This window comes from Leuciscus leuciscus (genome assembly GCF_965113295.1).
Source record: "Leuciscus leuciscus genome assembly, chromosome: 3".
NCBI classification, from domain to species: Eukaryota; Metazoa; Chordata; class Actinopteri; order Cypriniformes; family Leuciscidae; genus Leuciscus; species Leuciscus leuciscus.
Window position 1 is genome coordinate 58465639 of NC_138727.1, and position 72089 is coordinate 58537727.

The 72089-nt window shown below is 41.1% G+C and overlaps 5 protein-coding genes and 1 long non-coding RNA gene across 6 annotated transcripts in view; 2 read left to right on the forward strand and 4 right to left on the reverse strand.

Moving 5' to 3' along the window:
- The window catches only part of LOC309494740 (B-cell receptor CD22-like), a gene marked incomplete at its 5' end in the record, with an annotated part of 6359 nt that extends 5880 nt beyond the window's left edge, over nucleotides 1–479 (reverse strand). Inside the window, 2 exons of the mRNA XM_082164151.1 lie at nucleotides 1–181; nucleotides 278–479. The exon at nucleotides 1–181 is cut by the window's left edge and continues 134 nt beyond it. Coding sequence (XP_082020277.1) covers nucleotides 1–181; nucleotides 278–479 — 383 coding nt within the window. The remainder of the gene's footprint in view (nucleotides 182–277) is intronic.
- Nucleotides 1–1539, reverse strand: part of LOC309493638 (sialoadhesin-like) — a 190702-nt gene extending 189163 nt beyond the window's left edge. The window contains exons 1-2 of the mRNA XM_082162792.1: nucleotides 1255–1539; nucleotides 559–897 (exon numbers count right to left, since the gene is read on the reverse strand). Coding sequence (XP_082018918.1) covers nucleotides 559–897; nucleotides 1255–1318 — 403 coding nt within the window. The 5' untranslated portion in view covers nucleotides 1319–1539. The remainder of the gene's footprint in view (nucleotides 1–558; nucleotides 898–1254) is intronic.
- A 15506-nt stretch (nucleotides 1540–17045) lies between these two features.
- Nucleotides 17046–19974, reverse strand: LOC309493938. Its single transcript, XR_014204116.1, has 3 exons — nucleotides 19189–19974; nucleotides 18392–18448; nucleotides 17046–18290 (listed from the first exon to the last, which is right to left on the reverse strand). It is a non-coding gene; the product is annotated as an uncharacterized lncRNA (long non-coding RNA).
- A 2130-nt stretch (nucleotides 19975–22104) lies between these two features.
- Nucleotides 22105–44586, forward strand: LOC309493788 (uncharacterized protein). Its single transcript, XM_082163033.1, has 8 exons — nucleotides 22105–22272; nucleotides 22667–23020; nucleotides 23119–23367; nucleotides 38292–38370; nucleotides 38486–38531; nucleotides 43914–44000; nucleotides 44079–44137; nucleotides 44351–44586. The coding sequence occupies exons 1-8, from the start codon at nucleotides 22218–22220 to the stop codon at nucleotides 44370–44372; spliced, it is 951 nt and encodes a 316-aa protein (XP_082019159.1). The 5' UTR covers nucleotides 22105–22217; the 3' UTR covers nucleotides 44373–44586.
- A 1129-nt stretch (nucleotides 44587–45715) lies between these two features.
- LOC309493865 (uncharacterized protein) lies at nucleotides 45716–47575 on the forward strand. Its single transcript, XM_082163140.1, has 5 exons — nucleotides 45716–45738; nucleotides 46069–46162; nucleotides 46660–46747; nucleotides 46985–47152; nucleotides 47247–47575. Exons 3-5 carry the CDS (start codon nucleotides 46676–46678, stop codon nucleotides 47514–47516), a joined length of 510 nt encoding a protein of 169 aa, XP_082019266.1. The 5' UTR covers nucleotides 45716–45738; nucleotides 46069–46162; nucleotides 46660–46675; the 3' UTR covers nucleotides 47517–47575.
- Nucleotides 47576–68443: 20868 nt separating this feature from the next.
- The window catches only part of LOC309493751 (B-cell receptor CD22-like), an 11856-nt gene continuing 8210 nt past the window's right edge, over nucleotides 68444–72089 (reverse strand). The window contains exons 5-6 of the mRNA XM_082162978.1: nucleotides 68838–69089; nucleotides 68444–68748 (exon numbers count right to left, since the gene is read on the reverse strand). Of these exons, the coding sequence (XP_082019104.1) occupies nucleotides 68471–68748; nucleotides 68838–69089 (530 nt within the window). The 3' untranslated portion in view covers nucleotides 68444–68470. The remainder of the gene's footprint in view (nucleotides 68749–68837; nucleotides 69090–72089) is intronic.

Here is a 72089-nt window from a genome sequence, read left to right on the forward strand (position 1 = left end):
CCTTTAATCCAGCTGAAGTTCAGAGCAGGAGGGTTTGAGTCACTGATGCAGTTCAGAGTCACTGAATCTCCCTCCACTGTTACACCAGATCCACTTATCAACACTGAGACGTTCTTTGGAGGGTCTAAAAAGTACAAAAATGAAAACCTTAAATCATCTAATTCAAACACAATCTCCAAATCTTAAAAAGAACTAATGAATCTGTACTCACACATGACATTGAGCTGAACAGCAGGAGAGATGTGAGTGTGTCCGTCTACAGCACAGCTATATCTGCCTGAATCCTCTCTTCTGACTGACTGCAGCAGGAGTTCATTGTTTCTGTCTCTTCTCTCAGTTAATGGCTGTGAGTTTCTGTACCAGATGAATGTTGCTCTGTCAGTCAGAGCGCAGCTGCTTTTACATCTCAGATTGACTGAATCTCCCTCTGTCACTCTCTCAGGAGACTCCACCTGAAGATCTGAACACAACACACACATTATATCTAGTGCTGCTGTCATACACTGATTATTATTCAACATAATGCACAGAAGAAGAGATAAACCTCACCAAAGTCACCTGTGACAGTAAGAGTCACTCCTGGTTTACCAATCCATTTTTCTTTATCAGTGATGAATCTGAAATAGTACATGTCTTCATCCTTCAGTGTCACATGACTCAGTCTGACGGTGCAGTTCTGCTGTTTATCTCCCAGATACTGAAGCCTCTGACTGTATTCAGGGTCCTCAGACAGATCTAGAGGCTCTTCACCATGTATTAACAATTTAGCCCAGAACACTTTCATGATCTTATATCCAGTAGGGTATGTATAAGTGCATCTCATTATCACTGTTGAGTCCTTTAGTGCACAGATGTGTGAAGGACTGTAACTCACACCCCAATCAGCATCAGAAACCCCTGAAACACAGATTATAGGAATAGTTTACACGCACACACACACAAAAAAAAGTTTTACAATTACCCTCATGTTGTTCCAAATCTTTACGTTGTTATTTTTCTCTGGAACACATGAACTGTTTACATTGCAACACAACTGAAATAATAGTTAGTGATGTACAGTACATAATTTGTCCACTGATTTTTATCTTGGTACATTGTAGTTTGGTGGAAACAATGAAACATTTAGCTGAATTTTAGTTTTTACTAAACTAAAGACTAAAATTTGCGTAATATTATATTTTTGATTCATAAAAAAAATGTGAAAGGGGGATCAAAAGGATGATTGACAAAAGTTAAAATGAACTCGTAGCTCACCGTGAAATGCGAGAATCATGAGCAGAAGTATCAGAGGAAGAGGAGGAGCCATTCTGACGGACATCACTGCAAGATCAACAATATAATCAGGCTTGATTCCAGAATCTGATCACTGAAGGCGCTTCTGTTATTAGTTACAGTGCTCAAGTGTGTAAGCAACGGCTCCTTGCACCACCGTAGCAATAGCATAATGTAGATGGGAAACTTACAAGATTACAAGTCATAACTTTAACAAATAATTATGCAACAGCGTTCAATAGTATTATTAGGGCATGTGTTGCTGACATAGTATAACTAATAAGTGATTTCAATTGTCAGTATCAAGACAGTATCAAGTATAACTGGATCACACTCCCTTTAACCCTTTACGAATTTTAACTATTTAAAAAAATCATAATAATATATATATATATATATATATATATATATAAAAAAAAATATATATATATATATATATATATATACAGGGCTTGACATTAACACCCGCCAACCCGCCAAATGCGGGTGGATTTTGATCGTGGCGGGTAACATAGTCACTCCAACTAGCCACTTTGGCGGGTTGAATAATTGTAGTCTTTTCAAAAGGCATCTGAAATAAGTGTGACACTACGACACTACAACTCCCATAGGTCTGTCAACGAATATTCTAAATTCGAATATATATTCAAATAGTTTTAAAAAACAGAATTTCGAAGGTGAAAATGAATATTCGAATGTGGAAAAACGCCCGCGGTAGCAGAGGCGCGGCTGTCTGCTTTGCGAGTGGGCGCGCTGCCTGAGGGGTCAGGGACAGGTCATTTTATTTCATGTTAAACAGAAACATTACTAAAGTGTAGGCTACTGTACTGACTGAATAGATATTGCATGAATAAGGTAGGTTAGATACAGCAGTTTCATGCACTGCAGGCTTCCACTGGTTTGATTATTTACCGTTTCATGTCAAGGAAAAGTTCCATGTTTACCACAGCACAGCTCGCTCGCTCGGAGCGTTCAATGTCGGTTCTATATACTGTAAAACTTCAATTAATGTTAATAATATTTGTTTCAATCACAGAATGAAGCCTGCTATATAAGAGTCGCGACCTTAAATTGCTTGCACAAAACTCTTGATCAGCACTCAACATTTGCTTATTGTTGTTGTTCATTCAGAGAGTGTGACGCCTCATTCGCGCCGCAAGACCTCCAGACGCGCGTAAACGCGTCTTTACATTGACTTAACATTGAAATCACTCGCGCCAGACGCTCTATTCGCGTTTGGTGTGAACGCAGGATGAGGGTGAGAGAGAGAAAGAGTGCCTGCAAGTGAGTGAGCGAGTGAGAGTGAGGTCTGCGATCTTGGCCATTAGTTGATTTACTTGTTTTTGTGTAGGTAATACGTTGTCAAATATGTTTAAACTTAAATAAACTACAGTAGTTATGTCTCTTTTTTGTATTAATTTGTCCTGTTATTGACGTAATGCGCGTAATTGACAAAATGCGCAACCAGATGTCCGAATAGCTCGAATATAGGCTATGCCTGCGTCCCAATGTGCATACTATCCATCCTAAATAGTATGTGACATTAGTAATTGTCAATACTATTTAGGGCAGATAGGGTGGATAGTATGCACATTGGGACGCAGGGTTTTATGTTTTTTTTGTTTTTTTTTTTGTGAATATTCGAACGTCATTTTTGAGCAATTTTGACAGCCCTACTGAGTATTACATGCACACAGTGTTGCCTTGCGCTTGCGCGCTAGTGACCGACAACACAGAAACGTAGAGGGTCACCGTGATTTTGCCAAGTAAGACATGATCCTGGATCAACATATTTTGTTGATCCTGGAATAACATTCCTGTCCCAAAATTTTGTCCTTACCCTATCCTTACCCCTAAACCTAACCCTACCCATAACTTTTCCCTAAAATCAGAGGGAAATGATAGGTGAATAACACTGATGCTGAAGGCACCTCACCCTGGTTCTAAGTCTAAACTTGTCATAAACTGTAAACTTGTCCCTCAAATCTGATTGGTTGATTGGAAAGTTGTTCCAGGATCAACAAAGATGTTGATCCAGGAACATATGGTACTCGGTGAAATCACGTTCACCAAACGTAGAGACAGCTAGCTGCCCTGCTGGAGTTACGCCGTATGCCGGTGGAGCTATGTGGCGACATATAATACATAATACATGGTTTTATTTTTTTTTAAAAAGGAGCTTTACACACAACCTTATCAGAGCTAATGATAATTACCTGTATTGTTATATATTTATGTAGTCTTGATTTGGGTGTGTACAGTGGTTTTACATTTAAAAGGGTTGTAAATCTAGTTCAAGTCAATTTTAGCACGCCATAGTCAACTTTTATCAGGTAATTTCACAACAACAAAATGTGGCTAGTAAAAATGATGTGTGGCTAGTAACTTTGGAAAACCACTAGCCACATTGGCTAGTGAGCAAAAAAGTTAATGTCAAGCCCTGTGTATATATATATATATATATATATATATATAATTATGTAACTCTCAGATATGTTTTAATTCATCTGTTATTCTGTATTCTTAATCTGTTATTCAGTTAATCTTCTTTATTTATTTTTTAATTGAATTAATTTGTATTTATTTTTTGGGACAATTTTGTCTTGTCCGTTGCCATGGTTATCACTATGTCAAACATTGCAATTTCGGGAGTGACTCACGGGAACACTATTTAGCTTATTCATTAGCACTGTTGTTACTCCTGAATCTTTGCAGTGTGTAGGTGGCCATTGATCCTATTAGCAGCATGAAAAACAAAACTTTCATTCAAACTGTGAATGGATTATACATAGAAATCCCTTTATAATCACTGAAGCTGTCAATCACTTCAGTTTAACGTGAGCTCTGCATTCCTGCTAAATTCCCGTTCTAATCAATTAAGCTGACTACACTGCATAAAGACTCATTTACACTTTGTTGGTTATAATGAGAGGATTCACGAGAGTTCAGAACTCAGTCAGTGTTGTATTGAGTGGACTCTGACTAACTGAAACACGTCTGATTGGCCATTGCTTTTACGTGCTCAGAATGAATATAGTTTCAACTGAGGGTGCTCTTTAGCACAATCTTTATCTTCAAAAGCATTGCCATAACGCACCATCATGCTCTGAACAGAGTTTAGAATGAGAATATTTCTACAACAGTATTAATCTGACTATATTCACATTTTAACCTGAGTATCTCTTACCGTGTTCTGGTGTGTCTGATCAGCAGGCATTAAACTGATGAATTTAACATGGTTAACAGTATTTATTTAAAAAAGCCCTGACAGAAATGTGTCTTCCTCTTTCTTATCTCCTGCGCACACAAGGAACAGCTGAGTGCAACTAATAGACCATTCTGATTTAAAGAATGATAATGTATAGATAAAAAAAAACATTTCTTTCTGTTTCTGAGTAAATCGATGAGTACATTTTCTGATTTCGGAACATGTCTTGAGTAAGAGTGGATGGTGTCACATTGGCTACATTCACACTGTCAGTCTAAATCTGTTCATTTGTGTATCCAATTGGAATCTGATGTAAAATTATTGACTGTCCACGATGTGTATTGCAACTGTTCAGATCCGATTTGTGTTGCCAGTGGCACTCTTTCATTTTCCAGAATATCCGCATTGCTCTGTAAAACTTTGACCTGTAAATTAATGGTAAAATAATTTACTGTTGATTGAACAGTTCTTTACTGTAATCTACGGTATGTTACTGTTTTAATGGAAAATGGTATGTTACTGTCAGAATTTGGCAATTTTTTTACAGCAAGGATTAACTGTATAGGCCAAAAACAGCAACAAACGCAACATAGAGAGGTTTACAATACAGATCTTGTCTTATTTACAACATGACAACATGTAGTTGCCGTGCTGAACAACTGCATCTTATGAGGCAGAACCGTATGAAGCCGGTATGAGCGCATAAGTCACATAAACCACCATGGATGTAGCTCAAAACGGGTTTGTAAAAATCATATTTCATGGGATTTTTTTTCTGTTCACACTTGCTAAATCTGATCAGATTTCAATCAGATATGCACAAAAATCTGATTTGGCCTGGCAGTCTGAATGTAGCTTCTGACTACAGATGGACAAGTGAGTGGAATGTGCCAGTATGTCAGATTGACCTGGTGGTACTGAGCAATTCTCCAAGGCCAGGTCTGTCTATTTTTTGCTCCAGAATACAGTCATGATCTGACGTCCAGTAGGGTATGTATAAATGCATCTCATTATCACTGTTGAGTCCTTTAGTGCACAGATGTGTGAAGGACTGTAACTCACACCCCAATCAGCACCAGAAACCCCTGAAACACAGAATTCATCCTGAACAAAGTAGCAGCTATTGTTTATAAAAAATGTGGCATGCAAAATCACTCATTCTGCAGTCTAATGCACATGTCATCCATACTGGTAAACACAAGTGGCAACAATCAAATACAAATAGAGAACACACGTCATTGATTGAACACAACCACTCAAAATTTATTTAACCTGTTTCAAAAGATGTGACACAACCAATATAAGCCAGTTCAGAGAGAAAACAGGTTGTTGAAGGTGGAAAGGAGAAAGTCTGAGAATGGATAGAAGAAACAATGTGAGAGGACGAGGACGAGTGCATATGCGAGGTGGGCGAGGAGGAGGAGGAGGAGGAGGGCAAGAAAGAGGAAGAGGGGGAGGAGAGGAAGAGGGGGAGGAGGGCAAGAAAGAGGAAGAGGGGGAGGAGAGGAAGAGGGGGAGGAGGGCAAGATAGGAGGAGGGACAATATTGCTTGTGATGTCGACGAAGTGCTCTGGCCTGGCCTGACCCAGCCCAAAGACAAGAAGCACACTGATCACATATTTACTCCTTTGATTTTTGTCCCTTTTAGTATTGTATACTGTAGTACAGTGCATTGTAGGCTGTATACTGTACAATGAACACATTGTATGGCCTGAACATTGTGCTTTCCATTTCTGGTTGCAGGTTCATATCAACAAAGAACAAGAATCACAGTATCACAGAGACAAAGGACAAGTTTGTGAGGTGCAGGGTACAGTACTGTAAAAATAGGGGTACAAGGAGGAGAAAGAACAAAACATAAAATTGCAAAGAGCAAAGCAGAGTAGTAATTTCTGATCAATTTTGAGCTACTATGATAAAACATGTTTTCGTTCATCAAAAGACAATGATGGAAAAATATGAAATTTATTTTGAGATTAAAAATGTACTTCTCCCTGAGAACTATGTTTTTTTTGTTTTTTTTTTACTTTTCTTTTTATTTCCTTTTATCAAGTACAGTATGTCACAAATGAACTTTTTGATGGTACAGTAAGGTGTCACGGGTAAGTCTACAAACAGAATAGCAGTCCGTAGATATCTTTCGAGAACTATGTTTTGAACAATGTGTTTTCTATTTTTTGGTGTATTGTTTACTGACTGCTTGATAGTGTATACCCTGCGGTTGGACGCTGCTGCTCCCACCCGTCCGCAGACCCTCCGTCTACTCGTCGCCGAGGTCGGCCTCCTGCGGCGTCCTCCGCTCCCGCTAAGCCCCAGCAGCAGCAACCACCTAAGGCTCAGCGCGGAGCAAGCTGCAGGAAGCCGACCCCACCCGTCCAGGCCGCTGCCAAACTAGGAGGCAAACGATGGTGCAAACGACCCTGAGACGGGCGGCCCAGAGGTGGATCAAGTTGCTCTTCAGGAGATGGCAAACACGCCACTCCTTCCCCCGGTGGAGGGCCGGGCGGAGAATCTTTTGTTTCCTTTTCTTTATGTTCCAGATATAAGTAATTAAGGGATTCAAAGTTTGCAGCCCCGCCCCAGGTGCACCTCCGCCCCGATCTGCAGGCTGCAGCCAGGAACAGAGACAAAGTAAAGCGAGCCGAGAAAAACACCGTAATTGCACCGAGAGGAGGCGAGGAACGAGGAATCAAGGTTTATCAAATACACAATCAAGCAATTATTTTCTTGGTCCTATAGAAACAGGTTTTTTTAGTCTAATGTTGTCTCTGATGTTGCTCTGTCGCTGTGTTTAAACTTTACTTCCGGTATCAGCACTGGTTGAAGTGTCATATCCTCATATTAAATATAAAGTGCTGACCACATAAAAACCCAATTCTGGTTTCAGCCTGTTCATTTGTCAATGGTATGAGAAACGGGTAAGAGAATAATTTACTAATCAATCTTTACATTCAAATATGTTATAGGGGAGACTGGGGCTAGTTGTCACACAGTCACTATAAGGTTTCTGGTGCTGATTGGGGTGTGAGTTACAGTCCTTCACACATCTGTGCACTAAAGGACTCATCAGTGATAATGAGATGCACTTATACATACCCTACTGGACATCAGATCATGACTGTATTCTGGAACAAAAAATAGACAGACCTGGCATTGGAGAATTGCTCAGTACCACCAGGTCAATCTGACACACTGGCACATTCCACTCACTTGTCCATCTGTAGTCAGAAGCTACGTTCAGACTGTCAGGCCAAATCAGATTTTTGTGCATATCTGATTGAAATCTGATCAGATTTAGCAAGTGTGAACAGAAAAAAAATCCCATGAAATGTGATTTTCACAAACCTGTTTTGAGCTACATCCATAAATCTCGAGTGGTTTATGTGACTTATGCGCTCATACCGGCTTCATACGGTTCTGCCTCATAAGATGCAGTTGTTCAGCACGGCAACTACATGTTGTCATGTTGTAAATAAGACAAGATCTGTATTGTAAACCTCTCTATGTTGCGTTTGTTGCTGTTTTTGGCCTATACAGTTAATCCTTGCTGTAAAAAAATGGCCAAATTCTGACAGTAACAAACCATTTTCCATTAAAACAGTAGCATACCGTAGATTACAGTAAAGAACCGTTCAATCAACAGTAAATTATTTTACCATTAATTTACAGATCAAAGTTTTACAGAGCAATGCGGATATTCCGGAAAATGAAAGAGTGCCACTGGCAACACAAATCGGATCTGAACAGTTGCAATACACATCGTGGACAGTCAATAATTTTACATCAGATTCCAATTGGATACACGAATGATCAGATTTAGACTGACAGTGTGAATGTAGCCAATGTGACACCATCCACTCTTACTCAAGACATGTTCCGAAATCAGAAAATTTACTCATCGATTTACTCAGGAACAGAAAGAAATGTTTTTTTGTTTTTTTTATCTATACATTATCATTCTCTAAATCAGAATGGTCTATTAGTTGCACTCAGCTGTTCCTTGTGTGCGCAGGAGATAAGAAAGAGGAAGAAACATTTCTCTCAGGGCTTTTTAAAATAAATACTGTTAACCATGTTAAATTCATCAGTTTAATGCCTGCTGAGAGGCAGAGAGCCAATCACCAACACACGAACGCTGTTACCATGGCTGTTTATTTTCTGCTGATCTCCCCGACCCCTCCTCATCCCCTATCCTGACTGATAATGCTGTGGGTTTTGTCAGTAATGTGTAAGATGTTGACATGTCTAAGTTATAAATGAGACATAAAACAAAAAAGAGAAGTTAATTATACAAATAAAACATAATACTGCATTAGTATGGACTGTATGGAAACTATAAGCTATAAAACCAGCATAACAGTTCAAAACAGTGAATCATTTTGCTAACCAAATTATTTGAATGTGAAAATAAATAAATAATTATCTCATCACCACAATATATTTTTTAGTTCACTTCTTTTTTCTTTTTTTTACACTGACTCAGTTAAAGGTGCTGTAGGACATCTGTAAAAACTTTAAGCTGATGGCAGTAAAAGCGTACGTCCTACCCTCCCTGCAAATCGCCGTCCAAAGCCACGCCTCCTGAAAGCATGAACGCACAGCCCAGAAGACCGGAGACAACGTTACTGCAATACATCATGTGTCATTCACTGGTGAGAAAACTTTATAGTACAGTTTACAGTAACACTACAATACCAAACGTGAACAAATTCACTGGATGCAGCAAGTTTTCGGTTTGTTTAGCTAGCAAAACTTGTCAGTGCAATAATAATTCTGGCATGACAGGGTTTCCACAATGAGAGTCTGCTTGGCTCTGATGAAGATATATAGATCGTAGATCCTTTGCCAGTGCCACTTGTTGTCGGTTCAGAAGGAAAGTTAGGCTGTTGCTGTTTGCCTGCCATTCTCATTCTCGCTCTGTCTGCACAGCGTACTAGAGTGGGTAAACCCAGCCTGATCTGCCGGTGATTTGATTTCGCCCAGCAGCTCAGGCTGGAAACCTGTACATTTATCTCTGCTGCTTCCTTTACAAATTTGCGGGAACCAATCACAAACTGGCTTAATCCAATCCAATTCCAGAGCCGTTTTTTTTTTTTTTTTTTGCATGGTCTTGGCTGGGTTTCCTGAAACCTTCTTAACGCTACGTCGTTCTTAAGTTACACCTTAAGCTATACCTTATCATTAATACGTGTTTCCCGAAACGTTCTTAGTTAAGTATACCTTCTGTAAGTCATACGTTCGGAAGGTTGGTCAGGACCACTCTTAGCTTTACCTTATCACTGCACTGTAAAAAAAAAAATCCTAATTTTACAGAAAATAACTGTGATTTTTTGACGATCATTTTCTTTCATTTTAAATTGTACTCAAAACACTGTAAAATTACAAATAATATCTGTAAAATAAAAATTCAGCTGTTATTTTAGGTATTGTGACATTAATGACAAATTACAGTAATTCACATTTTTTATACAGAAAATTGATTGTATTTCTCATACAGTATTTTTTTCTGTTTTCTTAAATTACATAAAAATTTATGTAAAAGTACAAATATAATCTGTAATTTAACAGAAACAAAACAGTTAAATGATAAAATGGTCAAATGACTGTCAGCCCCCCAAAAAACTGTAAAACATCCTAAATTAAATAAACTGAAAAACACTGTTATTTTACAGGTATTTCCTGAATAATCACGATCATATCCTTTATTGTAAAAAAAAAATGTTAAAAAAGGGTCAAATGACTGGCAGCTGCCAAACAAAAACCTTAAAATTAAAGTAAAATATGCTAATAAAAAAAATAAAATAAAAAAAACACTGTTATTTCACAGGTATTTCCTGCATTATTATGATCAAATACCTTCATTGTTAAAAAATCTTTAAAAAAGGGTCAAATGACTTGCAGCTGCGGCTGCCAAACAAAAACCCTAAAATTAAAGTAAAATATGCTAATTTAAATAAAGTGTAAAAAACTTTAAAATAAATTTGATGTCACCATGATTGAGATCAGTGTCTGCTTTAGTTGGGCTCATGACCCTTGAGTTTTTCTCTTCTGGTTTTCTCTGGCTGCTTTAACTGTGTATTTCATACACGTTTGTTATAGCAACAAATGCTGGAGAAAATATGAGATTATGTTGGTCATTCATTGATGATGTCAAAGTCACCATATGATGATCTGATTCACTGATGTGTCATTCAAATCTCTGAATATATTAGCTTAGATTACATAATATGGAGTTTAGCTTTATTCAAAGTCTATAATTAATGTCATAATTTTTCACATAACCCTTGAAATATTGTGGCATCAGTATAATAACAATCTTAAAAAAAAGATATATATTGTACAGAATTTTTTTTGAGCTGGTTCATTTTTTTAGTAGTATAGAGACATCAAGAATCAACATATGAATCTCAACAATGGTGACAACCAACAAAGCCTTTTTGTGACTATAGTAATTCAGATTTTTTTTCATTGTCACCATTGTTGCGATTCATACGCTGATTCTTGATGTCTGAGTGAGTCTATATGATCCTGTCAAAACATTTTCTGTATAATGACTTCATAAAATCTGAGTATCACAGCACTGCAGGATCTTCTATAGCAGTTTTATCATGCAAAATGAACAACTAATATTTAATGACTTAATCAGATATTTCACTTTAAGTGGTATTAATAAAGCAGGACACTACATGATGACTATTATCACTAAAAAATGACCAACATCATCTGATCTGAGTTTCTCTTGGATTCCTACCATAACAAATATGCATCAGAGACACACAGTTATTGCAGCCAGAGAAACATTAAGTTAAAAACTAAAAGTTCAAGAGCCCAACTAAAGCAAACACTGATCTCCATCATGGTGACATCAAACTTTATTCTTTTCAATAAAACTTCAACTTCTAAACCTCTGCCAATTCTCAATAAGAATGTTAGTATGAAAGAAATACAGTCTGGATTGTAATAAGTGAAGATGCTGAGATCCTGAGAGATCTGGTAGTGTTTAATGTTCTGTTGGGGTTTAAAGTGTTTCTGTATGGTGTGTTTCGTGTGTCACCATTGTGTTGAAGAGTAGAGCCTGAGCTTCAGTCCAGGATGAGCAGAGAAACACTAATGATATGCTGAAGAGTAGAGCCTGAGCTTCAGTCCAGGATGAGCAGAGAAACACTGATGAAATGCTGCATGTTGCTTTATTTAACTGACAGTAACTGTAGTTGCTGATACAGTGACGTATAGTCACAACAAATCATGCATATAATTAACTGTGTGTTTTTCAGTTAAAAAATCAGAAAATAAATATGAAATAACTGTGTTTTAACTGTGTGTTTCTGTTAAAAAAGATTAATGAAGATTTCTGTAAAAGTATTTTGCACTTATTTAAATTAGGATATTTTACTTTATTTTTACGGTTTTTGTTTGGCAGCCGTAGCTGACAGTCATTGACCGTTTTTTTTACGATTTTATTTTTTACAGTGTGTTGCAGGTCTATATGAATATAATTCTGAAGTTTGAATACACCCAGACAGTGTTCAATAGGCGAATTCAAGTATTTTCATGCAAAGAATAAAATTGCCATTACACTGATTGTTGTTAGAATTTTAATTATATTATTATATATATTATATTATTAATTTAATAAAAGAGTGCTTTTAAAGGCCAGTGAAAGCATAGGCTACTGTCAGTTAAAGTCAACATGAAATCAAAATTGACCCTATTTACTTTGTTAGCGCATATAGTCTTGTGGTGAACAATTAATCCGTGCAATACTCCACTTTAAAATGAAAATTCTGTCATCATATACTCACCCTCATGTTGTTTCAAACCTGTATGAATTTCTTTCTTCTGCTGAACAGAAAGGAAGATATTTAGAAGAATGTCAGTAACCAGACAGTTTCTGGTCTCATTGACTTCCATAGTATATATATTTTTTCCTACTATGGAAGTCAATGAGACCATTGTCAATAATTGATTCTCGAGCCATCGATATCAACCAATTCAGCAGCATCGCCATGGACAGCACCGGGTAACGTCACATAAGAAGGTATATCTTAAGCGGCTTCCTAAGGTATGGTTCGGGGAACACGCCTAGCAATGGTTTACCTCTAGTTAAGATATACCTCAAGAGTCTTCGTAATGTCTTTAATGCACAAAAAGCATTAACAACTTCACTTATTACTTACCAGATTGTGGTTATGATGATCAGTGTTTGCTTTATTTGGGTTAGCTGTAACACTGTGTTTATAAAACGCATTTGTTGTGGCAAAGAAAGGCGGAGTGAGATGAGGTGATATTGGTACTAATTGATGATGATATAATTGTCAAGTGGTCACATTAGTATAATTAATGCATACAAATTTTGTTCTTTTGACTCTGTGATAATGCAGCGTTAGCTCCAGCAGTGTTATGCAATCTGATAATTTTAAGAATTTTTAAAATATGCAGAACAACCACAATCCACCACCTCGTGTCACTTCTCTCTTTTTTTCTTTTTGCCAATAAACTGAAGGCAAAAAGAACATCTCTCAAGGATGTCAAAAAATAACTCTCTATGGTCGAAGTGACAACATCCAGTCTTACTCAATATATGTTTCAAAATTATTCAGAAAATGTTTCCAGGAAGAAACCATGGCCAGTATAAAAAGCCAGTTTTATTTGTATATGATTTATAAACATCTAAACATCTCTTCATATTAAACATCTCTTCAGTTTTAATATGTAAACAAGCAAGCAAGAGTGTAAATACGTTAATATCTGACAATATGTCAAAAAGATTCACTGATCAATTAAAGTGGTGGACCAAAAAATGGTGACAAAAGTCATTAAACCCAAAATGCCTTAACAATAGGAAATAAGGATTCCTACTGTTAAACAATTTGGGGTTTAAAGACTTTTTAGATTACAATACATGCCATTGGATCATGATGAAAAGTCTGAAGTTTCTCACACAAGGGCAGGACCCAAGAAGTTTGTGTCTGAAGTTGCTTGTGTGGGCAGGAGTCAAGAAAGAGGAAGAAACATTTTCTGTCTGTGCGAGTATTTTAAAATAAACACTGTTAACTACGAGAAATTCATCAGTTCAACGCCTGCTGGAGAGACTCACCAGAACACGGTAAGAGTTACGCTGGTTACTGTGTGAATATAGTCAGATTAATACTGTTGTAGAAACCACTAAACTATTTAAAAGGAAATATTCTCAGTGAAACATTATTTATGGAAATGTTTTTAAAGCTAAATATTGTTTTTATAATGATCATTGTGTGTGTTATACCTGTGGTTCCCAATCCTGGTCTTTGAGGACCCCCAATACTGCACAGTTTTGATGTCTCTCTTCCCAGCCAGCAGAGCCATGTGGGGCCCAAATGGGTTTGACCTGGGCTATCTAACTGGGACCCAGACAGTCTTGCACCCAGTTTCCATGTAGGCCCCACATGGATTTGCCCAGATGAAATGAACACTGCTTAGTGTGCACACTACAGGTGTAACACTTAATCAGTGTTGGAGGTAATGAGATAATTAAGTGATTGAATAATGATTTTGTATTAGTGAAGAACACCTGCTGTTAACAAGCATAATCACTGAAGGAAAGAGAAACACAAGAACTACTTCCAGCCACTGCCTTGGATGAAATCAACTGAAGATAAAATACATTAAATCTCTCAAGATCTGATTAAACAACTCTACAAACAGCATTACCAGCTTCACTTATTAGTAACCAGACTGACTTTATTTATGTCAGACATCTACAGAAGTTCGTATTAAGAATTAAGAAGAGGTTTACATGTTGATTACTTGTTTGAAAGTAATAGTTTGATTTGATGTTACCATTGTGGCGATCAGTGTGTGCTTTAGTCAGGCTCTTGACTTTTTGACATTGCACCATTGAAGCATGTCACCATTGTTGAGATTCATATGCTGATTCTTGATGTCTGTGTGCGAGTAAAACTCACAGGAGCCCAAAATATGTAAATTATGTGTTAAAAATCATTTGATGTTCTGAATAAATTCTATTATTCTCTTGCTGTAGAATCACAACAATAAAACAGAATTAATAACATACTACCCGTATAAACATCCCACATAATATAAATGAGTTAAGCCAATATATAATGATGATTATATTCTTATCATCAATCAGCTTACAGCATCTGATTCTATTTTCTCTTGCTGTTCTCACCATAACAAACAGATACAGCTGCCTGAGAAAAACTAATGTCAAAAAGTCAAGAGCCTGACTAAAGCACACACTGATCGCCACAATGGTAACATCAAATCAAACTATTACTTTCAAACAAGTAATCAACATGTAAACCTCTTCTTAATTCTTAATACGAACTTCTGTAGATGTCTGACATAAATAAAGTCAGTCTGGTTACTAATAAGTGAAGCTGGTAATGCTGTTTGTAGAGTTGTTTAATCAGATCTTGAGAGATTTAATGTATTTTATCTTCAGTTGATTTCATCCAAGGCAGTGGCTGGAAGTAGTTCTTGTGTTTCTCTTTCCTTCAGTGATTATGCTTGTTAACAGCAGGTGTTCATCACTAATACAAAATCATTATTCAATCACTTAATTATCTCATTACCTCCAACACTGATTAAGTGTTACATTAAACAGCCTGTAGTGTGCACACTAAGCAGTGTTCATTTCATCTGGGCAAATCCATGTGGGGCCTACATGGAAACTGGGTGCAAGACTGTCTGGGTCCCAGTTAGATAGCCCAGGTCAAACCCATTTGGGCCCCACATGGCTCTGCTGGCTGGGTTCTCTGACACACCCATCTAAGGCCTCGGAGCCTTTAAAGTCCCACTCCGATTATATTTTGAGCTATTTTTTAAACATTCTCAGTGGTCTTTAAATGATGATTATGCCGTTTTTAGCCAAAATCACAAAACCTGTGCCGTTTTCTGGGACTTCGCTTCAGCAGAGCGGCAGTAGCTCATTAGCAATTCGCTTCTGCGTTGTGGGCGGAGCCGTTGGCTGAAGCGAGATACATAGGCAGCAACAGCCTCTTTCTGTCTTTCTTTCTTTCTGTCAACACAGAAAACATTTCATCACTGGATAGTTTTTTTCGTTTAATTAAAGTGTTGTTTTATGTCAGCTGAATGTCCGGAATGCTTTTCAGAGAAGATAAGGAAACTTATTTAGCACAATTCACACCCAGCGGCAATTCAGAAAAAGAAAAAAAAATATCTCTGAATGCTCCACATGAAACTTTGGTCTTCCGACCTTTTACCGCCGTGTCGATTTATTTTGATTAATATGTGCGAGGGAGAGAGAGCAAGACAGCGCTTAGTTTGGAGACGGTGAGGTCTTGTTAACACTTTCGCCTGGCTCCGAAGACAGAGAGTGCGCGCGCGCGCGTCCGGGTCTCTCTCTCTGCTCGTTCTTTCAGTTATAAACATGTCCTGTCACAAGCGCAGCAGTTCATCTACATTACTCACCGATCAAATAAGACTTTGGCGGGACAAAAATTCACTTTGGCGGGCGCTAAAACAAGTTCAATGCAGGAAAATTCATGCGTGAATTTAACTGAGTAGTACATAACCATGCACTCGCACAAATGCGACCACATAAAATTTTAACTCGCACATTCTCAAAAAATGGTCGCAGTCTGAAACCCTGAAACGTAATCCATTCATCTCTCACAGCAACATGTTTTGGTAAAGCATGAAAGCTAATACCAATATCTTTCCTCTTAGCATTGCAACCCGCTACCGCACATAGGTATTGATCCGCCATCGTCTTCTCTACTCCTCAGAACCTGAGCGGGCGGGGCGGAGGGGAGTATGAGCTAGATTTGGAGGGGGGGGGGGGGGGGGATGCAAAAAAAACTTGCATCACAATAAGTGTATTGTGATTGTCAAAACATTTTAGTAACTAAACTGAATTGTATTAGGTTTAGTGACAACATGTTACAATGTTTATATGGTACAATTTCTGGTAAGTTTTTTTTTTTTTTTTTTTTTACAAATTTCACGATTTCAATTCAATTCTTGTGATTTGATTTAATATTGACTCATTTGAATAAATATTAGGTACACAAGATAGGCGTTAATTTTTCTCAAGAAAAAAAAAAAAATACATAGGCTACATACAGACAGCCCTATCAGCTGGTAGTATTGTTTAAGGTAAAAAATAACTCAGATTAAATATAATGCGTTTTTTATTATAATAACAACTTTATTTAATGATATAAGTACAAATATAATAAATATGTAATATAGTACACATATTTAGCAAAATACTTTTTCTAGCCAACTAACATGCCTACACTGAAAAAAATGAGTCGTTGGATCAAAGTAAAAAAATTACTTCAACTTGTTACAAGTAATCGGTTTACTTTATCTCAACTTAAAAAAATTCATTTACTCAAATCACATTTCCATAGTCAACTGAAAGTAAAAATACTCTTTCAACCAAAGAGATATGTTTAATTAGCATTAAATGATAAATTATTATTTGGATTAACTTAATTTTTAAAACTTTTATATATTAAATATCAAAATAAATACAAAACAAAATTACAAACATGAAATATCAAACAAAAAATAAGCCTTTTACACTCTGGAATCAAACATTTAACTGTTTATTTAGTGCAATCTTCCAACAAACTCACAGAAACCAGAATTTCCACTTGTTCTAAAAACATTTGATGAAGAATTCATTTGATTTACAAAAGTCAATACTGAAACCGTTTTAGTGCATGACTTAATAAAAATAAAAAAATACATTCAATAATAAAACCGTCAACAATGTCCATTTGCTACAGTAAAATTGTCACTCGACATTTCAGATTATCTTGCATTAAATTTTGGAATGTAACAGAAAACATTGAAAAGCCCTTAATATGGCATTGATAAATCATCCAGTGTAACATCAATTCATTGAAAAAAAACATTGAAACAAATCAACATTGAAAGCTCCTTAAAATACATGACATGCAGGAACATTTAAAGGGTTAGTTCACCAAATTAAAATATTTTTTATGAAATCTGAGAGCTGTCTCACTCCTTCATAGGTTGCTAGGTAATTTCATTCTGCCGACCAAGACAAGTTAATAAAGACATTGTTAAAATAGTCCAAGTGACTACAGTGGCTCAGCCTTAAGTTTAACAAGCGACGAGAATACTTTTTGTGCACAAAAAAATAAAAAAATAAATTACGACTTTATTAAACTATTAATTTTCTTCAGTTTGGGTCTGAGTGAGTTCACGAGAGCGCCACGACACATGCGCGAGAACTGAGATGATGACGCTCACGATCATTTGATGGGAAAGGCTGAAAGGTAAGCCATTCATTTAGCGCCATTGGCAAGGCACTTATACGTTTTCTCGTTGGTTTCTCACGATTCGGACATCCAGTAAATGTACACTTTAGAACCATTTTAAACACTACATCGAGACCCATCTGCGGCATCTTCTCAGTTCTTGCGCATGCGTTGTGTTGCTCTCGTGAACACGTCTAGAAGATGAACAAAAGTCTTACAGGGTTGGAACAACATGAGGGTGAGTAAATACGGACAGAATTTTCATTTTTGGACGAATTAACCCTTTAAAATCCATTCGCATCTTCGCTATATCCATGACAATTTTTTTTAAAGGCCTCAAAGGTATATTTAAGTGCTTCAGGATACTTCAAGTTCTCAGTACGTGATTCCAAACATCATGGCACAAGCAGATGCAACTGAGGACAACTCATGTAAAACCTCAGTACCATCAATGACAATGCTGATGTCCAGGGGAGTGCTTAGACCATCACTTTCACAGAGCACAAAAACTGTCCAAGTTCTCTCTGTGCTTCATCTTTCTGGCCAATCTGAAAGACACACAAGCAAAAAATAAAAAAGAAACAATTCTTACTCAGAGAGCTAATTCATAAATTCAACTGCTCTTACCAAAAAGAGACCAATTACTTACCGTTATCTTCTGACTGGACTACAATGACTACAAACTGTTGTCTTTCAACATCTCTATCTTAAAAAAAGACAAACACAGCAATCACCAACTTTCATAAAGAAAATTAAAATGCATGGATTTGCTTTTGCACCATTTTTGCACCATTTTTGCAAGAGCCAAAAATTGTGCAAGTTTGGATATTTATATTAATTAAATAAATTGGTGTAATTTGAACGTTTATCAATAATTATTTTCAAAGTTGCAAAGATGTCATGTCATACAGATTTCATAAAATAATGTATTTTGTGTAACGTATTATGTAATAGGTCATTGCGTGCGTGTATGCATGTTTAAACTTTTATGACGTAATCAGAACCTACTGTAGTGTGTTAAAACGTCAACAATGTAATTGATCAATCAAGTATTTACCATATATTTATTATTTTAAGGTCACACAGTAGTATGTATATATGAGGCTACTGTCACTTTAAGAATTAACACACATACCAACAAAGACAAACTCGATTTTTTGGCAAATGTTTAAGACACAACCAAATGTGTTAAAGTGAATACTTGGCAAGGTACACATTTTCAATTAAAATTAAATATCTATGACCATTCAAACGCCATATGACACTAAAAAGAACTCAATTCAGTGCTGTGCAATATATTGATAAAGTCTAAATTCTCTGATGTCCACTTTGAATACAAACTTTGAATTATTTGATAAAACACTTGCATTAATCCGTTAACTGATCCTTATGTGATTATAAATGTACGGTAGAAACAAATTTAACATAATTTGTAAGATTACTCACCATATGTAATTTTGTGTCCACCATGAGGTTATCCTGCAGCAAAAGAAGATGGTCGATAAGAATTTTGTCCGTGGTCACGGGCTTAAACACAATGCAAACTTGTCATTTGATTTGAAGCATGATCATCACACCAACTTAACTGTTGCTTGACTAATTTTAAAGTATTAACCACTCTTGCTACTTTATTTTTCTCATTCACCAATGTTTCTACATCAATCAAATGTCAGAAACTTTATGCAATCCACTCAATGAACGAAATGCAGATATACGCAATGTATTATTATTTACAATCTCTACCGATAGTAACAATTATATAGCTACTATTTTAGGGGTTTTCCTGGCTCAAAATGAGTTGAAGGTGGTAAAATCCTGCTTGGAAAATAGGTATCTGAACTTGGGCTGTCACGATTATTAAATTTGGTAGACGAGGAGTTTTACCGCGACGCGCTGTTTGAATGCTGAATGGAGAATGATTGACAGCTGCAGCGGAGGGAAGACGAGTTTGCGTAAACTTTAATTTAACGATGTAAAATTTCTTCTGTCCCTCACAACAAGATATGAAATAGCTTTACACCACTTAAATCATTATATTAGAATTTGTGAATGATTGAGTAACAATATTTCTGATTATTTATCGCGACAGGCCTAATCTGAGCCTGTCTGAGTTTTGAGGGCAGCCGGATAGGGCACGCCATTTGACGGAGGCGGTCGCCTTGTAATTCTCGATGCAGGAAAAACCCAAATAAATAATGTAATTAAAAGTCCACAAATTATCTAACGTTACTACTTAAGTAACTTATCTATTAATGGCTATCCATCGTTACTAGGCCTTACAGTTATAGCTAACATTAACTGTACACTTGAAATATCAGATGACTCTGACCAAAATAAAATATAACTGTTATTCAACCAAACACATGCATGAATGCATTGAATTGTACTTTAATATTCTACAAATGTATATCAACGGCGATAAAACTTAATGAAAACTTATTTTTAGGATTACTCACCAATACTGTGGATCCGCAACGGTCTTCATACAGCAAAACAAGATGGCGGCCGAACAGAAAATTCTCGACCCAAGCTTGATGACGTCAGTAGTCACGTGGTTTGGACGTGGACGTAAAATTGTAATTTGATTTAAAGCAATTAGTTTAAATTACACCCAAAACATTTTTTTTACTTCAAGAAAACTAAACTCAATTACATTAGACCAACGACAAGCCAGAAAAGTGAATTTATTGAGTCAGATCAAGTATAAAAAGTTCTTTAAACTAATGACAAGCCATATGCACTTTTTACAGTGTATATTGTGGTCATTAAATGGCTTTCCTGAGGTAAATGTTATGTGACATAATTGTTCTCCAGCTGTTTTATTGACCCCTTTGTTTGATTGATTGATCGATATTATGTATGAAGAATATACATTTCGGTAAGCTGTACTGTTTCTTTCAATATTGTTCATTCGTGTTTATTTACTATTAGCTAGTAGAGATGATCTACACGGGTCACGTGCCGCTAGGGATCAATTACAAACACCAAAACGGTATTTATTGTTTGAATTTCGTAATAAAATTGACAGAATCTGAGAGCTGAGATTTTTTTCATATCATAACTAACCTGCTCTGTCCAGTCTGTCGGTCTCCGTGTCCTCTTTGCTTCGCGATTTTTCTGTGCGTGAGAAAATGGGTGTGTGGCGTGAGAGCGTGTGAAAAGTGTCAATTGCGTGAGTCTCACGGTGAATGCGTGAGAGTTGGCAGCTCTGTTATTATATTTTGACTTAATTCTATTTGTTGTTCAGATTTTACCTCAAATATTACCTTTGAATTGGAACATGAGAAGTAATTGGGATGTTAATGCTACAGTAGAAGTTTTCTTGATAATCTTATCATGTTTACTGTCCCTAGATAGCAACTTCAGGTATCACACATTTCAAACTGGTTTATTTTGTACTTCAAGTGGTAATTCGGCATTTTTGGGTTTATATGATAAACAGGTTTGAAAGTGCAAAATTCCCTGTTTTCCCTTTTTTTTTAAATGGGCACCTTTAGCATCATTTTGATAAAAAACTGCAAGGTTGTGTGTGGAGAACTTTTTCCTAAGGAATCTCTATATATTTCTGATGTTAAAAAAGTAGGTAGTGCCCCACTTGGTGGGACGAAACCCTATTTCTAGGCCTCTTTAAGGCTACCGACAGCGGCCTCTCTCTCTCTCTCTCTCTCTCTCTCTCTCTCTCTCTCTCTCTCTCTCTCTCTCTCTCTCTCTCTCTCTCTCACACACACACTAACCCGACCCCTAAACCTACCCATCACACACATACACACAAGTCAAGCGTCTATAAAACGCCGATAGCAGGCCGGGTGAAACCCGTAGTTGTTGGGACATCAGAGACCGGTTTGTCCAGGAGGGCAACATGTTTATTAGCAATAGCTAACGTTAGCTCCGTAGTGTCCGACGTTTTGAGCCATTCCTATGCTTGATTTTTTCCCATCGGACTTCAGTAAAGGGCTGCGGACCTTTCCCACCATCTTTTCCGACATGAAGAATACACATTTTACGGGTGTTAATCGAGCTTGATCGCCGCTATCAGATGAAGATGCGCTGCTTACGTCCTCCATGTTTACATGTGCGTAGTGATATTGGCTTGATTTCGGCTGTGACCTACTTACATTTTCGATGCTGATTGGTTGAAAATCTAGCTCAACCGTTTTACATGTCTCAATACGCAGTCAATATAGCGCGCCAATAAATTACAATTTCTCATTAACTGCAGGATAATGCGTGGAGAACTTTTTGCTTGGATACCTTTTATTAACGTTGAACATATTGAGCAAAAGAAAAATTAGTGCCCCGTTTGTCGGAACGAAACCCTATTTCTAGGCCTCTTTTAGGCTACCGACAGCGGCCTATCTTTAATAACGAGCTGATGAACTGAATTAGGTGTGCTTGATTAAGGAGACATCTAAAATGCTGGGGATCGTCCAGGATTAGGAACAACTGTGTGATTCTGTGTTTTTGTTGTTGTAGTGATGTCACTGATAATGGCTCCTCCCCTTCCTCTGGTGTTTCTGCTCATGATTCACGGTGAGTCGCTCCTGATGGAGAATATTTTATTGTTCTTTAGTCACTCGTCATCAAAGTGTTTCTTTTTTAAAATCATGAGTCCGGCAGCACCCTGTTAAAACCCCTTTCACAAACAAAAATTTGTGAAAAAAAAATTCTGGCAAATAAAGTAAAAAATAAAGGCAGTCAGAGATAAAATTAAAAAGAACTTTAGATAAATGTTTAAATCATTCTGATTGGAATTAATATACAATATAAATATGTGCATCAATAATGATTATATTAATGTTTTTGCAATGTCAGCATTTCATGTGTTCTACAAAAAAAAAAAAAAGCAGAATGTAATTAAAATGAGGGGTCAATAATTATGAAACAATCGTTTTTATATAAACTATCCCTTTAATGTGTGTTTCAGGGGTCTGTAGCCAGTGGGATGATTGGGGTGTGAGTTACAGTCCTTCACACATCTGTGCACTAAAGGACTCAACAGTGATAATGAGCTGCACTTATACATACCCTACTGGACATCAGATCATGAAAGTGTTCTGGACCAAAACACTGGTAAAAGATAATGTTGAGCCTCCAGATCTGTCTAAGGACCCTGGATACAGTCAGAGGCTTCAGTATCTGGGAGATAAACAGAATTACTGCACCATCAGACTGAGTCATGTGACACTGAAGGATTCACACATGTACTATTTCAGATTAATCACTAATAAACCTAATGGAAAATATATTGGTAATCCAGGAGTGACTCTTACTGTCACAGGTGACTTTGATGAGGTTTATCTCTTCTTCTGTGCATTATGTTGAATAATAATCAGTGTATGACAGCAGCACTAGATATAATGTGTGTGTTGTGTTCAGATCTTCAGGTGGAGTCTCCTGAGAGAGTGACAGAGGGAGATTCAGTCACTCTGAGATGTAAAAGCAGCTGCGCTCTGACTGACAGAGCAACATTCATCTGGTACAGAAACTCACAGCCATTAACTGAGAGAAGAGACAGAAACAATGAACTCCTGCTGCAGTCAGTCAGAAGAGAGGATTCAGGCAGATATAGCTGTGCTGTAGACGGACACACTCACATCTCTCCTGAGGTTCAGCTCAATGTCATGTGTGAGTATCTATTTTATTTAGTATATAATAAAAGTATACAGTTCAGTTAATGCATTATGTTTAGATAACAAACCTTTGTTAACAACCTATTTTTCATCACCACTTCACTAGGGTGAATAATTTATATTAAGTGCAAGAATTTATATTAAAATCTACATTATTTGCCATTTATAATACGAGTAATCTTCACAAACATCAGAGGCATTTCACAATAATCAGGAGCTTAAGCCACAAAAGTAGCAACTCACCAAATGCAGATTACAAGAGGACAATCTGTTGTTATCTTCTTGTCATGGCTCGAAGGAAAAGTCAAGGATTCAATAGCAAGTGAATACTGGTGTTTATTAACACAATAGTAAAGGAAGTGCAGGTTGAGATGTCAGGCAAACAGTAGAATGACAGGCTCGGCAACGCAGGACTCAGTGGGCAGGCGGATTAATGTGAGAACGAAATACGGGCTTAATTTTGGATACATGAAAGACGGGATGAATCCTCCTGTACGCTGGAGGGAGGTTGAGGCGGACTGCCACCGGACTAATGATCTTGGTGACAGTAAACGGGCCAATGAATTTGGGAGCAAGTTTATTAGAAACGGAGCGGAGAGGAATGTTCCTGGTTGAAAGCCACACTTTTTGACCAACGACGTATACGGGAGGCTTAGACCGGTGGCGATCGGCTTTAGCCTTGGTGCGCGCCCCCACCTGGAGTAGAGTCTCACGGGCTGTAGTCCATGTGCGGTGACACCTCTGGACGAAGGCATGAGCGGAGGGGACCGCGACTTCGGATTCCAGACTGGGGAAAATTGGTGGCTGAAAACAGACGGAACAGCAGACGAAAGACATGAGGCATAACATTGATTACTCCAACTGGACACGGAGTTCTGACCCCACTCTATCCTGGGTCCGTGTTTCACCAACCATGGATGACCGAGGACAATGGGAGCGTGAGGTGACTGAGTGAGGTAGAGTGAGATCCTCTCAGTGTGGTTACCCGAAGTGATAAGTGTGATGGGTCCAGTGGTGTGAGTGATGCCCGGAAGTTCCTGTCCATTTAGTGCGTGGATGGTGATACCGTGCTCCAGAGGTGTGATGGGGATGTGAAGTTTCTGAGCCAAGGAAAAGTCCATCAGATTCCCTTCCGCTCCCGAATCCACCAGCGCCTGGCCGTTGAAGGCGTGGCCTGCCCACTGGAGTCTCACCGGGAGGAGAGTGGCGGTCGAGGGTCTGGCCAAGGATATCCCGCCCGACAGTAGCCTCCGTCCTACCGCCGGGCTTGGCCTTTTAAAGGACAGGTGGAGATGAAGTGGCCGGCCTCTCCACAGTAGAGACACAGACCTCTCGAACGGCGATGTTCTCTCTCCTCCCGGGAGAGCCGAGCTCGACCTACCTGCATGGGTTCAGGATCGTCCGAGGGGCTGACCGTGTTCACTCCCCTGAGACTGGGGAACTCAACAAAATCCCCCACTGGAGTCTGGAACGATCGATTCGTTCTCTGTTGTAATCGTGCATCGACTCGTAGTGCCAGTTCAATCAGTCCATCAAGAGTCTTGGGTAAATCCAACGTGTAGATCTCTTCTTGAACACGATCAGCCAACCCATGCAGGAACAAGTCCCACTGCGCCTCCTCGTTCCATTTGCACTCGGCGGCCAACGTTCGGAACTGGATGGAATAGTCGGAAACCGAGCTGTTGTTCTGTCGAAGATCGGCAAGTTGGCGAGCCGCCTCGCGTCCGGCAACCGCGCGATCGAAAACGCGGCTCATCTCTTGCTCGAGTGCTTGGAACGAGGAGCAGCATGGGTGTTGATTCTTCCACACCGCTGTTCCCCACAGAGCCGCGCGTCCAGATAACAGCGTCATCACCAGTGCCACTTTACTCTCCTCAGAAGAAAATGTCACAGGCTGAAGAGAGAAGTAAATCGAACATTTGGTTAGAAAAGTTCGGCACATATTCGGTTCTCCAGAATATCTCTCGGGGGTGGGGATGCGCGGCTCCGGTCGGTTGATGTTGAAATTTTCCGGGGGAACCAGAGCCTGTATCGCCCGACCCGAGGAACCGATCTGTTCATCCTGACGGTCCATACGGGCGTGATTATCGGCATACATCTGCTCAAATGTAACTGCACTCGCTGAATCCATGATCTGGTCAGATGATTCTGTCATGGCTCGAAGGAAAAGTCAAGGATTCAATAGCAAGTGAATACTGGTGTTTATTAACACAATAGTAAAGGAAGTGCAGGTTGAGATGTCAGGCAAACAGTAGAATGACAGGCTCGGCAACGCAGGACTCAGTGGGCAGGCAGCAACGGAACAACTGCAGACAATCCTCAGAACAGGCAGACGAAACTCAGAACGGGAACACAGGAACTCGTGTCCGATCCACAGAACAGGCAGACGAATCTCAGAACAGGAATTCAGGAACTGGAGCGAGGGAGAGAGAACTGTGAGCAGCGCCTGAGAACCTCGACAACCATCTGACAAAGACAAGACGAGGTGACAAACAATATATAGGACATCCTCATTCAAAACAGCTGGCGCTGATCAGCTCATCAGCGATAACGAGCCGTGCTGATGAGCCACGCCCATTCATACAACACTCACACACATAGCAAGGGCGAGTCAATGAATCCATGAACCGTGACACTTCTGAGCTATTCTGAGACGGGTATGAAGTCCGTGGTCTCATGCTTTTGAACTGAAGATTAAAAATGAAATTTCAAATATTTCACCTGTAGATCCCCCAGTGAACCCCCCCCCAAGCAAAATTATGTTCAAAAGACGTCTTTTCAACGTCTTTGTCACAAAAGCGTACGTTGAAAAGACGTCCACTGAGAAGCCAGAATTAAAGGGATACTCCACCGTTTTTTCATATTAAACTATGTTATTCCCTTAACCCTCTGGGGACCAAAAACGCGCCTGCGCGTTTTGCTCGTTTTTTTTTTTAGCAATGAAAAATAAACACAAAATGCTCTGTTAATTTTGATCTTTCATTTTCGTGTAATACATCAATCGATCCTGTTCAGTTTCTATTTTTTTTCTGTATACTCACAATACAAATAAAGTGTTTTGCTTTTTGACAAATAAAGAAAAACTAACATGATGCTATTTCTGCCTTCTCTCTGTCAGTAAACTCCCATTTGAAACGCGTTCGAAAATTATCTATAACTCCGCGAAAATTCAGTCAAACAGGCAAACAGACCCACGGGCATAAAGCTTGAGATCGCAGCTTTTAAATGAAGTAATTTATATAAAAAACAAATATTATCAGCTTCTGTAATCTGTATAAAAAGAGAGCGACTCCAGTCGAGCTCATTAGGAGCCATTCAAAAGTAATTTGACCACGCCCCGGAGAGCGCGTGCTATTCAAACGCAAATTCTGAGAACCATTTCAGTCTGTGAAACGCCCCCACATCAGCTGTAAACAAAGAGGCATAATATAGCCTACCTTATGGAGAAAATTTTCCGTGCTGATATGAGGAGCAGATCCCGCTGAGGAGTGAGGTAGGCTAAGTTATCCTTTCTCAAGTGTTAATGTGGAATAACGTTATGGAATAACGTTGTAGGCTTATGTAAACAAAAAGATGAATCGCGTTTCTATAATATGAATAGCGTTTCTGTGAGATGAATGAAGGGTACATATTTGTAAAGACTGTTTAGCCTAAATATGAATCGCGCGTCTGTGTGTGAAAGAATAAACTGCTTTTACAGTTACAGTTACTGCGTTACAGTCAGGCGAAGTATGAAAGACAACATTTTGTTGACTAGATTTGGGTACAGTTTTTACTGTAGAATATACTGTCACATCAAATAAGCTTTTCTGCTCATATATATAAAATACTATTTTGTCAAAAATAAAGTCATAGACTAAGATGTTCCAATGTTGGTGTGACCGGTCTCTGTTGGAACTCTGCGTTGTGTGTGTTGATATAGAAGGAGACCGGACAACAGAAATTCCACAGGCCGGATTTTATTCTGTATGAATAAAAATAAAAGATCACTGCAAGCTTGAGTCTGTGGCCTTCTTTCACAGTTTAAGCCTCTCCTCAGTCGCATTTACCGCGAACTGAACGACATTTTACTCATTTCACATATTTGAGTTTCTCAAATAAACAACTCAATATTGTTTTACATTTCATAAAAAAATAAAGCATTTTACATAAATTAAAAACAATATAAACAGAAACATGAAAGTGAACATACCTGTATGAATAAAAATAAAAGATCACTGCAAGCTTGAGTCTGTGGCCTTCTTTCACAGTTTAAGCCTGTCAGTGAAAGGCATTATTTTAGCCAACAGAGCTTGCACACTCATGCTTAATTCTCTCCAACAATACATGCTATAACTCATAACATCATTTATACAAACTTCATATATGTTTGAATAAGATTAAAGTGTGTTTTAGAACAAATTACATGTTATATTACGATAAACAAAACTCATATAAAACTTTTCAGACAGAGCGTCAGCACAACCCACCTCTCCTCAGTCGCATTTACCGCGAACTGAAGGAGAGCAACCGGAACCGGAACATGAAAGATCATTCATCTTAAAGGAGCCACGCACCCTATTTAACAAAACTGAAAAATGACCATGTAACCATAGAAATATGACATCTCAATTAATAGAAATCAATATTAGAAGAATAAATGAAACTCCAGAATGCAAAATGAAAGATATAACAAATGATAATAACAAAGGGAGATTTTGAGTGAAATTAATTAATAAATATAACACCCGTTACATTCACCTCCCCTAATTTCACCAAAATTCTACATGCACATAAAGAGGATTTCCTAAAGAATCACAATGCAAAAGGTCCACAGTTACAACAATGAAAGCTATCTGTCTTGACAGATACAGAGATATTTGAGGGTGATCAGGCCTCAAAACCACTTAGTAAAGTATGTTGCCAAATACACCATACCACACTTAACCTTTGCAACAAATCCTCATTCACATTATTCTCACATCACATGGCAACAAAAAAAAAATGTATCCCAAAAAGAAATAGAAAATAAACTTCCTACCCAATCACGGATATTAGAATAGGCTTAAAAGGGACTGTGACTTTTTCTGGAACCTGTTTGACAAACTTGGCATTTTAAATGGCTTTTGAGCCATGGTCTCAATCAGACGGTTGACTTTTTTTACTACTCTACCAGCCCGTGTTGTAATAGTGCCTTGCGCTTGTTCAGGACCTGGCATTGACACATCATCACGTACAGGTAAGTCGGAGTCAACGATACCTGAATTAGTAAAGTCAAATGTTGCCAATACATTGTCACAATCAGAAGTTCCTGTGCTCAATGTTTTTTCAGGGAGCATCTGGTTTTGGCTGTCTTGACCAGAATTAACACAGTAAGTATCATCTCTTTCCTCTGTATCCTGTTCCATTTGTACATCAAAAGTTTCTGAATTCTTTGAAACATCCTCATTCAATACTATTGAATGTGTTTCGTTTTCAGGATCTTCATCCTCCAAGGAATCAGTGGAATTTGTTGATTGGCTCTCACACTCAGAATCGTTCGAGCAATCGGCAACCGTTGATCCACATGTTTCATCCTCAGGACATGTCACAGGTAAGAAACTGATGTCTAAGAGCATGTTTCGATGTATCACTTTAATGTGTCCTTTGTCATCCTTCACTTTGTATATGTGTGTCTGGGGATCATTATCCACAATGGTGTACACAGTAGGTTCCCATCTATCTGCCAACTTCCTTTTTCCTCTTTCTCCTTTATTGGCAATAAGCACTCTATCTCCATTGTTCAAATGTACTCCCTTGATCTTGCGGTTATACATCTTGGTCTGTTTCCTCTGTTCTTGTACAGCATGTTTTTGAGCAATTTCAGCTGCTTCGTGAAGATGAGACATTAAAGTGGTGACATAGCTGCTATAATCAACAATCACTGGATCCTTCGATACTTGTTTGAACATTATGTCCACAGGTAATCGTGGGACACGGCCAAACATGAGTTGGAAAGGTGCGTAACCCGTCGTCTCATGTATTGTTGAGTTGTAAGCGAAGGTTAGAGTCTGAATTTGTTGTGGCCACTTATCCTTCGATCTCAGAGGCAAGGAGCGAAGCATACTTCCTAATGTTCGGTTGAACCGCTCTGTGATGCCATTTCCCATAGGATGATAGGCCGTTGTACGAGATTTGGAGACCCCAGAAAGTGCAAGCAGTTCAGCAATGAGCTCACTCTCAAAATTTGTTCCTTGATCTGTATGGATCCGCTCAGGAAACCCATACACACAGAACACATGGTCCCATATCTTTCGAGCAACTTGCTTAGCCGTCTGATTGATGCAAGGAAAGGCGTGTGCAAGTTTAGTGAAGTGATCCGTCAGGACCAGCACATCCACTGAACGCTGTTTGTTATCTTCTGCACTCCAAAAGTCAAGACAAACCAACTCCATAGGTGCAGAAGTCTGAATACTTTCCAGTGGAGCTCGAGCAGCTGGCTCAGGTGTTTTTGCCAGAATGCACCGCCTGCAACACTTCACATATTCTCTGATCTCGCGCTCCATCTTGGGCCAGAAGAAGCGCTGTCTTGCCAAGTGAACTGTTCTAGCCTGTCCTTGGTGACCGGCAAGATCGTGAAGACCGTGTAGAGCTTTTTCTACCATGCTCTGAGGCAGAACATACTGATGTCTCCTCTGTCTGCTTATAGGTTCCTTAGTCACCCTGTACAGAATCCCATCACACACTTTTAAGTGATCCCATTGCTTAACAAGGGCCAAAGCTCTATAGTCGAGTTTTTCCCTCTCTCTTCTTGAAGGGCGTCTTTTACGAAGCACGAAAGGGAGAACCTTGGAAATGGTAAGGTCGAGCTCTTGACTTCTTTCCAACTCCTCATGAGAGAACATAGGTAGAGGCTGTTCACCATGGCTAGTGTCTGCAATCTGCTGAACTAACTGCACCAGCTGAACGGCTCGTGTCACCGTCGCCATTTCCCAGTCATCTTGGACATGGCAAAGTGTCTTGACGGCAACTGGATCACATGACTGCACATGACAGCTCGGCTGACATCCAACCTGATCACTTATCTTGTGGCAATCAACCTTCAGACGAAACACATCCTGTATTCCTTCTACTCCTACAGCATCAGCTTCGGTAAGTAATCGGTTGTAACTCTCATTCATGAGCCTATGACTAATTGATCTTGCAAATGGATCTCTGCTTAAGGCATCAGCCACAATGTTCTTGACTCCTGCGATATGTTTTATGTCGAAAGAATAAGGGGCTAATTTTGAAACCCACCTTTGTTCACAGGCATCGAGTTTCGGCTTAGTCATAATGTGCGTAAGTGGATTGTTGTCAGTCCAAACTGTGAAGGTGTGCCCCTTGAGCCAGTGACTGAACTTTTCGCACACACTCCACTTCAAAGCCAAAAACTCGAGCCTGTGTGCAGGGTACTTCTTCTGTGACACGGTCAGGGTCTTGCTGGCGAAGGCAATTGGCCGAGCAATTTCTTCCCCTGCTGGAACTTGGGATAGCACAGCACCTAAGCCATCCAGAGACGCGTCAATTGAAAGAATCAAAGGCCTGGAGAAATCAGGATGTGCAAGTACAGCACAGTTCAGCAACCTCTCCTTGAGTGTATTGAAAGCAATATCGCATTCCTCTGTCCAATCACTTGGATTCAGCTTTCTAAACGTGCCCACAGGCTTCCTAACTTTCACTTTACTTCGTCTCTTCTGACCCGCAGTTAGAGCAAAGAGAGGCTTGGCGATCGAAGAACAATTAGGAATAAAGTGTTGATAGTAGAAAATCATTCCTAAAAATGACTTGATTCTTCGTGCTGATGGAGTACAACCATCTTCCTCCATAAGTTGCATTTTGGACATTTTGGATATAACATCCACCTTCGTGAAGTCCACAGAGACACCATGACCAGAAATAGTATGGCCCAAGAACTTCACTGAATCACGCAAGAAATGACACTTTTTGGGACTCAGTTTCAAATGATGTAACCTAAGCCGTTGAAAAACCATTTCAAGCCTGCTCAAGGCCTCATGCTCCGTGGGTGCAAACACAAGTAAATCGTCCAAATAGCACAGTAAGCTGGTAAAGTTCATATCTCCAAAAATGCTAAGCATCATCCGCATGAATGAAGCTGGACTGTTGCACAAGCCTTGTGGCATGCGGTTATACTCATGTAGTCCCATAGGAGTAATGAAAGCGGTGTATTTTTTGTCTTGTTCATGCATGGGCAAATTATAGAATCCAGAGGTTAAGTCCAAAGTGCTGAAGAAACTGTTACCTCCTAAAGCAGCAAGGCAGTCTGACTGATGAGGGAGTGGGTGAGCATCTTTGAGTGTTCTCGCATTAAGCCACCTGAAGTCTGTACAAATGCGGAGGCTTCCATCCTTTTTCCACACCAGTACTAATGGCGATGCATATTCGCTTACAGATTTTCTAATTATCTCTTGCTCCTCCATTTCGGTTAACACCTCACGCAACTTCTGGTAGTGAGCAGGAGGGATCCTCCGATATGGCAACCGGAATGGCCTCTCATCTGTAAGTCGGATGCGGTGTTCAAATTCCTTAGCCTCACCACAGTCTAAGGGATGTTTAGAGAACACATCATTGTAATCCACTAACAACTGCAAAAGTTTCTCTTTGGATGCTTCAGTTACTTTGCAGTGACTGATGTCAATTTCGCTTAACCCAACATCTTGCAATCTCAAATCTGAAGCACAACTTGGGGTAGCTTCCACCTCTGAACTACCTTCCTTAATCTTTCCAGTGCCCTGGAAAACTGTGAAATCTTCTACAGCCAGACAAGGTGAAACATCTGCCAATTTCCGATTCTTTCTTAACGTGACAGGTTGGTCAGACAAATTGGTTATCTTCATAGGTACCCACCTATCACCCCACATAGATGTTATCACACGAGCTACCATGATGTTTCTGGGCATAGTCTTGGAGGCAGTTGGTTCAACGAGAATGGTGCTCCCTAGGGACAATGGAGTGTTGCTGGGCAGTCTTCCCCACACTAAATGCTCTTGGTTAGCAGCAAGAGTGACAGCATGATGGAGCTTTACTGTTCCGATTTTGCTAGGGATCTCATCATGTCGCCAGCGTGTGAGATTTGACATAACATCCAAAAAGTGTTCACCGTCCGGTGATAACTGTGTAGCACGTTGCGATATGAAGTCCCAATACTCATCTGTGTTCTTCATTCGGTTCACAACATGTTTAATCAAGTTAGAGCCAAGAATTAAATCATCATGTTGTCCTGGAACAACGAGAACTGGAACTCGACAGCTGATGCCATACACTTTCATACTAACTTCGTACAAACATTTCGGCTGTGCGGTCCTACCCCCAACACCGACAAGAACGATATTCCCGGGTAGTGATTTCTTGTCCAAGACAGCATTTTCAGCCAACAACTTTTGTTCAGCTGTCTCACTGAGGGTACAAGACATGGAGCCAGTGTCAAGCATTCCTCTCATGTGGAACTGGCCATTTAAAATCACAGAAGTATAGAAAAGCTCATCAAAAGTCTTTATTGTCTGCATATTTTGTGCGTATATCACGCAAGTACCATCAGATGCAGTATGGCATGCATTCACATACTGCAGCTCCAGATCACTTATGAGGGTTTGATCATCACCCACACATCCCCTCTCCAAATGTGGGTCTAATGGTTTAAAGGTCCAGCTCCTCGTGGCGAGTAGTTTGCCTCTAGACTGTCATGACTACTCCACTTTGGGCACTCCCTTTTCCTGTGTCCATGTTCGAAACAAAACAAGCATAAACCGTCTCTTCTACAATGTGCAACTGTAGAGTGGTCCATGCCTCTGCACACTTTGCAAAACTTCCTGCTCACATTCCCATGCCTAAATGAATCTACAGGTACAGAGGGGGTTTGCATGCTTTGTTTCAGCACACGATCGAGCAAACTGATAAGAGACTGAGTGCAGCTGTCACCTGTCTGACCTGATGGTGTAACTGGCAACTCACTTCGACCTGTTGACACTTTCAGCTCGTTTCCAGATGTTCCATCATCCAAATTCGACATTTGGGCATTGGCAGCTACAGTCTTTGCAAAGGCAGAACGATTAGACTGCGCCTTCATTTGTGCTCTTTTCTCAGCTTGATATTCATCAAGACGTTCTTGTATTTCAGCCGCCGTCCACCTATCAGCAGACTTGAACCTCAAGATAGCAGACAGAGACTGGTCAGGGCAATGTTTAACAAACATTTGTGTCACCTCACGAGTAGGATCTTCAATACTTCTGCCCTGCCTTCTCAAACCCTCATCAGCAACATCAACAGCTTTATTAAGTCGAATCCAATATTCCATTGCATTCTCTCCTGCTACAGGTAAAGTGCCATAAAAGTCAGCAAGCGGCATAGATGAATATGTCAATTCACTGAAGTGTTGTTTGAGTATGTCTGTGACAATTCTTGGGTTTGTTTTAGGCTTCAGCGATGGGTTGCTGCGTAGTGCTATCTTGATTACATCTTTGGCTCTTCCCATTAAGTTCGACATGATCTCATCCGCTTGTTCGGCTAAAGGAACACCTTTCTTTCTCAAATAAACATCCATGAGTTCTTCCCATTCGTGTACTGATAATTTGTCAGATCCATCCCCTCTGAAACAGGGAGGTGCCTTAACATCAGGCTTCATCACTAACTTCATGCCAGTCAAATTAAGAGAAGGTGACTCCATGAGAACCTGGCTCGTCCCTATGCTCTGCTTTTGAACTTCAGGACACTCATTTTTTTCACTGCTCTTTTTCAGTTGATCAGATATTGACTGCCCTATTTGTTGAGCAAGCTGTGTGATTAAACTACTCAAGTCAGCGTTACTGTGGTCTCGGCTGTCTGAAGCAGCACCTTCACACTTTTCTGATTCAGTAGTATGTACTCTACCAGGATTACGGGTAGAACAGAAATCAGGAGAGCCAATATTAACTGTCCTTCTGAGTGGTGTCTGTTCAAGATCACCAAATATACGCCCCCTAGCAAAACCCAATTCAAACCCATCATTAGGGGAGTAACTTGTCTTCTCACTATTTTGTGACATCTTGAGTTTTACAGATCAACAAAAATAAATTGAAACAGATAATGACCACAGAAAAAAACTGTTCACATGTGTACACACCTAAGAGTAATACACAATCAAATAATCAAAAAAAAAATTGCTCTTGTTCAAATTCAACCTTTTCTTTGTCTCTCTTTTTTTCTGTAAATATGAAGTTTCAACCTTTTTTTTTTTTTAATTATATACAGTCTAATGTCCAACCTGTCTTTCCATTGGCACAGATACAGGCAGAATTTGGACGTTCCAGAATGCAGCAAACCCCGGCGACCAAGCTGACGTTGATCAAAGAGGATCCACGATGACTTGCATCAAATAAAAGTCACGGCACCAATGTGACCGGTCTCTGTTGGAACTCTGCGTTGTGTGTGTTGATATAGAAGGAGACCGGACAACAGAAATTCCACAGGCCGGATTTTATTCTGTATGAATAAAAATAAAAGATCACTGCAAGCTTGAGTCTGTGGCCTTCTTTCACAGTTTAAGCCTCTCCTCAGTCGCATTTACCGCGAACTGAACGACATTTTACTCATTTCACATATTTGAGTTTCTCAAATAAACAACTCAATATTGTTTTACATTTCATAAAAAAATAAAGCATTTTACATAAATTAAAAACAATATAAACAGAAACATGAAAGTGAACATACCTGTATGAATAAAAATAAAAGATCACTGCAAGCTTGAGTCTGTGGCCTTCTTTCACAGTTTAAGCCTGTCAGTGAAAGGCATTATTTTAGCCAACAGAGCTTGCACACTCATGCTTAATTCTCTCCAACAATACATGCTATAACTCATAACATCATTTATACAAACTTCATATATGTTTGAATAAGATTAAAGTGTGTTTTAGAACAAATTACATGTTATATTACGATAAACAAAACTCATATAAAACTTTTCAGACAGAGCGTCAGCACAACCCACCTCTCCTCAGTCGCATTTACCGCGAACTGAAGGAGAGCAACCGGAACCGGAACATGAAAGATCATTCATCTTAAAGGAGCCACGCACCCTATTTAACAAAACTGAAAAATGACCATGTAACCATAGAAATATGACATCTCAATTAATAGAAATCAATATTAGAAGAATAAATGAAACTCCAGAATGCAAAATGAAAGATATAACAAATGATAATAACAAAGGGAGATTTTGAGTGAAATTAATTAATAAATATAACACCCGTTACATTGGCTATATTCAAACTAATGAATACATATGATAAAATGTAGGCCTATAATCTTTTTTTTTTTTTTTTTACAAAGAAAGAGTACTTTTTTTGCAGAAATATTGCTGAAATTGTAATTATTGTTGTAATTGTAACCTTTTTAATAAAATAGCAAAACATATTTACAAGATAGATGTAAGCAAAATCTTAAATGGTCAATATAAGTCTTCTTCTAAATATATAGGCTATTTTGTCCTTGCATTGTGGCTCAGTCAGTGTCACACCTGAATGAATGGCTAATTATGCAGAGTCATTATGCAGAGTGGGTGGGACTGGGTAATCTAAGGTGTAAACTACTCCTCCCCCTCGCATATTGGCTTTCCAAGCAAAACCTGTTTTACACCATTTAAATCAATGTATTTTTTTTTTTGTGAACGATAAAGCAAGACTATTTTCACATAATTTTGAAGCTAGAACTCCAAGAGAAAACATCCATTAGTCAAAAGTCTTGTGGGCACATATTTTGTATGAGTTTTGTGGTCTTATTTCAGCAACTTTCATTTTTATTTTTTTAAATAACCACGCATAAACATTATTCTCTTAAAAATACAAACATCTACATACATGTTGCTCGCATATTATGGTAGGCCTGTTTGTGCTATATAGAGTGAATTTACACCTTTGCCATTAACATGTTTATAAATAACTGAAAAAAGCACAAATGTCAGAGCATGTCAGAACATCTCAAGGGCCCCAAAAACAGCTTGGTCCCCAGAGGGTTAACTAAGACGAGTTGATACATACCTCTCTCATCTCAGTGCGTGCACTTAATCGCTCTGGCGCGCGGTGACACTTTGATAGCACTTAGCTTAGCCCAGTATATTCAATGGTATCTAACAGCAATTAATTTAGAAGTGACCAAACACTTCCACGTTTTCCCTATTTAAAAACAGTTACACGAGTAGTTATACGACCAAGTAGGGTGACACAAAATAAAACGTGGCGCTTTTCTAAGCGGGTTAAAAAGGATAACTATAATGTATGGCGGAATAGCACTTTTGGGAGTACTTCGACTTGGCGCAGTAAAAAGTCACGCCTGATCCTCTTCCACTCACTTCTGTCAATAGTGGGAAGAGGATCAGGCGTGACTTTTTACTGTGCACGCACTGAGATGAGAGAGGTATGTATCAACTCGTCTTAGTTAAGGGAATAACATAGTTTAATATGAAAAAAACGGTGGAGTATCCCTTTAAAGGTTTTATGACGTTTTTTTTTTTTTCGTGTTCTGCACGTCTGATATAGACGTTCATGGAACCTCTGTACAAGGTTAAAAACGTAGCATCTGTAATTCACTCATCTGTGGATCGTGAGAGAAACCAGATCTGAAGTAAAGACTTTCTGACTCAGACAGTGTTTCCCACTGAGCCACTCGTGCTGCTCTCAATCACAGACATAAAATACAGAAACTTTGACTATTTCAGTCAGATACAGAAGGTGGATATAAAGTTTAGAGCAAGTGTACCATGTAGTCACACACAGACATCAAGATTTTGCATAGAAATCAAAACAACGGTGACAATCAAAACAAAAAAGCTTCATGCTGCAATGCATGATGGGTGGGTTTATAGTACAAAACTCATCCCTGATTCCAACGCTTTTTTATTTTTTTTTGATTGTCACTGTTGGGATTCATATGCAAAATCTTGCTATAAATGCCAAATATAAACCCAAAATTAAAAACACAACATAGGATGCTCATTTTGTCATCATCAACAAGGAGCTGATAACACCTGATTGTGTGTTACAAACACACAGCTACAGCAGCCGAAAAACAGCTAACACAAGAAGTACAGGGACCAACTAAAGCAAACACTGCCCACTACAATGGTGACTTCAAATAGATGCTAAGTTGTCTAAAGCAGTGCGTAGTTTCTTTTATTTTCATGATTTTTGGACAAACACACACTGTCTGGGAGATACTTTGCAACTACAGATGGAAATTACATTGAATTAAACGTGAGTTTTAATTTAATGCATGCTGAGAGTGTTTATTTGGTCCAGAAACAGTATAAATAGTCTAAATGAGACCTTTGAAAATGACCACAATGACCACATTTGAACTAGTTTTTAACCTTGTACGGAGGATCCATGAGCGTCTATATATCGGACGTGCAGAACACGTCAAAAAAAAGACGTCATAAAAACGTTCATTCTGGCTCATCAGTGGACGTCTTTTCAACGTACGCTTTTGTGACAAAGACGTTGAAAAGACGTCTTTTGAACATAATTTTGCTTGGCTGTGATCTCCATCAGTCCATCTGGTGTAATAGTGGAGGGAGATTCAGTGACTCTGAACTGCATCAGTAACTCAAACCCTCCGGGTCTGTACTTTAGCTGGTTTAAAGGAGGAACGATTGTAGGATCTGAAAGAATCTACAGCATCTCTAATATCAGCTCTGATGACAGTGGAGAATACAAGTGCAAGTCCACCAATGAACATGGAGAGAAATAATTCGATGCTGTGACTTTAAACATCATGTGTGAGTTAATAATGGTTCAGTAAATGTGACATTAAATCCTCTAAACATTGTCTGTGATGTGAAATTTATTGTGTTTTCTACTTTAGACCCACCACAGAATTTATCAGTGTCATTCTTAGTTTTTAGATTTAATTATGATATTCTCCCTCTTTCAGATCATCGTGGTACTGGTTGGTCCGTCTGGGTAGTGATCACAGTGGCATTCATCATCATCATCATCGTATTGTATACAATGTAAATAAAAATATATCAACAAAGAGTAATATAATTTGCTTTTAAACTAATGCAAAAGTACATTTGAATTTTACACAAAACAATGAAATGGCTTGTTTCCGTTTCTTTTTAACAGTCAGAAGAAAAGGATAAACTGTAGATCTGCAATACACGAGTATGAGGTAAGATGGCCAAAGAACCACAGATTGATACTAATAAATCAATTACAGCTTCTTTGTACATGTACAGCAAAATCCCCAGTGTTAAATTAACACTGCTCAGTGTTTATATGAGTCCACACTCACTCAAACTGCTGAACGGCGGCGGAGTCCATTGATGTCAATGTGTGTATTTTCACTGACTGCGGAACGGCTGCGTTCCGACTCCGATACGCAGAGCTTCTATCTTTGCCGGATGCCGGAGAGCTCCGCAGCAATTCAGCACGTATATCGCGCGATCATGCGTGAATTTGCGAGATCTCGTGGGTCCTCGTGACTTCAGCTGTCAGTCATGGCCGCAGCCGTTCCGCAACAAATCCGGACCTGATTTCAAACCGTGTTTTTGAGACTGTCTGGTATTGAAGGACGACGGAGCAGGGAACCGACACGCAGCTGGTGTAAATCCGGGGTAAGAGTGTTATAAGTAACACTGAAGCAGTGTTAAAGTTAATGAGGTAATTAAGTGAATAATTGAGTGATGGTTGAGCTGTAGCGTAAATGCCTCTGGGTTAATGCGAATTAGCTCAAGAATATAGGGAATTTTGGCAATATTAATATTTATAACGCATGGTCATAATTCATAAATCGCATATGCATTTACTTTATCAATTATAGGAAATGCCTCGTTCTGTACTGTCTGATCATTACAGTTAAGAAGAAGCATTCCTGTTTACAAAACTCCAAGACAGTTTGTCTTCTGGCCACGAAGACAAAACCTCTTTGGGTTTATAAATTAAAACTACTCAAAGTAGTTTTATAATATAGAGCCTGTAGCTTTATAGATCTTTTGTTTCATTGACTTTATAAAAAGTGGGTTTTCAAACACAGAGACAGTTAAAAGTATAAATGGGTTTATTAATAAAATGGCACACGCTAGAGATTATATAAACTACAAACATAAACGTACGTAAAAATGCAAACAAACGAATAAACATTTAACCGAACAAAAACATGAAATGAAAGAAAGAAAGAAAGATATAGAGGGAAGATAGAGGGTAACTTAAATCACAGACCTAAGACCTAGACACCTGGAACAGCTTTTATAGGAATCAATATACTTGCGAGTTGTGGTACTCTTTCAGTGTGATGCTGAAAAGGGGACGCGCGCGTGCGCGTGTCCGGCTGGTTTGCGTCTAGCTTTGTCTTCTGGGTCGTTTCGCAAAACGATGTAAAGGCTCACTTGAATTTAACGTTACCGAGAAAGTTCAGATTCGTCTCCCGGGATGGGAGAGGCTGGAAATCTTAGTTGCAAAGACCGGCTGTTACGACTCGAACATGGGTTCGTTCGATGGAGAAGGCCAGGGCCTCCTTCAGATGTTCCTTGGAGAAGCGCTGCGCCGGGGAAGAGGGTCCAAAGAAGTTGGATGAGTTGAGAGCGGAAGGATGAGAGAGGGAAGAGAAGAGAGAATCTTCCTTTTAACAGACATCTGTTTACGCCCTGTTTTGGGGACAGAGCGAATCAAAACTTCTGATTTGTAGCGGGAAGAAGTCTTCTTTGTGTGAAGAAAAACACGCCCCCTTTTACCATATGTCTTATGAGGGAAAGGATTCATACTTAGAAATATGATATTTCCTGGAATCAAATGCATATTATTGTACCTTGCAGTCAAGATTCGTCTCCGTGAGATGGAGAGGATTACAGAGATATCAATTATGACAGGTAAAGATTGGGGAAACATAACGTTACACTTATATGCATAATTACACACAAATAAAGTTTGATTAAACACACAATAAAGTTGTCAGTGTTTCCGTTATGGCAAGTGACGACACTTTGAGAAACATAGGAATACATATCAACATTCAGTGGCTTGTTATGTGGAAGAATATCTGTTTCCAAAGTTCCAGAGTGTGTGTGTGTGTGTGTGTGTGTGTGTGTGTGTGTGTGTGTGTGTTCTGGAATGCCTTTGAGGCTTGGGTCGTAAAGTTTTATGGTCTGAGTTAGGGTTACAACACTATGGAGTGAATATTCTTTCAATGAATCTTCAGAATTAAAGATTTTACTCTAGCAAAACACACCTCTATTATAAGGCAAAGCTAATCACACACATACATATCGGAAGGTATACATTCAAGAGCCATATTTCTACATGACGTTGCACTTTAGTGGCTTTCGTGTGTGTGTGTGTGTACGTGTGTGTGTGTTCTGGAATGTCACGAGTCTGTGAGGTTGTAAAAGTCACAGGGAGTCCAGAGCTGAAATGGGGGTTTTAGAGGGGATTCTAAGAAAACAGGGTTTCCTTATGTGACTCAAATGTCCCTCGGGGGAGCCACAAAGATGCAATTTTGACCGTTCAAGCAGACTTGGGGATCAGGATTTACTAATTTGAACAGCATGTGACCGCATGTCATAGTCATTGTCGTTACAAGCATTATTGAAGACACCTGATGTTAACAAGCAGAATCACTGAAGGAGAAAACCATAATGTACGTCACCATTATGGTGATCAGTGTTTGCTGATCAGTAGTTGGGCTCTTGACCCTTACATTTTTAACTTTAGATTGTGTTTGCCTACTGTAACTGAGTGATAACAGTCAGATGAACAAATAGAAAAGGTGATCTGATGGTGTTGGTTGTGTTTAAACATAATCATTAGTTGGCCTAATCACTGAACTCATTGAGAGCATAATTTCTGAGTTGAGTTTACCTTATGGATTATAGCAGCACTGTCCTTGTAGAGAAATGGTTCTCAACCTCTCCTGCAGGGACCCCCTGACAGGCCATGTTTCTGTTTTAACCCTGAAATGGCACACCTGATTCAATTAATTAAAGGCTTAATGAGTAGTTGACTAATTGATTAATTGACTAATTCCTACTCTTCCTACTCTAATAACTACTCATTAATTGAATCAGGTGTGCCATTTCAGGGTTAAAACAGAAACATGGCCTGTCAGGAGGTCCCTGCAGGAGAGGTTGAGAACCACTGTTGTAATGTAGAGCATACCATTTTTAGCCTTGTCAATGAAATCAAAATGATCAAATCAATTACCAAAAATGTAATGTAGGCACACACAGACATCAATAATTAGCGTATGAATCTCAGCAATGGTGACAAACAGATCACCTCTGAACATAAGGTAATTATTTATTCATGCAGCAATGCATGATGGGAGCCAAGGATTTTATAAGGTTTTTATAAGAACAACTTTTAGGAAATTATTTGGATTACATTGTAAAAGTTAAAAATATTATGCTGTACAAAGACAGTGCTGCTATAATTAATAAAGTAAACCTAACTCAGAGATTGGGCTCTATATGAGTTCAGTGATTCAGGTCAAATGACTGTGAAATAATGATTATATTAATACACAACCAACACCATCAGATCACCTTTTGTATTTGTTCATCTGGCTGTTATAACTCATGTACAGCAGCCAAACAAAATCTAAAGTGAATGATTTAAGGGTCAAGAGCCCAACTAAAACAAACACTGATCACCATAATGGTTACGTTTACCAAAATACGTTTTTCTCCTTCAGTGATTCTGCTTGTTAACATCAGGTGTCTTCAATAATGCTCAATCATCACTCAATTATTCACTTATCTCATTAACTTTACTTATAACACTCTTTAAATGTGGATTATATAAACTCTGAGCAGTGTTAATTTAAAGATACACAGTGTAATTTTGTTAAATTGATTCTTAGCAAAAAACACTTTGTTCTTTCAAAATGATATGTGCTCATTAATGTGTAATTACTTCCACCAACTAATCAAGTATTCTCGTAAGCGTAGAATCTGCCATTTAGAATACATATGAGCGAGTCGCTCGAATGACGGCAGCCGTGTTGCGCATCCATCTTGAAAATACATTAGCCAAAGAGGGACATACCTGGAAATTCAAGCTTTGGCTTTCGCATTTTGACACTCAGTGGCACCGTGACGAATGCGAGGGGAGATTACTCGCGACTGTCGGCAGATTTGAAATAATACGGCCACCATAGGAGTTAAAACGCCCTCGGAATGGTAGGGGCTTAAGTAAAAAGGGGGAAAGTAATATTCAGTTGGTAGTAGGGATGTCAACGATTAATCGACGATCGATTAATTGTCGATAATACATTTAATCGATACAACTTATCGATCACCGATTAAGCAGGTCTTCATGCGCGTGCGCGCTGCTCAACCGCGAAACATGTAAAGCGAGCGCGCTGGAGTTATGTTTGGGACCATTTTACACCTTCATCATGACTATAAGTTTGCGTGTGCATTTTGTTTTGTGCAAATGTAAGTTGTAATACTGTTTATTTTCTGTAGGCCTATCTATATCTGATTTATCTCATATTGGATGCATTTGGTTAAGAATTAACTCTGTAGTAAAGCGTCAGCTTCAGCGCGCGCAGCTCAAACGGCAGTGCACGACAAATAATGACTATTGGGACTGTAATATCACATAACATTATAAAGAGAACAATATTGTAATAAAACGTTGTAAATTATTTGGGTTTAGTTGCCGTGTCGCGTTGCTCCAGGAAGAGCGCGTCCACAACATGAGTAGTTCTGAATGAATGGCACGTAACTTAGTTCAAGTTCACTTGAGCATGAATTTGCGTCATTTTGTGCAGATATAATTTGTAATATTACGTTTATTTTGAATATATCTGATTCATCTCATATAGGACGCGTTTCTTTTAGATAAATAACGTGCTAGCAAAGTGCTCCAGTTTAACGGTAGCAGATTCATTCAGCGCGTGCAGTTGTTCCAGGAAGAGCGCGTCCACAACAGTCACACATTCTAACCGCATATGAGGCGGCGTTGCTGACACGTTGTATTAGTAGTTATATTTGATTATTAAATAATTAATTTAATTATCAATCACATCGAAACATTTTACAATCCTGCTAGCCCTTTATTTATATTTAAAACCATTCTAATTGATTTGGTGAGGAACATAGCGTTTTGAGCAGCATTTGCAGACCCTGTCATGCTGTCATAGCCACTGCAGTAGACGCATATCGCAGTATTAAGGCTAACGATTAATCGATTAATTGATCGTTAATTTAAACGACGATCGATCATGGGAATTTGTGAAAATTGACATCCCTAGTTGGTAGTCATAAACAATTTCACCGCTAGAGGGGAGAAAATCTTACACAGTGTAGCTTTAACACTGTGGATTTGGCTGTGTGTGTGTGTATATATATATATATATATATATATATATATATATATATATATATATATATATATATATAAAACACAGGATTGTACATTGTTTTATGAGTAAAGACTCTGGAGTGATTACACATTTGATTGTCATGTAACAATTTAAATCTTTTACATAATTATTATTTATTTATTTTCTAAATGTAATATGGTGATAGTCCTTTTCTCTGTTTCCCTGAAGAACAATCCCAGAACTGATCCCAGTGAAGGCACATATACAGGTCTTGACCTCAAGTCCAGATCATCTGACCTGTACAACACACTCCCAGTAAGAGAAATGTAAAAAATTACATGTGCAAAAGAGTCAACAGTCAAATAATCAATAATCAATGTGTTTTTCCCATAGACTGTCCATCCCAGACCTGCTGTTCACCAGTCGGGCTCTTCTGAATATGAGAACCTTCCGTAAGTGTGAGATCCTCAGTATCATCAATAAAGAAAGACAATGTCCTCAGTAGTCAATCAACTAGTCATTAGATACTAAACAGTCTTTTCTTTCTGTTACAAGATGGATTATATGAGTCGATTCAATGACAGAAATATATTTTTTTTTTCTCAGATTGTTTGTACCATTTGTAGTGTTGATTTATGTAAATGTGTGTCTTATTTCTGTTGTAGCCACAGAACGACGCCACAGTAAGATGAAGCACAAGCTAAACTTTACTCAACTTTTGTCTCATCGCTGGACAGGCCCACATCACAACTACAGATGAAAAATGAAACGCATCTTCCGAGTTTCCATTCTGCAGAAAGGAATGGATTATATTCATGTGACATGAATTGATTAACAAGTTTAGAGTTGTTTCTGTAATATTTTATAAATTGTATCTGTGTATTAAAGGGTCCATGTGACAGATTTTTCTCTTTTTTCCTTTTCAAATAAAACATTAAATGATAAAAAGGTATGAATATTCAGAATATTCATATATCAATATTCTGTTTCAAATCTGTGTTTTAAAGTGCATATCAAAGCTGGCCAAGTCACGTGATTTCAGCAAACGAGGCTCCGTTACGTCATACAATGTCAAATTAAATTCTGATAATTTGACGCGAAAACAGTGGTTCTCAATATTTTGGGGTTTTGCCCCCTTTAATCCTTTAAAAAAAAATCTTGTGCCCCCACCTCAGACAACCATATAAAAATTATGAAGATTGAAAGATTTGCAACTGAAAAACCTGCAACGAGAAACACCTGCAATAGTTTCAATGTCACCGTGTCTACATGTGACGCGAGCAGCAAAACGCAACTAAAAACTGGATGCGGCGGGACACGACAAATCCCAGACAAGAAGCTGATGCTTCTAGTTTTGACATTGATCTTTCCGACCCCTCCTCATCCCCTCTCCTGACGGAAAATCCTGTGGGTTTAGTCAGTAATGTGTAAGATGTTGACATGTCTAAGATACAAATAAGGTATAAACCAAAACTTAATTATACAAATACAACATAATACTGCATTGAACGTCCCCAGCTTCAACCATTTCTTGTTTGGATATCGGAGTAAACAAGCTATTAGGCAGTTACTGCTTCTCAAAACTATACCTGAGACAAAAGTGAATGATTTCTGTATTATAATCAATAACTAAAATACCATCTCACGGTAAGGTTTTTTTTTTTTTTTTTTGCATTCTAACAGTTTTCTGCTCTATATTAAAGGGGACATATTATGCAAAATTCACTTTTATAAGATTGATAAACTTTATAAACTTTATTAATCCCCAGGGGGAAATTTACGTCACAGCAGCACAACAATAAAATGACTAAGGCCCAATCCCAATTCTACCCCTTACCCCTTCACTTACCCCTTCCCCTCTGTTTTGCGTGTGCACGTGAAGGGGTAGGGCTGTCTCAATTCTCTTTTGGTTGGAGGAGTAGGGGGAAGGGGAAGGGCCAGATAGCCCTTGAAACGAAGATTTTTCGGGACCACACTTCAAACGAAGGGGTATGAGAATACACCGGCTACAGACGCAAAATGGCTGCCCTAGAAAAAAAGGAGACCCATAAATGTAAGAATTTTTGCCTTTCTAAGTATTTTAACGACAAATAATAATTTGCTTTGTTACATTCAATCTTGTGTTCATATTTATGGTCAGTTTCTTCAAAGAAACGTTTGTAAAAAAAAAATCGCTGAAGTTTGCTAACGATAGTCTCGCGATATATTTTCGATATAAACAATATATACTATATATACCTGTATACTATACTATACTATACTATATAGAAGCAAGCACAGTAACGTTTAACATATTAACGTTAAACGAAAAGTGCTTACAGTGTCGTGCTTTTTGCAACATCATGATCAGATTAACCAGTCTTGTATGGTCTTTATCAAACAGGGACACCTGAGGAAACCCGGAGGATAATTCGGTTTCGCGCTGACAATGAGCAACGTTTCCTCAAGTCCAAATACAAGGCAAAACAACTTTGGGAGTGAGTAATCTGTTAAACGTTATACTGTGCTTGCTTCTGTTTAGATATGTGTTAACCCTAACCCTGCACTTTGCACCACACACCATTTATAGGCCTACATTTGTTTATTTAACACACACATATACTTCTTATTGCATTTCCTTGCGTTTGTACATAACACACCTGTATACTATACTATACTATACTATATACCGTATACCGTCTATTGTCAATGTTTGTGTATTGTAAACAGTAATGAATTAGATATAATAAAAATACACAATACACAAACATTGACAATAAACGGTATACGGTATATAGTATGTATACAGGTGTGTTATGTACAAACGCAAGGAAATGCAATAAGAAGTATATGTGTGTAGGCCAAATGTACAAATGTAGGCCTATAAATAGTGTGTGGTGCAAAGTGCAGGGTTAGGGTTAACACATATCTACTGTGTATTGTGTATTTTTATTATATCTAATTCATTACTGTTTATATTGGTTAAATGTTACAGGACCCTAGTAAAAGAAATGGGGTTGGAAGGAAAGCTGAACGGCCAACAAGCATCCAAGAAGTGGGAGAATCTAAAGAGAAAATATAAGGTAATCATTGTGGTATTATGAAAATCTTTAACAATCTCAATACTAGTAATTTATTTTCACAACATGTTTTATATTTAACCTTGTTAAATGAACACACACGTTTTAGCAGGAGAAGCTGTCATTTCTTACAATATGTATTTGTCACTTTCATTTAATTACTAATGTAAAACATGTTAAATGAAAGGAATAATTATGAGGATTATATAATTATGATTAATCGGCTTGTCTTTCCTCCAGGACCTAAAAACACCTAAAACTGGTTCAGGAACAGATGCTGGAGAGGCAACAGCTGCTACATGGCAGTACTACGAGGATATGCACGAGGTGCTGGGTGCCAGGCCTTCAGTGGACCCTCCTGTGGTTGTTGCATCATTCACTGATGAGGATCCAGTAACAATCCTCATGGTAAGGTTTTAATTGTTGAAATAAACTGATATATTACACAAGATATATTACCCATTACTATTGTAATTACTTCTGTGTTGTCTTGTTCTCCTAGGAGATTGTTGAGCCCAGTACTACATCCAACACCATAGGAGCCTCCTCACCTTTGCCAAAAACAGGAGCCACAGCCTCTCCCAATGCAGCATCCCCCATGGCCACACCAAGCCCCTTAACTCCTTCACCCAGGAAAAGAAAGCGGCAAACTAATCCAATTTTGGAATTTTTAATTGAGGAGTCCCGTGAGGAGCAGAAACGCCACAAGGAGAGTGAGGCCAAGACTGAGAGGTTCTTGTGTCTCTTTGAAAAATTGATAGACAAAATGTAGTTGTCTTTCATGTGCTGTTCAATTTTGCACAAATTGTTTTATATGCTGTTCTATTTTGAACAAATTGTTTTTGTTTTATATGCTGTTCTGTATTTATCTGTATTATCTATATAAAATAAACATTGTTGTTTCTTAAATGTGTTTCTGGGCATCAATAACAGTACCAACAGAGTAAAATACCTGTAAACAGATACACAATTCACTATGCATTATGTTTGAAAACATTTTATTATTTATTATTGCAAATAACATACACAGATAAAAAAGTAAGAACATAAAGAACTAATATATACACAGATGAAAAAGTAAGAACATAAAGAACTAACACACACTCTCTCTCACACACACACACACACTCTCTCTCTCTCTCACACACACACACACACACACACACACACACACACACACACACACACACACACACACACACACACACTCTCTCTCACACACACACACTCACTCTCACACACACACACACACACACACACACACACACACACACACACACACACACACACACACACACACACACACACACACACACACACACACACACACACACACACACACACACACACACACACACACACTCTCTCTCTCACACACTCTCTCACACACACACTCTCTCTCACACACACTCTCTCTCACACACACACTCTCTCACGCACACACACTCTCTCACACACACACACACACACACACACACATCTGGGTCATCTTCATGGGGCTTGCACAATGCCTGAAACTAGGGCAGCCAGTCTGTCCCTTGTAGCATTCCCAGAGGTTTCGTTGAATGCCATGGCTTCACAGGGAGGTTGGAAGTCGAAAATGTCTCTTGATATGACGTCATCTGGTTCGAGCATGTCCCCATTGTCCAAACACACATTGTGCAAAAAGGCACAGGAAGCAATGACCTGGGGTGCAAATGTTGGTTTGACTTCCAAGGCTCTGAAAAGTGTAGACCTCCACCTTGTTTTCATGATACCAAAAGCCCTTTCAATTATGCTGCGGGCCCTTGACTGGTAGTAATTGAAGCGCCCCTGGACTTGTCCAATCACTGGCTCTTTGTAGGGTGTGATCAAGCAGAGTGGGGTGTCTAAACAGGGATAGCCCCCATCACCTAGAATAATGTACCCTGTAGGGGGATAACGTTGTGCCCTATAAAATGAACTGTTTTTCAGTATGCGTGTGTCATGAACTGACCCTGGATAGCCAATAAATACATCTAGGAATCGTCCACTGGAATCACATATTGCTTGCATGTTGATGGAATAGAAGCCCTTGTAGTTTAAATAGTCTATTTGGTGCCGCCGCGGGGGTTTGATTCTGATGTGGGTGCCATCTATTGCACCAATAACGTTGTTAAATGCAGGAGTTCTTGATAGTTGGACAAAACCTTGCCCTACTGCCTGAAGCTCCTCTGCTTGTGGGAAGGAGATGGCTTTCTTCATGTTTACCCATATGTTTTGTGCCACTCTGTGGATTACACGATGGACAGTTGCTTTCGGCACATTGAAAACACAGGACACTACCCGATATGATAGTCCATGAGCCAGCCAGTAAACATATATTAAAGTTTCCAGCTGATGACCCTAGCCATGGTCCTGTTCTCTTTGCAAGAGCCTCTGCAAAGCATTCATTGCTCTTCTGCTCAGGCGGAAATCCTGAATCAGCTCCAGCTCCACATCAAACCACAACCGCAAGATGGGTACATTATGGTTTAACCTGCAGTACGTTACTGGACGACCAGCCTGAAAAAAGAATTCACATCATTATTCTGAATTGGAAACACTTTTACTACATTGTACGTCTCCTCTCCCCCGAACAAAGCACACAAGCATTCACATTCACATCTATGTGCTCTCGAGTTTTGCTACTCTTTTACCTTCATATATTTGAACCTGGTTTAAATTAATAAAGATCACATCATCTTCATACCGTTATGGAAACGATTTAAAAAGCTGATTAGTTTGGTTCATTCAAGTCAGGTGTTGGACTTTAATCTCCGCTTTTCTAAGCGTTCAAGTCATCTCGTAAAGATCGTATTTATGAGTTGAACGCACATGAATGTCACACAATGTCGTAAATACAAGTGGGAAGCTAGAAACTACAGTTTAAAACCCTTGCTGTATTTGTGTGTATTAATTAAAATTAAATTAAACTCAGACGAAAGTGACTTGAACACACCTGCGGTCGTAAACACAACAATACAGCAATAGGCTATCACGTACGATTGAGTAACTTCTCAAGTCGTATAAACCCTGTAAACATTTCATACAGTTAATAAATAAATGGATACAAACATAAGTCTGTACCTCCAACATGTTTATATAACACAGAATATAAGTCCACGGACGTTTTACAAGTAGAGCTTCTAACGTTACAGAGTTGTGGTTAGCTAACGTTTCGTTAAAACTGCAACTAACATTAAACGTCTTTGCAGCCATCATACATACCATAAACTGATCCACCAGCAAACTTAGGCGTCGAAGATAACGTCGTCTTCGTTGTTTTCTATGAAGCTCACAAGACAAATGCAAAAAAATAGATGCAACCCAGGCAACTGAGATGACTGCAGCTGTTGACGGCATCTTGGAAGTTTGTGATAAACATCGGCGCATCTCCTGTGACGTAGGCGCTAGCGCTAGCGACGACGTATAATGACGTGTAACGGTGTAGTAGTGGTGTCCCATTTCTTAGGGGAATATTTTCACCCCTACGCCTTGCCACTCTGTTTCAAGGGTCAAGGGGAAGGGGAAGGCGAAGGGTTAGGGGTAGACGAAGGGGTAAGGGGTAGAATTGGGATTGGGCCTAAATAGAAATTTAAACAACATTAATAACAGCAACACAACTTATTCTCCAGTATCAATTTTGCAAAGCATTATGATTATATACAACCAAGTAATCCTAGAATATAGTCTCTCATCTTGTATAACGCTGGTGGTACAATCTAATTGCGTTTGGAAAAAAGACTTCCTAAAACGCTCCTTGTAACAGCGGGGATGAATTAATCTTGAGCTGTGAGTACTCACAAGAGCTCAAACTGTTTCATTAAGGGGATGACAATCATGATTCATCATAAAAATAATTCTCCTCTAAGGTGGGTAACACAATCCCTACAACAGAACCTGCCTTCTTTATAAGATTATTTATTCTTCTCCTTTTCCAGCAGTCCCCCTCCCCAACATGTGACAGAGTACAAGACCACAGACGAGACTACAGAGTCATAGAAGGTCTTAAGTATTACATGACAAACCCCAAAGGATCTCAGTCGCCTTAACAAATGAATACGACTTTAACCCTTCTTATAGACTGGCATCGTATTGTCAGACCAGTTGAGCATGTTGTTCAAATATACACCCAGATACTTGTAAGTTCTTACAATCTCAACTTCTGACTCTCGTATAAGGTGTTTGAACACGGATGTGTGTCCACAGTGTGTCCACAGTGTGTGTAAAAAAAACAGCCTAATGGTAAAAATCCATCCAAGACTTTGTTATAATCCCCATATATCATTATCAATCTCCTTCAGGGAACGAGGGTTACATTAGTAACCGAGACGTTCCCTTTCAGTCGCTCACGTTCGACGTAACGTCGACTTGACGACGTAATTGGGATCCCTTGGAAAACGCCACGGTTGCTGCCACATCCAGCGCCCTACGCAAGGCTCTCAGACTCCCAATGGCTGGGGCGGAAGGCCTGCATAGAGGGAGTTCAACTGCTGTTCCATTATACCCCACACAGTGAAACTCTTGGATAACACTGGGAAAGCGTGCCTTTCCAGGGGAAAGGATGCTGCGGAGCCACATCCTGCCCGAAGGGAGGTAACATGTGGAGAATACACATATGGACTGGCCAAAGGGGCAGTGCAACATATGGAATGTCACTGGGGTGGCTCCAGCCCGAAGGGGGAGCTACACTGGACAGTGACGGCAGAGCAGACTCTGGTCGTGGAAGAATACGCATATGGGATCGCCGCAGGAATCACACATATGGAATCCAGCCTAGCACAAGTTACACAAGCATACGAGCACTAGGCCTGGCGTCGGACGCTCCGCAACGTCCGACTGCCGGAGGGGTGCGGAGGAGCTCACAGGGTTCGCCTAAGTGGGGAACTCGACTGGAGCAAAAAGCGCACGTATCCGTACCGAGGAAGGGAGTGGCGCAGCAAGCCGACACTAGAACGGTTGTTACCACAGGAAGCACACAGGAAGAAACCGGCTCAACACGTAGGCTATAAAACCTAGCGAACGTGTTAGGTGTCGCCCAGCCCGCAGCTCTACAGATGTCTGTCAGCGAGGCGCCGTGTGCCAGCGCCCAGGAAGAAGCGACACCCCTAGTGGAGTAGGCTCTCAACCTGGGCGGGCAGGGCACGCCTTGGGCTTCGTAAGCCAAGGCGATGGCATCCACTATCCAGTGGGCCATCCTCTGCTTGGAGACAGCCTTCCCCTGCTTGGAAACAGCTAGGGCTGCACGATTTGGGGAAAAAGTCATATTGCGATAATTGAGGTCAATATTACGATTGCGATATGCGATATAATAAAGAAATGGTTTCATGAGTCAACTTGCTTGGTTCTCAAGGAAAATAAATGCACACACAGATTAGTGATAATCTGGCTAAAGAAAAAATGTCTTTAGTCAAGAGCAGTGAGTGTTTTTCTCTGTTCTCTTTGTTCATTGATTAACTTTAGCGACAGATATAATTAGTGGCTACTGTGTACTGTCCCTTTAAGACCAGCCGCTGCTGTCAGAGACGCGGATCTCACACGTGCCTCATTCTCTCACGAGTCATCACAACTCTTCATGTTCATCATAAGACTACTCTTATGTTATGAAGATACTCGACAAAAAGACATTTTGGCATAATTGTGTGTGTTATTGTTCGTTCAAGCTCGAAAGAGAACTGTATTCTGGCATGCTGTTTTGTGCGCACGCACGATATTAGCGCGAGTCTGTCTGTGTGTCACAGTCAGGACATTCACAGGCAGCGCGTTCATTTTGGCATACATGTGTGTTGTTCGTTCTACAGCGAAAGAGAACTTGATAGGCTGGCGCGAGCACGATACTTGCGCTCGTCTATCTGTGGGTCGTGTGTATGTGTGTGTGTGTCTGTGTGTCAGGAGGACATTCACTGACAGCGCGTTCATTTTGGCATACATGTGTGTTGTTCATTCTACCGCGAAAGAGAACTTGATACTGGCGCGCGTCTATCTGTGAGTCGTGTGTATGTGTGTGTGTGTGTCAGGAGGACATTCACAGGCAGCGCGTTCTTTTTTGTCTTATCGCGCATGAATGGTTTAAAAGCATTTGCATGAATAATAGCGGGATCATGTAACACTAGCCAAAGGATGGCAAAAATTAACAGATGCTGCGTTATTTGCGTTAACAGCGCTAATTTGTTTATTTAATATAAAATCGCAGCATTTTGCGTCATATAATCGCGTAGGCTTGACATCGCGATTGCGATACGATTAATCGTGCAGCACTAGAAACAGCCTTCCCTTTCTGCTGGCCTCCGTAACAGACGAAGAGCTGATCTGAGGTCCTGAGGCTTTGCGTTCTGTCCACGTACAGACGCAGAGCACGAACGGGAGAGAAAAAAAACAGGGCTGGGTCTGCCTCCTCCGAAGGCAGCGCTTGCAGGTTCACCACCTGGTCCCGGAAGGGAGTGGTAGGAACCTTGGGCACGTATCCGGGTCGGGGTCTCAGGATCACGTGAGAGTTATCCGGGCTGAATTCTAGGCACGATTCGTCGACCGAAAATGCATGCAGGTCCCCTACCCTCTTGATAGAGGCCAATGCAATCAGGAGTACTGTCTTACAGGACAGGATTTTTAACCCAGCTGATTGCAGAGGCTGGGCCAGGGAGGGGCTGTCGCGAGGAGCACTAGTTCCGGGAACCAGGTCCGGTTGGGCCAATACGGCGCAACTAGCAAGACCTGCTCCTCGTCCTCCCTGACTTTGCACAAGGTCTGTGCAAGAAGGCTCACTGGGGGAAACGCATATTTGCGTAGGCCCCGGGCCAGCTGTGTGCCAGAGCATCCGAGCCGAGGGTCCCCTCGGTCAGGGAATAAAACAACTGGCAGTGAGACGTGTCCGGGGTGGCAAACAGATCTACCTGTGCGGTCCCGAAGCGCCTGAAAATCAGCTGGACCACCTGGGGATGGAGTCGCCATTCTCCCGGTAGCACCTGCTGCCGTGAGAGCTCGTTGGCTGCACGGTTGAGCATGCCCAGAATGTAAACGGCACGAAGCGACCTCAGATGCGGGCAGGCGAGATGGCGGGCGAGTTGTGACATGCGGCGGAAGCGTAGACCACCTTGGCAGTTGATGTACGCAACGGTCGCAGTGCTGTCCGTACGGACCAGAACGTGCTTGCCTAGTAGCAGCGTTTTGAAGCGGCTCAGCGCCAGATGTACTATTAACAACTCGAGGCAGTTGATGTGCCAATGCAGTTGAGGCCCCGTCCACAGACCTGAAGCTGCATGCCCGTTGTACGTGGCCCCCCAGCTGGTGGCAGAGGCATCCATGGTGACCACAGAGTGCCGGGACACTTGCTCCAGGGGAACACCTGCCCGCAGGAACGAAGGGTCCGACCACAAGCTGAGAGTTTGGCGACAGTGCGGAGTCACTTGGACCCGGCGCTCTGCCACGCCCATCTCGGGACTCGATCATGGAGCCAGTGTTGGAGCGGCCTCATATGAAGCAATCCGAGTGGCATTACAGCCGCTGCAGATGCCATATGCCCCAGGAGCCTCTGAAAAAGTTTCAGTGGTGCCGCTGTTCTGCGTCTGAGCATGCTCCCCAGTGCTTCAACACTGACTGGACACGGGCCTCTGTGAGGCGCGCTGTCATGTTGATCGAGTCCAACTCCATACCGAGAAAAGAGATCCTCTGCCCAGGGCTGAGTTTGCTCTTTTCCCAATTGACCTGAAGCCCTAGGTGGCTGAAGTGACTGAGCACCATGTCCCTGTGTTCGCACAACTGCTCTCTCGACTGGGCCAGAATGAGCCAGTCGCCGAGGTAGTTGAGAATGTGAACACCACGCTCGCACATGGGAGCAATGGCCGCCTCCGCGACTTTCGTGAAGACGCGGGGCGACAGGGCCAGCCCGAAGGGTAAGACCTTGTACTGATACTGTATGCCCGACCCTCGAACGCAAAGCGAAGAAACGGTCTGTGTCGAGGGAGAGTCGAGACATGAAAGTACGCGTCCTTCAGGTCGATCGCTGCAAACCAATCTTGGGGACGGATGCATTTGAAAATGCGTTTCTGCGTAAGCATCTTGAACGGTAGCCTGTGAAGGGACCAGTTTAGGACGCGCAGGTCCAAGATTGGTTGTAACCCACCACCTTTCTTGGGTACAATGAAGTACGGGCTGTAGAAGCCGGTCTTCATATCGGCTGGAGGGACCGGCTCGATCGCGTCCTTCGCCAGTAGGACTGCGATCCCTGCCCTGAGCACAGGGGCATTGTCCGCCAGAACACGGGTGAACAGAATGCCCTTGAAAACAGGGGGACGCCGGGCGAACTAAATTGCATAGCCGAGTCTGATAGTAAGGATGAGCCAGCAAGATGGGCTGGGAAGCGCTAGCCAGGCTCCCAGACACCGTGCAAGCGGGACCAACGGTACCACAGACGTACCCGGGGTGAGGCAGCGCGGCGGAATGCAGGGACCCGACTCGGACGGCATAGCGGCCCGAAATGGGGTCTGAGTGTGTGGTGCAACACGTACCTGCTTCCATCGAAGGGCAGAGTGAGTGTGCGGAGGCGTCAGTGCATCCAGGACACAGCCACTGCTGCCTGCTGGCGATGAATGAGGGGCTTGGGGGTGACAAGGCATAGCGTCGTCGACCACCAAGCGCGCCCTCTTGGGGCCCAGAGGTTTCAGAAATTACTCTTTTGTTGAAAATGTGGGTGCCACTGACCCGTGGGTCTAATGAACTAATCATTTCTCTTTCCAGTACTGACAGCATAGTCTCTACGGGACTGACAGGAAGAACGAAAGACTCGGAGGACCCGGCAGAGCCGAACCCGAACTCCCGAAGATAATAATTTCTGTTTCATGTACAGAACCTATGGGATGTTGTGCGCATGCACGGTCAACACAAAATGAACTGGTACTTCAGTGCGTCTCGAAGTTCGAACTCGAAGACACGAGGCGGGGAACAGACATGATGAATTTGAAGTTTTATAAGAAAGAACGTCTCGGATCAGGAGGTGAGGTCAGGTGAACTAAACAGAGTGCATTAGCCTGAACTTTAGACCCAGCTAATCAATTAATTAAACATTTCTATTTATTATAATTTGGCTTTGGCTGCATTACCCTATAGTTTATTTTTGTTTTTTCAGTTGTTGGGCTACTTAACATGACATTTTAATTTTATTCTGCTGAAATTAACGAAATGACTCGAAAAAAGATTCGTTCATTTTGCTGAACAAGATGCAAAGATCCGAGTCTGTAAAATGATCCGAACTTCCCACTACTACGCCCAGCACTGGCCCAACAGCGGAAACACAGCTATTATGAACAATTTCAAAATTTAAAGTTGCACAGAATCTGTAGTGTAGACTCACAAAGAAAATAAGAATCAGCATATGAATCTCAACAATGGTGACAATAAACAAAATATTAACAAACAGATCAACTCTGAACATCACAAAAAAAGCTACTAAACTCACAGCAAAAAACAAACAAACAAAAAAACAGGAACAATCAATGACAATTACAGGACAATTCAGCTGCATAATATATTCATACTGCAATGCATAATAGGAGCTATTGATGCGTTTTGATTGGTGGCTCCCATCATGCACTGCAACATTGTTATACACGACGATTGTTACCATTGCTGAGGTTCATATGCAGATTCTTGATATACGTGTGTGTGTGTTTTTTATAATGGTTGTAATAAAGTACTGCTGGATCTCAAGCAGTAATATCACAGATTTAATGTAATGAAAAATTATTTAATATTAACATGCTGTATAAGACCTGTGAATCAATCAACTACATGATGAAAATGTCATTAAAACATTACTGACATTCTATTGGCTGCATTTTCCTAAACACTAAGTTTATTGTAAAACAACTGTAACAAATGTTCTTTATGAACAATGTAATTGGCTTATAAAAGGCACACGTGGTCCGAGATAGCCATTACGCTTCAGGTTATTTTGGCAACTTAAAATGATAGTGTAATCATCATTGAATAGCCGGATTCATGATCTCATTCATAATCTAATAACTGATGCTCATTGGTTTGCCCTTAACATTTTTAAGTTTTTAATTATCATCCTTGTATAACTACAGCATGACATGTACAGTAAAAACACAGCAAAGGATAAAAAAAAAAAATGTTTTGCTTAAGTTTTAGTTTTTTGTTATAGTCAGTCACTCTCAGATATCGAGAATCATCATGTGATTCTAAATGTCAAACCACCCGTTTTAAATTATCTCAGCTTCTCCTAATAGTGTTAATGCATGGTAGTGATCTAAGTAATGTTTTTTTTTTTTTTACTTGTTTGACAAAATACAGATTTAATTCATATTATATCAACCAACTGTAAGTCATAAACCTTCTTCAGATGATCTCTCTTTATTTATATTACAACATACAAATGTTTTTTTAGTAAAAACACAATTGCAGATGCTGAAAAAAAATGAAAAATGAAAATTTGCTGTGGGATCATCAAATCACCAAATCATCACAATTTCAAAACATGGCGCAGAACCGATCACCGGTGATCAGCGTGAGATGCATGCCGGTCAGAAATGTGTCCGAGTGCGGCCCACCTTGCTCTGATGTCATGCTGACGTATGTAAAAAAACTCTCGCAAGCGCAAGGACGACGTGTCGGATTCTGCAGTCGCGCGCGGTGCTCTCCACTGACTGCGCTGATCAAAAGCATGATGGGAAACGACTTGCTGACGACACAGCTTCATTCTCATTGGTTTAAACAACCGTTATGTATGTTCTCTTTTAAAATGTTTGATTTTAAACTTTTATATCATGTTTTTATTATGTGTATAAATGAACGAATATTCCCAAACTTTCTAACAGTGTGATCTCTATATGGGTTATGTGATGTCATTTTATATCGAAAAAATATATATAAATATATGTCTGTATTAAAGTAAAAATAATTGATAAACACGTATTTGGAATGGAATTAAATAACAAGTACTTTGGGTGTCTTGTTCATTATATTTATTTTCATATAAAAGCAACAGAACTTAAATTACATCCAGTTTATTAGCAACACCGTGCACGAGCGTGAATCCCGTGAATCCCGCGATATCCGTCTTTGATCTCATAGGCGTCTGATCCACTACGAGAAGATGGATCTGTCCATCTTGTCTAGCCGCCTACTCTCGACAACATTTCAGGCGAGGCAAGGCTCATCTCAAACAAGCCTAGTCTGTGCAGCTCCGGTTCAAGTCAAACAAGCCTAATGACGTAATAAAGTCTTGTTTGTTGAAATCACGTGACAGGTTGATACGAGCTTCAAAGCACCAATATGAAACAATGGGCTGAAATTGGTCCGTTTTTTAAAAATGTTTATTTGATTTAATTTCTATTTAAAGGGAGAATGAAATGCTATTTCATGCATACTGAGTTTTTTACACTGTTAAAGAGTTGGATTCCCATGCTAAACATGGACAAAGTTTCAAAAATTAAGTTGTACGTTTCATGGAGTATTTCTGTGCCAAAAATACTCCTTCCGGTTTGTCACAAGTTTCGGAAAGTTTTTTTCGAGTATGGGCGTGTGTGACGTCAGATGGGGCAGAATTTCCTTATACGGGTCCTAAGGGCACTTCTCCCGGAAGGGCGCGCGCGCACCCGTAGACCAGAGCGAGAGAGCGAAAGCAGTACGCCCATCAAAGCGCTGTGCTCGGCTTTAGGGAAGTCATCAACGGAGTTGTGCAAGTGTTCTTGGTTGTTCCCTGCATTTCGACGATGATTGTTTTATAAACAAGGCCCAGTTCGACGCCGGATTTGCAGATCGTCTAATGCTTAAGGATGGAGCAGTCCCAACGATAAAGGTTCACGGTCGTGCGTTGGAACCGCAGGCGGTGAGTAAAACTGCTTCAAATGTCTGTGTGTTGTTAGCTATCGGCGCGTAAGCACAGCAAGTAAACAACATGATCACGTATAGTTAATGTATCTATGGAGCATGCGATGTATGGTGTGTATGTGTGTGATTCGCACTCGTGATTCTTTAGCTCCGCCCACACGGCACGCCTCCAGCCGCTCGGTTTTTTCCGGAAAGACTCGGTACAGCCTATCTTTCTTTTATAAATATAATAAAACTAAAGACTTTTTGGAGATATGAAGGATGCAATACTACTCTATAGGTACTCAAGATTAACATGAGATTGACTGAAACTGAGTGTTTCACCCCCCCTTTAAAAATAAGAAATATAAAATATCAGTCACACAGTTCCTTTAATAAACAGATAATATGTTAAGGTATTTACAAATTCTTGCACATAATTCAGTCACACTATAATATGTGTAAGGTCCTTTCAGCAATAGCTCACAGTGGAAAGCATGTTTATTGATTACAATACTGTTCATTCATCACACACTGAGGTCACACATGAACATAATCCGTTACTTTATTTTACAAAAACTATAAACATTACTTCACTGAAGAACAGAAACTCTACAGTGGCGTTCACAGATAAAGTTGCTCATTTTTATTGGTAGTTGTAATGTGGGCATGTCCAGCGATGCCAAGTTGAGTAAAGTTTAAGTGTGCTTCATTTTACCGTGGCGTCTTGTTGTGCGGCTACAACAGAAATGAGACAAGATCATTTAAGTGATTAAAAGTGAAGAAAATTAAAGTGATGTTCATTATCTATTGACGAGTACGAGGACACTTTCTTTGTTGATTATATTGAGAAGACCTGAGGATCTCACACTTACTGACACATTTTCATATTCAGAAGAGCCCGACTGGTGAACAGCAGGTCTGGGATGGACAGTCTATGTGAAAAACACATCGATTATTTATTACCTGAATTTTGAATGCAACTCTTTTGCACATGTAGTTTTGAACATTTCACGTACTGTGAGTGTGTTGTACTGGTCAGAAGATCTGGTCCTGAGGTCAAGAGCTGTATATGAGCCTGCACTGGGATCATCATTCTAAACACACACACACACACACACACACACACACATACATATATATTATTTATATATTTTGCTGTAGTGTGTCAGTAGGAAATATCAGTTTACATTTCCAAACATAAATTTGCCATTAATTGTAATAATCCAGTGAGATTTCTGTATGCACAAGGAGTCTGACAACAGCCAGTATGATCTGATCTCACCACCATCGAGTCCGTCTGTGATTACATGAAGAAACAGAAAAAACTGAGACAGACTAAATCCAGAAGAACTGCGGGAACGTCTCCAAGATGCTTGAAGAAACCTTCCTGCAAAGTTACAGTACTGTGAAAAGTACTGGCACTCGTGTTAAAATGCTGTAAGAAAAATTGTGAGAATGCTTTCAAAAATAAAATCACAAATTGAATTTATTTATGATTTAACTTCTATTAACTAATTCAAATCAATATATGGTGTGACGACCCTTTGCGTTTAAAACGTACTCGGTTACTAACGTAACCTCGGTTCTCTCTAGAAGAGGGAACGAGCACTGCGTAAGATATCTTACGCTAGGGGAAAATCCTTTTTCCGCGAGATATTGAAGCCAAAAATTATCCTTAATTTTGTAATAATGCAAAACGCGTTGCGGCAGCATGCAGACATAGGCGAGGCAGCTTGCGCGCCTATTGGCTGCTCTGCGGCAACTGCAGCAGCCTATCGAGTGAGGCCTGGCGTGACGCCAGACCCAATCAGGGCACTTCGCGCCCGCTGCGTCACGTCCCGCCGAAATGGGCGTGGTATAGTCCTATAAATACCGCTCGCAGGCAGCTATTATCTGGTTTTTCATCATCGAAGCAACCAGAGTGTGTGCATGCACGGCAAGATACGCAGTACTCGTTCCCTCTTCTAGAGAGAACCGAGGTTACGTTAGTAACCGAGTACATTCTCTTACGAGAGGTCTCTCGTACTGCGTAAGATATCTTACGCTAGGGGACCCAATGCAAAACGCCGTGCATGCTGAGATCTGACACCAAAGACCCAAGGGCGAAAGCCCGGGGTACATATAGTGCACAATCACTCAGGGAACTCACAGGGAGTCCGGGAAGAGGGAGGGGCGGAGCCGCACTCTTCCACATATGGCAGCGTCGCTTAGACACGAATTTCATCATACAGACAGGGCGGGGTACGGCCTGAACTGATGGGGAAATGTGGGTCTTACACAGTTTGCCCAGGCACATCTCGTGCTGCTGCTTTTCACTGTCGATCATCGAGCTGTGCTCAGTAGACGCAGCATTCTGAGCTGATAGCATCAGGTCAGATAATACTGGTTAACTTAGACCGACAGCAGCCTGGCCTGCAGGGCGGGAACCTCTAGGTTGTAGAACCTTATAAATGTAGACGGGAAGGCCCAGCCTGCCGCCGTACAAATATCTTGCAAGGCAATCCCACTTGACCAGGCCCACGAAGAGGCCATGCCACTCGTGGAGTGCGCTCTGACACCCAACGGGCACTGCATGCCCTTGGAAGCGTATGTCAGCGCTATAGTATCAACTATCCATCTGGATAGGCTCTGTTTCGACGCGGCTAGTCCCTTAGGACGCCCGCTAAACGAAACAAAGAGCTGCTCCGTTTGTCTGAAAACAGACGAGCGAGACACATAAGCTCGTAATGCCCTGACTGGGCAAAGGAGGCCCGCGTCTCTTTCCTCATCAGGGACCGGTAGGGCTGACAGGGAGATAACCTGCGCCCTAAACGGTGTGTTGAGGGATTTTGGAACATAACCGTGCTTAGGTTTGAGTATAACTTTTCGAGTCATTAGGCCCAAACTCCATGCACGTCGCGCTCACAGAGAGCGCGTGTAAGTCCCCTATGCGCTTCACTGAAGCGAGAGCCATCAGAAACACAGTCTTGAAAGACAGATGTTTCAAATCAATTGACTGTAAAGGCTCGAATGGCGCACCTTTCATGGCTTCCAGAACCGTAGAAAGGTCCCATACGGGGACTGCGGGAGGTCTGGGAGGATTCAGTCTCTTAGCCCCTCTTAAGGAAGCGGATGACTAAATCGTTCCTTCCTATTGACTGGCCAAGCGTTGTTCCTGAGAACGCTGCTATAGCCGCCACATAAACTTTGAGCGTGGAGGGGGCCCTGCCCTTGTCCAACAGCTCTTGTAGGAAGGAAAACACCTCCGTCACTCCACAGTCTGTGGGTGACACACCACGGGCTGTGCACCAGCCCGAAAACACTGACCATTTCGAGGAGTAGAGCCGTCTCGTAGACGGAGCTCTAGCCTGCGTGATCGTGTCTAATACTCCTTTAGGGAGTCCAACATGTACCCGTTGATGGCCCAGACATGAAGGGACCATAATTCCGGGTGAGGATGCCAGATCGAGCTGTGGGCCTGTGAGAGGAGGTCTCTCCTCACTGGTACTGGCCACGGGGCAGTACTTGCTAACTGCAACACGACTGGGAACCAAGGTTGGTTTTCCCAGAACGGTGCTACCAGCAATACTGAGCATCCTTCTTCCCTGATCCGCTCTATCACCTGAGGCAGGAGAGAGACGGGGGAAAAACATAGAGCGGGCGGCGGGGCCACACATGGGCCAGCGCGTCCCTGCTCTTGGAGAAAAATTCCGGACAGTGAGCGTTTTCTTGAGACGCAAACAGGTCTACTTCCGCTCTGCCGAATTTCTTCCAAAGCAGTTAGACTGTCTGTAGGTGTAGAGACCATTCGCCTGCCGGAACATTGTTCCTGGACAGTCTGTCTGGTCCTATATTCAGGAGCCCTGGCACGTGCGCTGCTCTGAGCGAGCGCAGGTTGCACTGAGCCCACACCAGGAGGCGTTCTGCTAGCCTGTACAGGTTCGTGGACCTGAGGCCGCCCTGGCGATTTATGTAGGACACCACAGACACGTTGTCCGAACGGACCAGGACGTGGCGTCCTTTTATTTGGGGACAAAAACGCGTCAGCGCGTTGTTTACTGCCAGCATTTCGAGGCAGTTTATGTGCAGGAGCTTCTCCCGTTCCGACCACTGGCCGAAGAACGGTCTGCCCTCGAGCAGCGCTCCCCATCCCGAGGTGGACGCGTCCGTGGACACCACTTTCACCCTCGAGGAAGTCCCCAGGCTTACACCTGACTGGTACCAGTCGTTCGCTCTCCAAGGTTTCAGAGCTGTGACGCACTTCTGATTGACCCTGAGGCGAAGCAAACCGGATGCCCACGCTCGGCGTGGGACTCGCGCTTTCAGCCAAACTGCAGCGGGCGCATGCGGAGCAGGCCCAGCTGGAGCACTGATGATGATGCTGAGGCCATGAGACCCAGCATCTTCTGAAACTTCTTGAGCGGGACAGACGCGCCGCAGCGGAACGAGTTCGCTGTGCGTTGAATGTCTACCGCGCGCTGTGGTGATAGTCGCGCTATCATGGACAGCGAGTCCAATTCTGTGCCCAGGAAAGATATCTTCTGACTGGGTGACAGACAGCTCTTCGCCCAATTGACACTGAGACCCCAATTCTCGAGGTGATCGAGTAAAACGGTCGTCTGTTCTATGAGCACTGAGCGAGATTGCGCTAGAATCAGCCAATCGTCCAAATAGTTCAGTACTCGCATGCCTCTCATTCTGAGGGGTGCGAGTGCCGCATCCATGCACTTCGTAAACGTACGGGGTGCCAGGGACAAACCGAACGGGAGGACTGTGTACTGATATGCCTGGCCCTCGAAGGCGAATCTCAAATATCGCCTGTGACGTGACGCTATCTGTATTTGAAAATACGCGTCTTTCAGATCTATTGACACAAACCAATCTCCTTGGCGAATCTGCACGAGGATTTGTCTGGTCGTGAGCATCCTGAACTGTCGCTTCACAAGCACTCTGTTCAGTTGCCTCAGATCTGGTATGGGTCTGAGACCCCCGTAATTTTTCGGTACCAGGAAGTATCTGCTGTATAGCCCTCCTTCGCTCTGAACTTGAGAGAGAGAGAGGCTCTATGGCCCCTTAGTTCAATAGTTTCGCCACTTCGGCTCGAAGTAAATGTGCTACTTCTGCTTTTACCGTGGTCTCGACAAGGGCGTCGGCGAAACTGTAGCGAATAGCCTCTTTTTATAATGTCCAGCACCCACTTCGAAACCCCGGGCAGCTTTGCCCATGCGTCTGCATGAATAGCTAGGGGTTGAATACGAAGCGCGCTCCGCTCGCTCAGCGATGGAGAGGCTTCGGCGTGCTGTAACACAAGCGTCGCGCTCGTGACATTTGAGGCATGGGGCGCGCTGATCAACCGCGAGGGGGAGGGCTGGGTGGTTCCCGTAGGAACTGTCATGTCTATGTGTGGATGTGGGCGCGGGACAGCGGGCACATTTATCACACTGAAAGCATCGTTCGCTTGAGTGAAGCGAATGCACGTTGGTTTCGTTTTTACAGAAACCGTGAGACATGCATAACGTGGTGTTAGTGGGCACATTCACCAGAAAATTCACACTTATGGGATTTATCTGGGTAGCCGTAAAAACGGCGTTTGTGTGCAGGCAAGCGTGCTGCGTCGCCGACTTGTTTACTGCAGAATACACTGGAACAGTCACATTTACTGGAACTGAACGAGCGAGAAGTTGCCATAGAAACAGAGAGCGTCAACATGCTGGCGTTTATTGCAGGCCTGCGTGCATTACAACAGGCTCGTTCACTGCAATATTGACATTTCCAGTCGCCTGAATTCCAGAGGGGAATGGGAAATGTATAGGAAAAGGAGGTTGGTCCGTCCGCAGCAGGACCAGAAAAACTCCCTTTTTTCCTTACGCCAGTGACGCACGGAACACCATAGAAACGGTGTTTGGGTGCAGGCGAGCGGGTTGTACAACGCGCTTGTTGGCTGCAAAATACACATCTGCAGTCGCCTTTTCAGGGAACTGACAGAGCGAGCATTGACGGCATAATTTTATCTGCCGGTAGACCCGGGGATCGAACGCGGGTCTCTCGCGTGCAAAAACCTGAGAGTCTGCCACTGGGCCACAGGGGGAGACACATTGTAACTCAGTTAGCACGAGTATTATAAGAGAGCGTCAACGTGCTGGCGTTTGTTTGCAGGCATGCGTGTATTACAACAGGCTTGCTCACTGCAATACTGACATTTCCAGTCGCCCGAACTTCAGAGGGGAATGAGAAATGTACGAGAAAGAGGAGGTCGGTCCGTCCGCGGGGGGACCAGAAACACTCTTTTCTCCTTTCGCCAGTGACGCACGGAAACCATAGAAACAGTGTTTGGGTGCAGGCGAGCGGGTTGTGCAACGCGCTCGTTGGCTGCAAAATGCACATCTGCAGTCGCTTTTCAGGGAACTGACAGAGCGAAGCATTGGCGGCATAATTTTAACTGCCGCTAGACCGGGATTCGAACATCGGTCTCTCGTGAGGAAAACCAATGATTCCGCCACTGAGCCACAGGGGGGAACACAAAGGCTTTCGGATGCCCGAGCATATAAGAGCGTCAACATGTTTTCTTCGGCGTTTGCTTGCAGGCGCGCTTGTATTAAAACAGGCTCGCCTGCTGCAATATTGATATTTCCAGTCGCATGATCAGGGAACTGGGAAATGTATGAGAAATTGAAGGTCAGTCCATCCTCGGAGGGACTAAAAACACTCCTTTCTCCTTTCGCCGGTGAGTGACGCATGAATGGGGCGCAGAGGCAGGGTAGCTTTCTTATAACGTAAAGAAAAACTAACCCCGACCGTCCGCTTCCAGCCTCCCTTGTGAGCGGCGCAGTTTGCGCGGCTTGAACAGAGGGAGAGAGAAAGCTAGCCCCGTGACCGCCCGCTCCTGACATCCCCTGTGAGCGGCGCGGTTTGCGCGGCTCGAACAGAGGGAGAACAGGTATCGTCCCCCAAGCAGGCAAGGCAAGCGGGCGAACCGGCAAGCTTTGCGGGTTGGGGGGGGGGGGGGGGGGGGGCGGAGGAGCAGTCTCGGAGAAGGATGCCAGGTGAGTCCTCAGAGTCACCATAGGCAGTAACTAGCTCGCAGTGAGGGCAGTCGCCGTCAGCGAGCGCGAGAGCTGCGTGATCAGGAAAAGGGGCGTCTTCAAAAAGACGCCCAGCTCTTTTAGTGCAATGGGAGTGTGTGTCGCGGCGGCGAACACACACACATACATAAAAACTGTAGCAGAGAAAGGATATTACGCCGGATAGCGCAGCAGGAAGGCAAGGAAGGCGGCGCGGCCAGCGACTTCAGTGACTCGTCCCGCTGAAGGTGCTCTCTTTCAGACGGCGCGGCTTCTTCTCTAGCTCCAGCGATGCGTGTGCTTCGCTTGAAGGATGAAAAATCAGATAATAGCTGCCTGCGAGCGGTATTTATAGGCCTAGACCACGCCCATTTCGGCGGGACGTGACGCAGCGGGCGCGAAGTGCCCTGATTGGGTCTGGCGTCACGCCAGGCCTCGCTCGATAGGCTGCTGCAGTTGCCGCAGAGCAGCCAATAGGCGCGCGAGCTGCCTCGCCTATGTCTGCATGCTGCCGCAACGCGTTTTGCATTATTACAAAATTAAGGATAATTTTTGGCTTCAATATCTCGCGGAAAAAGGATTTTCCCCTAGCGTAAGATATCTTACGCAGTACGAGAGACCTCTCTTAAGAGAACGGCTTTTGTCCAGGTACACTTGCGCATAGTTTTTCAGGAAGCTTTGCAGGAAGGTTTCTTCAAGCATCTCGGAGACGTTCCCGCAGTTCTTCTGGATTTAGTCTGTGTCAGTTTTTTCTGTTTCTTCATGTAATCACAGACGGAGTTGATGATGGTTGAGATCAGATCATACCGGCTGTTGTCAGACTCCTTGTGCATACAGAAATCTCACTGGATTATTACAATTAATGGCAAAAAGAATGTTTGTAAATGTAAACTGATATTTCCTACTGACACACTACAGCAAAATATATAAATAACTGACTTAAAACCAGGGGTGGGGGGGGTTTACAAAAAAACTGTACAGACTTTTGAACAGTACTGTATATACATATGTATGTATGTATGTATGTATGTATGTATATATATATATATATATATACTGTATATGTATATACTGTATATATGTATATATTACACACACACACACACACACACACACACACACACAATTTCTGCATGGATGAAGAGGCTAATTTCCTTTTATTGATTTTATTCTGTGATTCTTTGATCATCTCACCTCATACTCATGTATTGCAGATCTTCTGTTAATCATTTTCCTCTTACTGTCAAAAAGAAAAAAAGAAAAATCTTGGTTATGTATGGTAACCCTCGTGTCACCAGGGAACGGGAGACGTTACGTCAACATGCCGACATAATTCGTATCACTTCAGGGAGCCCTATCATCTTCGAGTGTATACAGAACGAGCCAATGCATATTGGGGTGCAAGATTTGCATTGTGTGCCCCGCAGCGTGGGTATAAATACAGAAGCGGATGCACGCACCTTTGTTTTTCGCTGAGGAGCCAAGATAGTGACAGTCATACAGCGATAGCACAGGAACCATGGCAAAGGGAAGTAAAGTGTCCCGTTCCTTCCTTCAGGGAATGAGGGTTACCATACGTAACCGAGATGTTCCCTTCCAGTCGGTCATGGTCGGGGGACACTGGGCGGACTGAATCGCATAGCATTCAGCTGGCGGACAGGTGGAAGCAGCAGTGGTCCGCCGGGGCAGGATGTGCCGGATGACCTCCGTCTGCTTCTGGGCAGCCGAGAACTGTTGGGCGAGGCTCTCGACTGCGTCGCCGAATAGCCCAACCTGGGAGATGGGGGAGTCCAGGAACCAATATTTATCAGTCTCCCTCATGTCTGCCAGGTTGAGCCAGAGGTGGCGTTCCTGGACTACCATGGTGGACATCGCTTGATCAACTGAATGTGTGTTTTTTTTTTTTTGCATTGTTCGGACAGTGCGGTCAGTTGCTTCACGGGAAGACTTCCGGGAAGAAAAGCCCCGGGGAGGAACGCTGAGAACCATCGCGGCCCACCCAGAGAAACCAATCATCCAACCTAGAAGGTTCGGGACACGGTCGAGGGTTCCATGCCAGTGGCAGTGTCACACCTGTGATGCTCTTTTAGGAAAGCCAAAGGTGTGTGCATCCGCATCCGTATTTATACCCGCGCTGCAGGGCGGGGCGTTAGATGCAAATTGTGCACGCCAATGTGCATTGGCTCGTTCTGCATACCATCGAAGATGATAGGGATCCCTGAAGTGATCCCAATTACGTTGGCACGTCGACTTAACGTCAAACATGACAGACTGAAAGGCAACTAGAAATTTCATTGTTTCATATATAAATAATGATCAAATATCCTTATGCATTAGTTTGAAAGTAGATGATATTTATATTCTCTAATATTGTATTTACATTATAAATAGTATGGTGATGAAGATGATGATGATGAATAATCCTCCAGATACCACTGTGATCACAATCACATTCCTACCAGCAACATGATGAACTGACAGAGAAAGATCATCATGATTAACTCTCCAAACTGATGAATGATGTGAAGATACAGGAGTGTGTTAAGAAAACCTTCACCTGTGACAGTTACAGCGCCTGATCTCTGAGATCCATGTTGATTGTGAGCCTGACAGTAGAAGCGTCCACTCTGTAGTGCACTGAAACTCTGTCCAGATCCAACAGCTGAGGGTTCATTCTCCTTAAACCAGCTGAAGTTCAGAGCAGGAAGATTTGAGTCACTGATGCAGTTCAGAGTCACTGAATCTCCCTCCACTATTACACCAGAGATAGACACTAAGACATTCTTTGGTGGGTCTAAAGCAGAAAACACAACAAATTTCACATCACAGAAAATGTTTAGAGGATTTAATGTCACAGTTACTGAACCATCATTAACTCACACATGACATTTAAAGTCACAGCATCAGAGTATTTCTCTCCATAATTATTGATGGACTTGCACTTGTATTCTCCACTGTCATCAGAGCTGATCTTTGAGATGCTGTAGATTCTTCCAGATCCTACAATCGTTCCTCTTTTAAACCAGCTAATTTCTGCAGGAGGGTTTGAGTCACTGATGCAGTTCAGAGTCACTGAATCTCCCTCCACTATTACACCACATGGACTGATGACCACTGAGACACTCTTTGGTGGGTCTAAAACAAACAAACAAAAAAATCATTGAGTAAATCACAATAAAGCTGCCATCACTATGTTTAAAGGATTCAATGTCACAGTTACTTACAAATGACATTTAAAATCACAGCGGAGTATTTCTCTCCATGTTCATTGATGGACTTGCACTTGTATTCTCCACTGTCATCAGAGCTGATCTTTGAGATGCTGTAGATTCTTCCAGATCTTACAAACGTTCCTCTTTTAATCCAGCTGATTTCTGCAGGAGGGTTTGAGTCACTGATGCAGTTCAGAGTCACTGAATCTCCCTCCACTATTACACCAGATGGACTGATGTAGATCACAGGATTCACTGGTGGATCTATAGGTGAAATATTTGATATTTTTTATCTTTAGTTCATCACCAAAGGCCTCAACGTGTCAAGGAAAACTCTGAGTTGAACACTGAGTTGATTTGTATTATTATTTTGATTCACTCACACTGACTCACACAGACTTCATGCAATACAATTCTTCCAGACCAGCGTCAGTAAGTCATTTCTTTATAAATCTCACAGCAGGGTTTGATGCTATATAACCCCCCTAATGTTTTCCTAATGATTTTCCTTATTTTTTTCCTGTTGTTTATGTAACGGTATCAGGTGATTGACAGCAGCGTCATCCTATCAGCAAGTAGTACCTTGCATTTAAGTCTTATTGGCTGTTACCTGGGATGCGTCACGTCCGATTTCCCCGTTTGTTTTGCTAGTGTCGACGGTGGTTGTAGGTAAGCGAGCTGTGTTTTAATGGGTTATCATTTTGTGGAATTTTCCTATGTATAACTTTTAAAATCATTTTTATCAATTAGTGCAGCTTTGGTGCGGTGCCCTTTGTGCTGCTTAGTGGGTCCGATGACTGTTCACCTCACAGGTAATGTTTATTGTTAAGAGCTCGTGATATGGTGCTGAAATGGCTGTGTGGGGTTAACATTCTTTTCGGATATCAAATAGGCGTGATTCCCTGTATTCCATTGCGTAACCGGTGGGCATGACTGACCATTCCGTGTCTATTAAGCGTGCTATCTAGCGTGATCGCGTAAAAGTGTTTATACGTTACTATGACTGGGAGTGGGGATAGTATTATGATTGGTAACATCTCCGTTTGTTTGTTATAGGATTCTCCCTTTCGTTCTATGTCGTGATTGTTGCTACTGTCTTCGCACTATTAAAGTGCGGCGGTTAATACGGCCGCGCTGACGCGATCATCACTAAAGAGAAGGGGACTGCTCGTTTGGTTCTTATCGTGGCGTTATATTTGACCCGTTTCATATTCCTGGATTGTGTGGGGGACTAGTTGGTTCCTTCCACTTGTAGGGGAGCTAGCTGCCCTCTGTGTCTTTGTTTGATTTGAAACCTCTTTCTGTTTGTTTCCTGTTAACTAACTTCTAATCTTTTGGAAGTATAGTTTGTTTAGTTAACTTGATTTTTATTTTATTTTCATTTCATCTTTATTATTGTAAAGCCATTTAACTGCGTGTAATATTTAATCAAGCCAGTTAATTGCTTGGTTCATGTGATCAACCATCTATAAGTACAATTCTATTTGTGTGTGTGAACCTCTACTGAGCTAAAATTGTCTTGTATTAATCAGGTGACCAACTAATTGACTTTTCTGCGCTTGAATGGTTTTTCTCTTTATTTTTGTCATTGACATTTATTGTTGTGAGGATTTGCTTTATTGATGTCCATCTGGTCATTTTTATGAACATTGTTATAGTTTCTTATCTTTATTTTGCAGGTGCTGGGGTCCCACGGGTGGATTGCTCTTCCTCCTCCTGGTGGTGGTCCTTTATCGTGTGCAGTGTACACTGTTGAGTGTGTGATTGTGTGATTAAGTGACACGGGTGTGTGTGTGTGTGTGGAAGTGTGCTCCGTAAAATCAAACTCCACATTGCTTCCTGCCGTTGGGAGCATCAGGCCTGCCGGTATTTAGTTTCTTTTTCTGCATGTTTTTCTTATTGTTTAGTTTAAAGTGTCCAACATTTTAAAGTATTTTTCTATTAATAAACATTTGTATTTTTGTATTACTCACGTCTCTTGCCTAATTCTATGAGGGAACCGAACCTGTGTGCTTTGCTCATTGTTTGAGTATTTTCCCTGGGGCTAATCCCTAGGGTGGCGTAGTCGGACTTTCTTTATTAGGGAATAAAAACTTGCTCTTGTGTTTCAAAAATTACACCGCCCCGCCACATACTCTAAGATTTAATAAACGTTTAACTGTGCCTACATGTATATAAACAATGGTCTTGATGGGGGAGTAGTAGATTAGGCCAAGCTCATGTACTGCAAACATTAGCAAATAGCAAATCAAGAGCGATCATAATGGAGCCCTATTAAAGGTGCAGTAAGCTGTACAAACAACACCTGCACCTTAACCAACTTATAGCCAATCAACAGTAGGGAGCATGTCCACTCACGATAGGGGAGGAGAGAGAGTGAGCAATTGGGAGATTTGAAGAAAGAGTGTAGAAAGAGAAATAGCTGAGAGACATTACAAAAGAGAAAAGGTCAGAAGAATATCACTGGGGAAAAAAGGATTATAATCAAGAGCTTTATAACCAATGTTTCAATAAGAAAAGCTTTCCAGTGCTGGAGAGACCTCAGCTGGAAGGCCTGAAAACAGATGCTGAGGTTGTGTTGTTTCCGCTCCATACGTGAGTAACAGTTTTGGGTGTTATTGGTTTTCTGAAACTGCTGTGCTGCTGGTGACTAACAACCAACTCTTGCTTGTACAGTATATACTCTTCTGTACTGTATTTTCATTGTTTGTGCTTTTTTATACTTTTTTATTGTGACATTATTCATATTGCAATCATTCAATTAACATGTCAGAGTAGGCACAATATATTTTTCCCCCCTTTTTTTCTTTTCTAAATAAATAAATAAATAAATAAATTAAAAAAAAAAAAAAAAAAAAAAAAAAAAAAAAAAAATTAACAAAAGGAAATGTATACACACATACATACCCATGCTTCACGCACATATATATATATATACATGCATTCATAAACCCAGACGTACATCATATATACACCCATCTATATTCATACTATATATACATACGTATTTGCATACACATGCGTGCATAAATACATCTCCATATACATGTTTACATGCAGACATACAAATTTCCATATAACTATCATATATCCATATAAGCATCATATATCACAGAGATTACATCCATGCCTCCTCTAATTACACAGGTCCAAATCCATGCTTGGTTTTTATCTTTCAATGCATTTGGTTAGCATATGCGAACCATCTCATCTTAAATAACTTCATTTTACCTCTCATCTTATACGTTATCATTTCATTTTCAT

Excerpts from the sequence above, each read along its gene's own strand:
- LOC309493865 (XM_082163140.1), top strand. The coding sequence starts at position 46,676 with ATGGGGTTGGAAGGAAAGCTGAACGGCCAACAAGCATCCAAGAAGTGG. Across the intron at positions 46,748-46,984 it reads ATCTAAAGAGAAAATATAAG|GACCTAAAAACACCTAAAAC; the intron begins GTAATCATTGTG and ends TCTTTCCTCCAG. Across the intron at positions 47,153-47,246 it reads ATCCAGTAACAATCCTCATG|GAGATTGTTGAGCCCAGTAC; the intron begins GTAAGGTTTTAA and ends TTGTTCTCCTAG.
- LOC309493788 (XM_082163033.1), top strand. The coding sequence starts at position 22,218 with ATGTCACTGATAATGGCTCCTCCCCTTCCTCTGGTGTTTCTGCTCATG. Across the intron at positions 23,368-38,291 it reads GGTTCAGCTCAATGTCATGT|ATCATCGTGGTACTGGTTGG; the intron begins GTGAGTATCTAT and ends TCCCTCTTTCAG. Across the intron at positions 38,532-43,913 it reads CTGCAATACACGAGTATGAG|AACAATCCCAGAACTGATCC; the intron begins GTAAGATGGCCA and ends GTTTCCCTGAAG.